The sequence below is a fragment of the Hibiscus syriacus genome, unplaced genomic scaffold (genome assembly GCF_006381635.1).
Source record: "Hibiscus syriacus cultivar Baekdansim isolate YM2019G1 unplaced genomic scaffold, ASM638163v2 tig00110319_pilon, whole genome shotgun sequence".
NCBI lineage: Eukaryota > Viridiplantae > Streptophyta > Magnoliopsida > Malvales > Malvaceae > Hibiscus > Hibiscus syriacus.
In genome coordinates, this window is record NW_024062678.1 from 65,172 (window position 1) to 127,657 (window position 62,486).

The following is a 62,486-nucleotide window of genomic DNA, read 5'->3' on the forward strand; positions in this document are numbered from 1 at the left end:
CAAAAAATTATGTATGTGGAAAAAAAATGACAAATATGATGTTCTAAAATGTATGCATAAGATGCATGTAACATAAATTGGTTATATTTTATCTCCTGAAAAAGGTCTGATAATTTGCATTAGGATGTAGAATCCTCAAATATGCCCCAATATCCAAAAATGCCCCAATATTTGATATTGAATCTTCAAAGATGCCCCAAATGTTCCTCATTTCTTGCTTCATCATTGATTCTGAGCACGAGCTTTGTGTCTAAGAGTCACATGTCATTTACCAAGATCCAAAGTTTTGAAAATATTATCACTTTCACGGTTTTACAATTGAAACGAATCATAAAACTAGAGTTCAACGGATATCAAAGAATTAATTACAATGTTAATCCTTCAATAAATTATAGCTATTTGACAAGTGTCAAGATCAAAGCTATATTTGGGAAATGGTTAAGTAAGGAAAAGATAAAAAAGTCTCATGTTATTGTGTTTGGTCAAGGGTTTGGCATTTGATGCTCAAAGGTTTGGTATTTGATGCTCAAAGGATTGATGGGATAGCTTGCATGCTCCTCTGCTGGAAGTGTTCTCTGACTCCCAAGCTTCGTTGTCACACACAGATTTTGCGATGCCTTATCAAGGAATTTGTGTGATCGCCTCAGTTGCACACTTTTTATATTCGAGCCGCCTTTTCAGGTTTTTAACTTGAACCCTCCTTTGGTTTCAAGATGTTATTCAGGATTTACGTCTTGAACCCCCCCTTTGTTATTTTTCTCTATCATGCATTAAAGACATTGTTTTTTGCAAATAAAGATTAATCCTGACGGGCGGGATGAAATATGAAGATAGTCTCTTCTGTTTAGAAATTCATGTATGATTAGAAGGGACTTTTAAGACACGTAATGTAGGTCAGGGTTCATGGTTATGAAAGAAAAGGATAAATAGGCTCAAACAAGTGTTTCAGGGTGTTGAACCAAGGATCAATTCATTCTGATGCCTTCAATCATGTCCTGCTCAAAATGTCTCTCTCTTGATGCTCTATGATCTTCGAGTGAAGTGATTCAGTGATTCGGGAATGTTTGTGCTTGATCAATCTTATAATTTGAAGCTTGATGCGCCATTTGTCTTTAGGGAATCTCTACATGTGCTTTTTTGTCCCTTTTTTATTTTTGTTCTTTCTTTTTGTTTTTTTTTTGCTTCTTTTCTTTTTTTGGTTTTTGCCCTATTTGTTCTGATTGAATCTTCGCACTTGGCATTTGGTTCACCTTTTGGTATCTCTTTTGGATTGATGTCTTCACTCATGTGAGCAGATTTCTTCCACATTGCCCCCCAGTGTGGAGGGTGATCATTGGTTAGGGTTGAATCAGAAGAAAAATACTATAGGCTCAAAAGGGGACACAAGGGATATATATTTTTTCCTGTTGTGAAGGGATAAAGAAAGAAAGCCGTTCATCATTTCATACATGTAAGTCTTCACAGAAGAGATATCCCCAGGGGGATAGATTTTCAGGATTAATTCTATTCACATGAAAACAGTGTAATTAATGCATGATAGAATTATTTCGAATGAATTCTTCTTCTTTTCTTTTCCCCAGATGTCTCAATGTTCAGGCTCCCGCGAGATGCCCCAAGTTGTGTCTTTAGAAGAATGCTCATGTTCAAATGAACAACTCAATGCTTTGGGTTTTAATGGTATTAAAATGTCAATTTTGAGTCTAAAAAGACAATGGTGTGACTTTATTTGACTCAAAGAAAGGTATGAGTGTATCGACAAGATAAAGGCATGTTCAAGGATTTCAAAGGGGGTAATGTCAAAATTTGGTCTTTTTGGTAATGACCATGAGTTATTTTGGGCAAAGAATCAAGGTATTTTATTCTGGGGTTTGAGACAGGATAAGCAATGTCTAATCTTGTCATATGTCAAAAATCTATAATTCTTGAAGAATTAAAAGAATCCTTAATTCATTTAATATTCGAAGAACTAAAGATTAAAACTCGTTCAATTGCTCCACCTTAGAAAGTAGCATAAATTCAATCGTTTAACAGATTAAGCAAACATGAAAGATCAGAGACGTGTTCAAACAAAACAATCCTCTAAGTGCAAATGGTATATGTCATGTCCCCTTCTTCGGCTTTTTATGCCCCTGAATCCATCAGGTTTTGGATCTTGCGCTTCAACGCCTTATAGTTCTCAGAGGAATGTTTGGGGCTTCTTATGTGGTAACAGCTAACAATTTCAACATCGTAGCCCTTAGGATATAGGGATTCTTTTCTTAGATCATCCTGGCAGGCTTAGTCCTACAATCAGCTGATCCAGCTCCCACTGTACTGATTTCAGTTTTTTATTGCTTCTATGTGGTGTCATGCGGTTAGAACCACTTCATCGAATCCTCCATGAATAAATTTCATGTTTATGAAAATGCTTAAAAATGAAATGTAGATGCAAAATGCAAAAAAAATGCAAAATGCAAGAATGCATGAAATGTTCGAGGCATTGATCCAGAAAAGTGTCCATTATTATAAATAATCCTTATTCAGACAAAAATGTTTTATCTTGTAAGAGACATAAAAATAATAAAAGGTATGTTCGGACTAAATCTTCTAGACATCCATCCGAGATACTTTCTTCTATGACTCGACTGCTTCTTTGATCATCTTCTTATAACTATCACAGTGATACATAAACTCTGATATAGATAATCCATATGTTGCTGGGACAAACTGATGTGCCCCATACTGTTTAAGTGCCAACAACGGAGCATACCCAACTGCACCTCAAAGTCCAAATAGGGTCATAGTGTAAGAATTCCCACACTTGAAAAGAACATCACTGAGGAACAACCAGGGGGCTCTCCAGGTAATATCTCGGTCCTGAAGATGAGTGAAGACTTTCATCCAATTCTCTTTTGAAGCGCCTTCATGTCATGTCATGGTGATGAACTCTCTCAAAGGTGAATACGTAGTGCTAAATCTACAGTAGGCAACCCCATTAGTCTTCCAGAAGTGGATGTGAATCCAGACTTGAAGGAACTGAACACATCCAATGAATCTACCTCCGCCAGCTCTTCGGTAATGGTTGAGAGACCAAAAGGTCTCGGCTGAGATGGTCGGTGCTGGGTTGACTCGTTCGGAAGTTGCTCAAACAGTTCCACACGGCTGCGTCAATGCATCCCAAAACCTTCGGAAAGATGATCAAGCCATACAAACCTAGTGCAAAAAGGTCTATAGTCTTCCATTCATCAGGGTGGTCCTTCATTAGTTGCCTTATGTGGATCCACTCAATTCCTTGCCCGTTACCTTTGTGCCGGAGTCGATCAGTCACCCACTTTTCATCAACCCCTGCAATCTTGGCCAGTCCGTTCTTGAAAGGCTAACTCTTGATATGTTTAATATACCTCTCTAGTTTGATGCTTTCGCAGTGCAGTAGAGTAGTATACTCTTCGATAGTAGGCACCATGTCTTCCCGGTTAAAGGTGAACTATATATCGGGTTCCAGAATTGAATTAATGCTCGGAGTAAGGGCTCATCAGTCTTGACATGGAGCAAGAGGGCGATATCACCATATCGTTGGCTGAACTTTGCTTTCTGTCATTCTTCCAACTGTCCCAAATGTTTCGCAGCTCTTGGAGATTATTCTGTTTCAGGCTGACAGCGGCGTAACTAACCAGTTTCTGACACATAGTTCCCCTGAAGACTGTCCCTTCTCTTTCTGAGCCTTCTCGAACCATAGTCGTGCCTTAGCGTTTTCAATCTTGTATTACAACACCTTTGTCCATTAATTCGAATTATTTTGTGTATAACAAACGCTTTTTAGGGATCAATAGCCTTGTAATGATGCAAATGCTAGAAAACAAACACAAAGGCAAAAACGTTAGTAAAATTTAAAAACAAACGAAAAAATTGACGGAAGAAAAAAACAAAAAGACATGGTTAAGGTAAAAAAACAATCCTAGGTTTTGGAACGTGGTTTCGGGGTAGGCTCTATTTCTCCATGGTCTCCCGGTTTAGGTTTTAAAAAACGGTACCCGAGTTCTACTTGCCGGTGCCCCCTTGGGCTTGCCATACCCTTAGTCCTAAACCCATCACAGGATTGTGTGGACTAAGTTAAACTCGAGAGGAAACATTCCCTTATGCCCACACGGAGAATAAATTCACACGAAGGCATAAGGTATATGTATCCCGAAGGCTACTTACTAGGCCCACACGGTGAATAAATTCACACGAAGGCGTCGCTTTCACCCCCACTTAAAAGGAATTGGAGCTCGGGTATAGAGCCTTAGATGAAAAAAAAAACTTTGAAGGCTGAAATCATGAGAAAACGATTAGTCCAACTATTTACTCGAAAATATGATCAAAAGTAAGTAAAAATGATCGGAATATTACCTTAAAATTTAAACTTACCCTTTTCGTTAAAAAGACAACTGGAAATTACCTTAGCCTGACTCACTTACCTGGTCCCCAGCGGAGTCGCCAAGCTGTCGCAACCGTCTTTCGGTTGGGCCCCGGAATTGGGCTTCGACTTGAAAAATGTAGATTGGAGTCGCCACCGATCATTTATTTAAAAATAAATGGGTTGATCGGATACCCTATTTCTTACCTGATCTGCGTCTTACCAGAAATATGTCGAGCTCGGGAGTCGGTTACGGTCAAGGAAGGATTAGCACCCTTGAACCGCCCTTTCGGTACTACGTAATTTCCAGTTGTCTTAATTAAGAAAAATAACAAGTTAAATTAAAAGGTAAAGTTTCGATCCTAATTACTTACCCTTGATTGATTTGAAAAAAAAATCGAGAAATGTGTTAGATAAACAAGGTAAAGAAAACAAATAAGATACAAGAGAAAAATAAAATAAATAAAATAATAGTAAGATAAGAAAAAATAGTAAAGTAAAATTATATAGTATATTTGAAAAAAGGAAAAAATATATATATATATAATATATATATATATATATATATATATATCAAAGTATTAATAAAATAAACAAGCTATATAGTACACCAAATACTTAAAAATAAAAAAGTTACCTCCCAATTCACCGAAAGTGGGGGCTTTAGTAAGAAATAAGACAAAAAAATGGGCCCTCTAGGTTAGTAGTATAATATAATGTTTAATAATAATAATGATAAAGACACAAGGTTTTTTTTTTAAAAAAAATAAAATAATAATAATGAATAAAAAAACAAAAATAATAAAAAATAATATAAAGTTATAAAGTTATAAGATATTACATAAATAAAGAAATAATCAAATAAAATAATTAAGAATATATATTTAATAATATGTATATAAATAAACTATTAAAAGTATAAAAAATACATACGACTAGATAAAGATAATTACAATATATAGTAATATTAGACTTATAAGTAAAATATTAAAGAAATATATATAATAATAATAATAAAAATATAGTAAAAAAATCAAATGAAAATAATTTAATATATATATATATACATATAATAATAATAACATGAATAATAAAATAAATGAATAAAATATCCATATAATAAATAAATGGACTAATATAGATTTTTAAAAAACTCTTCCCCTCCTTTAACCGAAAATCAAATCGGTTTTTAAAAATAAGCCTCGGGGTAGATCTAGGTTTGAAACATCGAAACCCCACCCATTTTGGTCATCGGCGCAACCCACGTTTTGGGTTATTCGAACCAAATTTCAAGAAAAATAACGTGCACATGCAAAAGAAAGAAAAAAGAAAATGCTACCTTTTATTTCCTTTTCGAATCCTTTACAATAGCTTTGCCTTTGTATCTTCCCGTGCTTTCCTCTATGTTTTGTGTCTAAATCGTGTCTTACAATGGTGAGTTACAATGGCTATTTATAGTGCTTGTGGATCCTATCTTTAGGAATTTAAATAATAGTAGAACTATATCCTATTTTTAGGAGTTTGAATCCTAGTAGGACGAAAAATGTGTGTTGACACTTGGAAACAACTTTTTTTTTCAATAATTGTCATTTGTTCAATTTTCCATTAAAACAAATTATTTTGGATAGTTTACATAAAAATTAAAGCCCCATTTAAACCCAAAATTTATTGTCCAATTCACAGAAGGCCCATATAATCAAAGATATCCATATTGGTCCATTTTGGGCAGGGTTTTCATCAAATGGAGATAGGGAAGATAGGGATGGGCATGAATCGGGTTATTGGTCAACCTAATTTGAAAATTTTATTCCCTCCACCAGCAGTTTGATCTGACATGAGTCTAGGATAATTTGACCCAAAATATATATGAGTGATATTATTATATTATCCCTAATATATAAGGTATATTATATTATTTTCGGGTCGGATCGAATATTTTCACCCTAAATCCAACCCGACCAGACCCGACCCAAACTTATCATCTAAAAAACCTGAATTGGCCCGACCTGAACTCAAACTTAACATCTAAAAAACCTAACATGACCTGACTCGAACCCGATTTTTTAGAAAAATCCCAACTTGATTGAATTGGATCATATTGGAACTCGTCAAGTTCGATCCTATATCCATCCCTAAATGGGAGTCCCTTGTTCCCATATGTAATGGGGTAAGGGGAAGGTAAGATAGTAGGTGCCCCCAACACTAGATTGAGCAGCTTCCGAAAGAGACCTCCAAAACAATGCCTTTCATGGGACTCGATCTCATGACCTCAAGGTTAAAAACCTTGTGTGCTACCAACTGAGCGGATGGTCATTTCGTATCCATCCCTAAATGGGGACCTATTTAGTTGAGCAATTGGTAGTGCAAAGTAAAAGGTTTGGTTCATTAAAGTCTAGGTTGTGTTGAATCCTGCTTTAAAGCATTATTTTCTCCATACATTCTTTCTTTTCTTAAAGCCTCCATACATTCTCATGGAGCATTCATTCAAAATTCATTCACTTTATGCCATTCATTTTAATATCGTTTTCGTATTTATATCGTATCAGTCATATCTTTATATTCAACAATGTGTACTTAGTACATGGACCACTTGAATATAATTTTCAAGGAAACACAAAATCATTAAAATTTAAGAGATCTCTTCTTTCTAAACTTGAGGGATCCAAATTATTCATGTAATAAGCATGCACGTTTAGTGATAAGTTAAGTAAAACATTGTGTGGGATGAATTACGTAAGATCAAAATAATATGACTATTAGTACTTATCTAAAAATTGGAGGAGTAAAAGTCTGATTTTACTTAAATTTAAACTGATGGGACCTAAAATACTATTAGACCAAAAATTTTTGATGGGTCATTACCCTCTCTCAAAAACACATATTGATAGGATGTACAATGCTGCCACTTATAAACTCTATGAGTTCCTTTCTTTTTCGATGTGAGATTAATGTCCCATCTTTTTAAGGCGTGACATTCTCTTTCTTAATCTTATGATGTTCTTGTCACAGATTATCGTCATGATTATTCACCCTGTTTACCCCCCCAAAAAGCTCAACGTGAGCAGTTAAAAAAATTACTCTGATATCACTTGTCACAAGATCATTACTCTCTCCAAAAATAAAATATCTGATAGAATATAATTGCTATACTCATTCTAAACCTCTTCTTTTTTCAACATGAAACTAATATCTCAAAAAATATGTGATCGGGAACAACGTGGATGAGATATAAAGGAGAAAAGCAAAAGATAAGCTTTGTTGCATTATTTATGGGTTAAAAGGACAGAAGATGAACAAAGAATGGAGCTCCCTTGCAAATGCAGTGCAAGTAGGTCACTTTAAGGTAGGAAGAACGTAAACATAAAAAAGACGAGCCTTTATGCAGTTGTTTTGCTTATTTTTCGGTCATCTTATCGTGCAAAAAGAATAGAAATCAAAACAATCATTAGCTAAAGCCATGACGTATGTTTCGCTTCTTGTCCGAAATCTTCTTCCAACTATTCGTAAATTCAGGCACGGAACCATGAGACGATGTTGCAGTTGTTATAAATATGAATACGACTCGACTAGAACCCATTATGAAAATGGATATTTTTTTTGCAAGAGGTATGAATCAAGTAGTTACGTCTTGTAGGATGTGTCTTACTGATTGGTTAAAAAAGTTCTAAACAAATGTTACAATGTAATCACCCCAGATTTTTAAAAAAAAAATGAATGTGTCTCGACTAACGAAACTCATTTCTTATGACCTACGGTTGAGTCTTTAATTGAATTAGTTGAGTTTATAAGAAAAATTTTATTATTTAATTTTTTTAATTTAAGTCAGGTTGATAATTTTCAAGTCGAGTAGAATCAAATATATTTATTCGAGTTTCTATTTAATTTTAAATGTAACTATTTATAATATTATGGTACAATTTGATTTCAATTTGAACAACTCTCTATAATCATGTACAATGTGCATTGTTATTCTTTTTCGTAATTAAGATTTATAATGTAAAATTGTCTACAATTATAACATATTGATAATGTTATTTTTTTTTCTCAAAAGAATGATAAAGTATTGATAGACGTATAGATGAGTCAATGAATTGATGATAATAAAAAAATTATAGATAGTTATAGTCAGATGGCCAAATTAAATAAAATGTAAAGTTGATGGATTAAATTGTAAAAAGAGAAATCTTGTTTAAATTGCAAGTATTGTTTTATCATTCAAATTTTATTTGATTTTTTATAATTGAGTTGAGCCGGTGAATTTCAAGTCAATCCGAATAAAATGTATTTGTTTAATTTAAATGTATTTTTTATGAACCAATTAAGTGATCTCCGTGGGTAAAGAGAGTGTTGTCTCCCTTGAGGTCCTAGGTTCGAGCAACTACATCTGTAGGGTTGTGTGCGTATTGTCTATGTTTAAGAAAGATTATGAACAATTATTATCTTGTACTCACCGAGACCATTCAAAAATATATATAATTATTTATAATATTATATTACATATTGAATTCAATTTAAAGAATTCTCTATCACCATGTACAATATACATTGTTATTCTTCTTCACACGTGTAAGCAAATGTAATAACCTCTGCAATTATATAATTATATTTACAGTGTTATTTTTTTCGAAAGAATGGATTTTAAAGATAAAGTATTGATAGGAGTTTAGAGGAGTCAACGAATGGCCAAGAATAAAGGATTTGTAAATAATTGTTAAAATATTTAAGGAGGATGTGATTCAAATTTGATAAAAAAAATTAATTTAAATTAAATTATTTAAAAAAACAGTAAATCAAATTATAAAATATGAAAGATCAAAACTACGTTATTTTAATTTTATTTCTTTTAGTTATTCTAATCTTATAAATCTAAATTTAATTTCGAGATCAGAATCTTAGAAAATTTATTGTGATTAAAATGTGGTTTAAGATGGGAGTAGTGGCCATAAATATCTTATCTTGTACCGAAAGGAAATTTAAAGGAGAAATGTAGCCTCCTGCCCTTTCATTTGACGTCATCTCAATTATTACAATTCTTTTTTGTTATATTTTCGATTTTTCATAATTTTTCTCTAATTAATTTAGACTGATTCTCATCGTATATTTAATTTTAATGAGTGCATCTTTAAACGATGATTTTGTACATATACAAGATCTTAAACTTGAGATCTACTTAAATAATACCAAGTAACTGACTTCGTTGATAATTATTACAACTCTTTTACTGCTTATATCCTTGAGATTTGATAAATTAAAGTGATAAAAGATAATATATATTCATAAATAAATGTATTACGTGCGTACTGCATCCTCCACTTCCATGCAATACACCATATAGGTATTATTAGCTTTCATATAAACATATATATTATTAATTACCTTTTTATTATGAATAATACGTGATTTAATTAATATTATTTAAATTTACAAATTATGATATAAAAGCATAAATTGATTAAACGGTAAGTGGTCAAGAAGAAAAACAATAGGCTTGATGGTTGATATTGCTCCGTAATCATTTTACTTTTATTATTATAGTTTATTTGTTAAAACATGTGTATTATAAGTTCATGACCTTCCTTCTGTGTAGTTTATATATATATATATACTTTATATTAGTGCATATGAAACTTTTAATTTTTTTTATGCTAAAATGAGTATTTGAGGTGTATGTAATAAGTACAAATATTTGGGTTTCATTCAAATAATATTATTGTCAACGTTAAAAATAAAGTTTTTTATTTATTGATTAATTATATATATATATATAAAGATGGGTCGGGAGAAGTTTACAAGAAGATTGCTTAAACTTATAATTTTTAGGGAGAATATTATTTTTTTTATTGTTCGGGTCACGATTCATATATATATATAGGAACTGACGTAAAATTTTATATTAGGGGTGAATCCCTAAAATTTTAGGAGATAATAAATTTATAAAATTTTATAAGGTGAAAACAAATTTTTAATAAAAAAAATCTTAAATTTTCACATGTGATTGTTTCTACCCACCTCTCGGTCGATCATTATATATATATATATATATAAGTAAAATTATGCCAGATGCTGGGAAGTGGTGATTTTGGCATGAAACAATTGTGTCTTATGTGGGCCCTAAAAGCACCATTAGGAAACAAAACAATATATAATAAAGTAAACAACAATTATAAAAAACTTGTTTAGCTAATTTATTCATTCAATATATGGAAGAGCCAATACTAAAAGTGTTAAACTGAAAACGACGGCGTATCCTTTGTTTTCTAGTATTCATAATTCGGTGCTGCTGCTAGCTTCTCAAGGTTAGGTGCGGAACAGGGTTACCATTTGGTTCTATTCTCTTTTCCAGATTGCTTTTCTTCTTCTTAACAGTTAAACAACATGACCTGAACTCGAGTCACTTATCTATTATGGAAAAACCCTATCATAATTGTTTTAATTAGGTTTTCGGCTGGTTTTTTTGAAAGTTAATTTGACGTTATCTCTTCAATTATCGTTTACTTGGTTATCTTGTCGATCTATCGTTGATTTGGACTCTTAGGTTAGTTCTCTTATATTGAAAAAACGCTTACAATAACTTTAAATATGTTTCACTTGAATTGTGATAAAACCAGTTGTCAACATGAAATCATCATTATATTTACTTTTTATGTCAGTATTGGTGGTACTTATCATCCGCCGTTGATAGTGATGTTTATTTGTATTTTCTATTTTCTTTGAGTTTTTTAGTTGGATTTTTTTAAAAAATTTTATGTATAGCTTCATCATTTAATGACTAATTTATTTTCTTTTGATGATTTTAAGAGGAATGATTAATTAATGTGATTAGACTATTTTATTTTTAATAAGCTTTTTTAATTGTGATTATATTATAATTTCTATTTGTTTATTGAATAAAATTAATTACTCTTATTAATTAAAAAATATTTAGATTTAAGGAAAAATGATGTTAATAAAAAAAATTACAAATACATGTATATTTTCGCTCACAATTGTAAATACAAATAATATATATCTAAATAACTATAATTATCATATAATTACAATCGAATTAATAAGTATAGTATATTAAAACAAAAATCATATATAAAAATACTTACAGTAAAAGAAATGTGAAATAAAAAGACCATACATTATATTTATATATAACGAGACTAGATTTATGTCTAGAATTACTTTCCATATTTAAAGAAACTTTTAACGAGCTAATGAAACTTTCTTTATATGGTTTAAAAAAAATTTATTGAAGAACTAGTTTTGTATTATTAAAATTCTACGCTAATTTTATACCCTTAAATTTATAATATAACTTCTTAAAAGTTTAAGTCCATAACATAAAATCTGATATCGATTCTAATCATGCTAATCATATGCTATATAAAAACATTACTATTGTATCAATAAAAGTTAAATACAGTATACTGATTATTGATCGATAGTTATGAGAGAGGTGGAGAGAACAAGATTACACCGAGGGGCAGAAATTACATTGATTTTGCATTATCCATGCAAACCAAAGCTACACGTAATTTGATTAAACTTCTTCCATCAACTTCTAAACTTTCTGGGAAGCATCTCTAGGGTTTTCCTTTGTATTCTGAGCTTCGACGTCTATTCCACCGTCGTCGTCGTAGTTCGGTTGAGGAGCCACCGCGTTTAGATCCAAACACACCACCGGCCCAAGTTTCACCACATCGACTATATGCTGATCGGATAACTGAAGCTTCGGATCTTCCACCATCTTCTTTGGCTGGTTCTTGTAGATTGCATAAAGTATCATTTGAAGAATCCCAAAGATAAACCCTAGCACGTTTGGGACCTGATTTCACCCAGCCGAAAAAGAGATAGTTCATTATTGATATGGTATAAGGACCTGCCTAGTAATTTAGCCAATTAAAAAATATATTGCATGAATGAGATAACGTACGGCAATGTTCATATCCTTCAACAAAAGGCCATAGAAGAACCACATCACTGCTCCTAACGTAAGGAACAAAGATAGAGTAAATGGCATGAACTCCACACTCTTTGTTTTTATCACTTTCCTCTGCAAAAAAGAATCGAAAACTTCATTTACGAAACGAATCCTGAAAATCAGATAAAATTTTCAAACTATGAACAATACTCACCAATATGGCAAGTGGGGCGGCGAACACACTCAGAGCGAACGCCATGCAGATGTATCCGAGAACTTGGAGTCGAATCTTCGGGTTTGGAAGGAAATAAGTGGAGAAGAAGATAACTCCGAAACCGAGAACATTGAAGAAGAGAATCAGTTTCAAGGTGACAAGCTGAGAATTCCATCATTTAGGGAATTGAATTAGAATAATGTCCATGAAGTTGATGTGTAAATTAGGGTTTGTTATGTACCTTCTCCTTCTTGGGACCATAGTAAAAGTAAGTGACGATGTAAAAGGTTTGAATGAAACAGCAGAAAGTGTTGATGGTAATGAGAAGCATGGCATCCTTTTTAAGCAGTGCGTAGTAAATCCAAAGCATCGCACTGAAGAGCGAAACCACATAGGGAAGCGATTGGAACCCTTCCGATGTTTTTCTTATATATTTGGTAAAATGTCGGCCTGCAATGAAATCCATCATCATCTCTGATTAATAATCTAATATCTCAAATGCACAAAAAAATCCATTTCTTCGAAAAAGAAAACTCACAGTGGAGCAAGGGAAACCATGAACGAAACAACGTTGCCTGAAAACAAGAAAGCAGAGGTCAGGACACAGTACTTTATGTTAGGTGACGAAAATATATGATAATGAATGTCCCTTCCACTCTCCCTCCATCCATCCCTGATTAAAACCGAGAGTATCATACATCAAATGAAGAAGAAGGGAAGATGGAGATAATTGAATACCGAGAATGCCAAAAATGAAAACCCAGGAAAGGTGAAGAGCCATCTTTATATGTGTGTGTGTGTATATATATATATATATATATATACTCTCCCTCTAGTTTCTCTCTCAATCTCTCTCTCTGAAAAAGAAAGAGGAAATGGTGAAGTGAGGCTGATTTCAATTCTCAGTCGAGACCAGCTATGGAAGCCAGCCTTGGTGCGTCCATATTTATAGTGATGGAAAGGAAGGTGTGAATACAAATATAAGTGATGAATGATGTCAAGTTTGCATACATGAAAAATGTGCGGAAAAAAAGAAAAAGAAAATAAGTGGGGGTAAAATTGAAATTTTTTTGAGTTTTTAGTGCATTTTTGGTCCTCTACTTTAACCTATTCAAATTGATAACAATGAATATGAGTTTATGTTAAGCATAGATGGGCTAAGAGGACTAGTCGTCATCCGAAAATTTTAAATTCATATATATTTTCTTTACATTTTTCAATTAAATTTCTGTTTTCGTTTCCGTAAAATTTTATAAGTTTGTCTCAACATAAAATTTATAAGTTCATCTACCCTAACATAAAATTCTTTTATTATTAATTTAGTTGATAAAAAAATTAAAATCCTTTATCAAGAATTTAATTAAGTTAGAGTCATGTGTTAATCAAATTTCAATTTAATGATCATTAAATATCAACTTAATTCGAAAAACTTATATTACTCATAACGTGAGTATATTCATGTGACTCTAACTATTAACTATATGATTCAATATCATTATAAAAATTTCCGTCATCAATTTAATAACAATAATAAACTTAATCATTTATAAAAATAAAAGAATCTCAACTTTTAATGTAATAAACAGAATAAAAATTCTAAACCTTAAACCTAAAATAATTTGTTAATGGCATATATTGAGCTACACCTACAAATGAGCTAATAACTTTGTTTTTATTAATTTGTCAAAAGTGGATACAATATAGTATTTATTCAAATACTCTTGATCATTTGACAATTAACATATTTACATAATCTTGCATACACGGTGCTCGTATTCGAAAACTTAAAAAATAATAATAATTCCTTAACCCATTGAGATCGTTTGGTTCAGCTAGATGTGATAATAACATTTGCAACTTCCGTAAGATATACATATATGCATTAGTAGTAATTAAACAAAGTTACTAATATATTGGTCCCACTATGTCACTTTATGATGTGTCGTCCACCAAGTGGTTTAAGGTTTACAACTCATTCTTCATTGGGTCTCACATTTTATTAGGGGAATCTTAAACTACTTCTACTCGTACATTTCTCCTGTATAAATTTTGTATTTTTTATTAAGTCTAAAAGTATTAAAATTCATTAAAGTGATATTTTTGAATTAAATGAGTATAGTTATTTCTGAGTTCGAGCAGGAGTGTCTACAGGATGTATATGTGTTGTCCATGGTTTAAGGTTTATGGATCGATGGAGAACGGATGGATGGTCGCCTGCTAAATTTTCTTATATTTTAGATTTTTTTCTTTGTATTTTTTATTAATAATATGTTTTTGCCGTTAAAAATTTTATGTACTCATACTCTTCTAAATTTTTATAAATTTACCCACTAATACAAAATATTCCTTACTTTTACTCGTTATAAATTTTATATTTCTTTGTTAAAAGATCAAGTTGGTTTGAAATTTTGGTTTACTTTTTTAAATAATATTTTAGAGTTGCGGGTTCAACGGAAATTAAAATAATTATTAAGAGTAAATTTAGTATCGAAGGTATAACTCATTCAATTTCCTATTCAACTTTTATAATATTGTAGTAACTAACTTTCTCCTTGTAAACATTCAGTTTTGTCTAAGCATTAATTTGAATTTCTATTTTGATTTTACATTTTAATTATGTATTTTAAATTCATTAGATTAATGATAATATATATGACAAAATATTAATCAAATTATAATATATATATTTCAGTTATTAATCTTATATTTATATAAATATTAAGTATATTTGTACCAAAAAAATAAATATTAAATATATTAGCTAATATTAAAATAAATATTAATTTTTAATAATGTTTATTTATAGGCCCATAACATAAAAACCCCATTACAAGCAAGTCCAAGCCTAACCCTTACAAATCAAGCCCAAAACTTACAAGGAAGTAGCCTAGGAACTAAAGCCTATCATTGTGTAGGCCCACGTGTCAGCACCCAAGAGATTTAGGATTTTGGGACATCCCGACAACACAGATAGATGCCAACTGTCAGATCGAGGGACAGTTCAACGGTGCAGATCACTCCAAATTAGGTCTAGAGTTTTGAAACCCTAGAGTAAGGGCGCAATCGGCTATCAATCGTTAGATGTGACTTGAAGAACTAATGACCCATAATGCATCAGAGTTCTTGCGCGTGTGGTACACGTAAAGCTATTTGATCTCTCCTACGTGCTTTCAGAGGATTCCATGAGACATCAGCTGTTGGATCAATCTCGCGTGAGATCCATGCGTCATTGACTCCAAAAAGGTTCATCGTAACCATTGGATCGGGATTTTGATCCAACAGTTCAAATGCTGTTGTTTGAGCTCTCATTTTTATAATCCTTGGATATAAGTAAAAACAAAATATAAATATATGACATAAAACTTAATGGTTTAACTTATTATATCGGATGAATAGTTTGCTGTAATCAAATTTCGGTACCAAAACGTTACAATATAGGCTAGGGGTCCTAGCATTTCCCTGGTTCCTCCAAGTCCATAATTTGGTTTATCTATTTGTTGGTGTTTATCATCACAGCTGAGAGCCAAGTGGATTTTCATCTCTACCGACTTCGACGTCGTCGGAAACTTGCAACGGCATAGTGTTAGTATCTGAAGCATTTATATGAACCGTATTCTTTATGTTTGCGATATGTGACGTTTGCTTTCGTCCGCCGTCTTCGATAATGTTGTTGTTGCTGAACCTTTTGTAGATTAGGTATAGTAGCATCTGGATCACCCCTAAAACAACTCCCAGTATGTTTGGGAGCTGAAAATGTTAATCCGATAAAAGGAAAAAGAATAGAAGAATAAGGTGAAACTACTCGAGAGTGGAATTAAAAATGCATGAATAAAGGGGTTGATCTTAGTTGTATTTCTAGGTTGAAGCCACAAGTCATGCATTTATAAAAATAAAGCCATAACATTTGACAAAATAATTAATCTAATTATTGTATTTTTAAACACTCTCGTCGTAACATTTCATTTTGAGGTAAAATATCTATTGATTTGATGAAAATTGTTAGTTAACTAACGATCAACGTTGTTACTGACGTAAGATTATCATATATCAAAATTGATGCTGTGGCATATGCTATGTGTCGAAAGTGAAGATATGGCATATGTCATATGTCAAAAGTGATGACACGACATATACAACATGTTAAAAAGTGATGAGGTGATGCATGCTTCTTGTCGAAATAGGTTATGTGACAATCTAACGTTAGTGACATGCGTTTACGTTAGTCTACTAACAGTTTCCATACAACCATGAGCCATTTTGCTCTAAAATGAAACATAAGAGGTCAAAGTACTCCAAGACAAAAAAAATAGGTGTCAAAATGACTATTCATTCAAATATTAAGGATATTTTTTTTACAATCTCGTTAAAGTAAAGAGACTAGATCTTCAAATGGAGTATAATAAAAGGATGAGAATCGCAATTTAACCTAGCATGATATATATATATAGCTAAAAATACTTACAGAGATATAGAAGTCTTTAAGAAGGAGGCCATAGATCAACCACATGATGGCGCTGAAGGTGAGAAACAATGATAAAGTGAATGGCATGAACTCCACGCTTTTGGTGCTTATCACCAACCTCTACCCAAAATCAAACTACTAATAATTAATAAAAAAATTAATATTTATATATAGATAATTAATTAATTAAATAAATGATACCATTATGCTCAAAGGAGCTGCAAAAACAGCAGCCGATGTCACCACACAAGACCATCCTATCACATGGATTCGGCTTCTCCCTTTGGCAAATAAATGTGTAATGAGCACCAAAACTAGGGCTCCCATATTGAATAGAACAAGCAACTTCAATGTTGAGATCTGCATTTATTCTTATACGCTATCAGAGAATCGGATATCGATAATTTCATACCAACTATGCAAATATGTAATACCCGAGTTTTCTTCGGAGCGTAAATGAGGAAGATGACGATGTATATGGTTTCCACTGCGCAACCAATGGAGTTGATGGTCATCAGAAGGTAAGCCTCGGATTTGAGCGTGGCGTAATAGATCCAAAGCACGGCGCTTATTAATGCAACGACGTAAGGAAGAGATTCGAACCCTTCTGTCGATTTCTTCCTATAAACACGAACAAATGTCGGCCTGCAATCCATGAATTTTCATTTTTTTTATTAGTGTGGAGTTATTATAAGGTATTATATGTTCAAAAAAGAAAATCATTTTTTAAAAAATGAAAGAAAAAAGAACACTTACAAAGGAGCTAGGTACACCATGCAAGAGAGGATGTTACCTATACAAATATTCATCATCGTTGTTGGGATTTCACAAATGAACAAAGATGTTAGTTATATGTATGCATGTGTGTATGTATGTATGATACCCATACATGAAGGAAGAGAAGAGAAAACTCAAATATACCTAGAATGCCAGAGACAAATATCCATGGATGATGGAGAGCCATTTCTACCACTTCAACTCTCCTGTTCTCCGTTTGATGGTATTTAAAGTTAGAAATAATATGTAGAAGGAGGTTAATTGTATGTCAGGTAAAACCCCAATATTGGCTTCTTCTTATCCAAATCCTAACACATTTGGTGTGATATATTAATAGAGAGCAAAGATGAGTGCTTTTTTATTATACAATAAAGGCATCATCTTACTATGATAAAGAGAAACAAGTTCATGAGTAGCAGCGAAGTTCGAATTGATATAATGTTAAATTAACTATCAATGTTTACTAAAATAATCATTTTGACATCTATTTTTTGTGTGTGAGTATTTTGGCCCCCTAATAATTTATTTTATGGCAAAAAGACCCTTCTGCAGATGGAAACCGTTAGTTAATAAATATTTAACGCTTCAAAATAATGACTTTTTATCCTAAAATGAAATGTTTCGGTGTCAAAATACTCCATAAAAAAGGAATAAATGTCAAAGTGACTATTTAATGAAATGTCAGGGGGCATTTTTGCCCTAATATGAAATTTTAGAGGCCAAAATACTCCAAAAAATAAATAAATGCCAAAATGATTATTTCGATAAAAGTTGAAAAACTAATTTCAGTATTATACCTTTAAATTTTAACTTATTGTGATGAAAGAAAATGTTACTCTTCCTAAATAATACAGATTCAATCAGTTTATCTTTACATGTATATAATAGTTTATAATAACTGCTGACCAATTAGGAAACTTTAAAATTAATTTATTTAGACTCAGATCTTGGCGTAGTAATTCTTATTATATATACATATATATATTGTTTTAAATTTATCCATGGTAAGATAAATGATCAAATATATCAAAATATTAAACAAACGCATTTGGGATGTAACCCTAAGGACTAAGGAGGAATATAATTTGAACAATAATTGGTATATAATAAGCATTGTTAGTCAATAAAAAACAATATTGTTTTAATATTGCAGCAGATGTCATTATTAAGATAGATTCCTCTCCAGATGAATCGACCATTATTTTTTCGTTGTTTCTGGTATAACTATCGACTTTCGATTTATTAATCGACTAACCCGAATTAGATATTGTATAAACAAGAGATATTTGAAATAATAATTGCTTGATCCTATAAATTTCAGCTCTTGAAAGGGATTCATTCAATAGAAGTGGATCATCCAATGTGTATATGTATACACTTCTATGTGAAACCTCTTAATATGGCAAGGTGTCGAAGGTGAAGCTCCACACATTGAACATGCAATAAAAAAGTCTCGACGATTTATCTAGTGGGTTATTTATAGTCCCTTTGAAACCGTGTCGTTTTGAACGTCATTATAATATATTTTAATCATTCTGTAACAAGAACGATTATCATTGTAAATGATTTTATATTTTCGAATAGTATTCGCATAGTTTTACTGCATTTTTTGTGCAGTTCTTTCTAAAGTGTTCAAATATTGTTCTATTAAAGAGTGATTAAATAACCAATAGAGATTAACGAGTTTCGTGTATTGAGAATATTATAATAGACTTCTCTATAAGTAAGACTCCACGAAGGTATAAACGTTATTAGATACGAATTGATTAAACATATTCTTTCGTGTTTTTGTTTATATGTTTAATGTTTCCGATGTTGTATCTCGACCGTAACTGACTTAGGTGGTCCGACTCTACATTAAGGGGATGTTTGGTTCACGAAAATGATCATGACAGTAGGGAATAATAAATATATTTACCTATATTTAATTTTGATTCATGCAGGCAAAAAGAAGGAATGAATCTAAAAAAACCAAACGCATGAGTAAATTGTGCTTGTTGAGAGACTGTACAACAAAAAGTGGGATTGCATTGGCAGATTATACACCAAATAATTTGGGATCTTGGCGTGGATTATACACCAGATACTTATACCATCAGATACAATTAAATAAGGGATGAGAAAACTACATTTTCAAGTTCCTTAAAACCAAGGGTTTATAAACTCGGAACACTATTCTAATTCTGGCTACGAAGGACCTCAGACTTACCCCGGAAAAGAAAATCCATGGATAGGCCCATTGAGGACGGTTTGAAACCCCGAATGAACTTTCGAGACGGAGCCCTCTGAGGGTCTTTATTGGTTTTCCTCCTCCTGGAAGGGCCATCGCCAGGTCCGGGATTTTTAGCAATTTCGGATAACTTGGAGTTGAAAACAGATGAGCTGAAAGAAGTGTCAGTTGTAACAAATGATAAAGGCCCTTTGTGTGATGCATCTAATGGATGCCCCACGGCTCCATCTTGATGGGGAGGTGGGAATTTCTCACTCTTGCTCTTGGCATTTGTTTGTGTCATCACTCTCCATTTCTGGAAAACCATAAAAGAAATCCAAAGTTTATGCTTAACTAACAAAGGCAAGCACTACAAATTAATATTTGTATCTGGACTAACTTATAGTCAAGTAACATACAGCGGCACGGAAATATCTTCTGCGAGAAAATCAAGAAAACAATTGCATTTGGCAAGTAGAGTGTTCATTTCTGGATTAAAGTGACATGAATATAGAGCAAGAGAGAAAATTCGCCGACTTACATCCAAGTTTGCTTGAATTTCAGCATTTGCTTCGGGGGCAGGAACCGCCCGGCTAGCACGTTCACTAGTTTTCCCTGCACCATCAACTGCATTAACTTTGCCGGCTAGACCTCGTTGCCTATATGGGAAAATTAACATCAGTTGCCAGAATATAGCCAAACTGCAAAAAGAAAAAGAAAGCCAGCCAACCTTCGTGCTTGCTCGTCTCTCAATCTTACATCCATTTCTTTACTGGGAGGATATTTCGGTAAACTTGATGGCTCACAAGCATATGGTTGAGCAGTAAAGAACTGCAAACAGGAAATTAAGTATTTCACAAGCCAATTTATAGATAATGCAGCAAGTGATGATGAGAAGTGAGAACAGAATATCGAGTATCCAACACTGAATATTTGATAATTCAAAGGGTATAGATCATGCAAGTCCTTGGATTATAGGTAAAACACGAATATTGATTTTTTTTCCGGAGAGATACATTAACAAAGCTGATACAACTCACTTCACTGTTAAGAGCTGCAGTGGCAGTACTTCGATCTTCGGGGTCAATTGAAAGAAGTGTTTCGATGAGAGGCAAAGAAGATGATGGAAAATCCTTAAAAGTTTCTGCTATACAGCGTTTGTATGGTTGCTGTGGCTTAAAGAGTGTTGCATTTGGCAATTTGGATTTCTTCCAATATTGCTCAGAAGGGGATCCACATAACTTGAATATCTTATGCAGTTGCTCAACCTAAAGCAGGAGAAGAAAAAAACTGATGTTACAGATCAAAAATAATTATATATTTAATCCGCAGTTCATATTCATTTGACTCGAAAACACCGGTTTCCCAAAAATGCTTAACATGAAATTTGAGAAGAAAGTCGAAAGAAAATCTCAGGTAGAATTATGTCATGCATCAGTGTGCTATTTCTGTTGTCAATTGGCCCCAAGCCAAAATCATTCAGAATTGGCTTATTCAAAGCTGATACGTAGCTCGATTTCCAATGGCTTCCCCAATAATTGTTCCGAAGGTTGAGTATAATGTGTTTTAAGCATCTAAAACCACAATGACCAACAATGACTATATGCATTATCATATACTAAATTCCAATGCAGAATGCAACAGAAAAGAAGAAAACATTTCCAAGCAAATTCCATAAAATTTACAAAAAATGAAAGATCTGATACAGATTGTAAGAGCAGGTCGACAAACGAGAGAAGAATTAATACCTCTGTCCTTCCTGGCATTATCGGCTTCCCCGAAAGTAGCTCCGCCAAAATGCAACCAGCACTCCAGAGGTCAACCCCAACACTGTAACAAGTTGCCCCAAGAAGTAGTTCCGGTGGACGATACCAGAGTGTAACAACTCGACTAGTCCGGGGTCTCTTCAGTTCAGGATCGTAAAAGGTAGCCAGTCCGAAATCAGCAATTTTTAGAATTCCTTCATTGTCGATAAGGAGATTAGAACCCTTGATATCACGATGCAAAACACCTTGTTTGTGGCAATGCTCTAGCCCTGAAAGTAACTGCTTCATATAACACTTTACCTGTCAGAGGGAAGAAACATCAAAAACAAAGCAATCGTCTAAATTTCACCTATTCAGCAATGCAAACTCCATTAGCCAAAACCGACAATTGTAAATTCCCAATATCACAAGCCTGAACCAGCCTTGCAATAGAATTGTAAATAATCTCAATTTTATCTAGAGTTAATCATTTAATTTGAAATGATAATTATTAAGGCTTAACTATTTCTAGCCACTCCTATAAATACCTTCACATATAGCATCAAACTTACAACCTACTGCCATATCTCAGCATTTATACACATTCAGCAACTGTTATCTAATTTCAGCAACGAACCAACATTTGAAAACAAACAATAAACAACTATAAGCTTATATGCTTGCTTCCAAATTTCACTAAATAGAAATATTTTTTTCCAGTGAATCTGTCTTCAAAAAGGTGGCAAATCACCATGTTGGATGAATGTCTCAGTCACAACTGTAACCTCTTATGATGAGAATCATTGTCATAAATATCTTTAAAACCTAGAGTTCATTTGCAGATAACTTATAGGAATCAATCATCATTTCCTATTAGCTTCAGAGGTAATAGAAGACGAGAGGGTTAAAATGGCAGTGAGAATCTGTTTATAACTATAGCAGCTCGTTCTGTTTCCAGAAACTGAAAGATAAATAAGCTAGTATACTATTTAACTGTTGAAAAAAGTAGGATCCTTTCTCTTTTTTGTCATGTTATATCACATTCATTCCATCAAGAAACTGTGGAAACAAAAGGTATGATTTAAAAGAAGTGGAAAACCAACTCCAAAAATTGATGTGAAACACGAAATTTCCATGAATTTGCATACTCAAAAACAGTACAAAACCATTAGCTATGGGACCCAAGTAGCAAGCGAAAATACTTGAGAGCAACATCAAATGCCCACAAGCAACACAAACAATCAAAAGGTACAAGAATCATACATATACATATATACACATTTCTATCATAAAATCTCAAATAGACAAGCAAAAGCAAAAGCAAAATATGGAAAGAACCCAAGCGAAGTAATCAAATAATGATAAAACCCAGCAGTAATCAGCAGTAATTGAGAAGCCATTTCATGAAAGAATGGTACCTGAGGCTCAGTGAACTTAATTCCATGGCAGGCAGCAAGGCCCGCAAGATCATGCTCCATGTATTCAAACACCAAGTAAAGACTAGAAGACATTCTTGAAGTGACTAAGCCTTCAAGCTTGATTACATTGGGATGATCGAGCTTCCTTAATACAAGAATTTCCCTAGCCATAAACTTCACACTTTCTGGTTCCAAATTATCAAATCTTACCTTCTTTAATGCCACTATTTTCCCTGTTAGTAGATCCCTGGCTTTGTATACATTGCTGTAAGTCCCTTGCCCAATCTAAAAAATAAAACTCAGAATTGTTAAAAAAATGTTTATAGCAAAGGAAGCTTTCAATTAAGCTAAAAAAGGAAAAAGAAAAATGGGGTACCTTGTCAAGCTTCTCAAAGGTGTTGGCACGTCTTGGGGTCCAGTCACCGATGGCTTCACCAGCTACGGCCATCAACCACGACGGCCACGCTCCCTGGTTCAGGTCTGAAGAAGTCCGCCGTCTCTCCGGTGCCGGGATGCTCACTGGGAAATCACCACTGTGTCTAGCCTTTTGCTTTTGTGGCCTCTGTCTCTCCCGCTGTTTGACATCCACGACCGTGTCAACAGCATCAGTGACTGAAACTTCCGTTGATGCCTCACCGGAGCTCCGGCGACGACGTGTACGTGAAGGATGTGATGAAGATACGGTGTTGCTCCGTGACGGTGATCAGATGACAGTTCCTGTGATTGCTTTCCGAAGACGCAACCCATTCTTCCTCTCAAGGCAAATGCATTGGGAGGGGGGGATAATGTAATCCGATTAACGGAAAACCTGTAGCGGTTTTGTAGCCAAAAGGAAGTCTAGAAGTGAAAACGGCAACGTTTTTGCAATTTTCAGGCGACTTTTAGAGAGAGAAAGAAGAGAAACAATGGAGATGAAGAAGAACGGCAAAGAGAGCTTAGCTTAGCTTAGCTTAACTGAGACACTGAAGGAAGTGAGATTTGTATTCTTAAACAAGGCACTGACTTTTAAATAACTACGAAATTGCCATGCTGTGGTAAAATTAAAAGGTTACATCATCGTGCAGTTCTGAAAGTCAAAACAAACCATTGGGAAGAAGAAGAAAAATTCTTTTGGATACAAATTAATTAACATGATAAATTGGAACCAAATTGAATTCAATTTGGTCACTATAATTTAAAGATATAGCTAAACTCAAAATTGATTTAAATTTAAAATTATTTGTATATAAATTAATTTAGGATAAAATTTCTATATCTTTTAGTATTTTTATTGGATAAGTTACACTATAACTCATTCAGTTATTAGTAATATTATAAATGGGTTATTAATTTCAAAAATTAACTAATGGGTCATTCAATTAATTGTTAAAGAAAATTGAAAAGAAAATATCATTTCAGGATTTGAACTTCTCAAAGGTCAATAACTTCATTCGACAGTTTGAACGTTCAAGAGATTATATGAGAGGAAGAACATATCCCAAGACCGAAGTCATTTGATGGTGGATGATATATAATGAGGTTCAAGAAGTTTAATAGTTTTGAGGTGATTTCATGACTATTAAAAGAACTTCTTGGAATCTTAATTTGATGAATTGAACAAAGAGATCAATGTGAATATTATGGTGAAAATTAGGGTTCACCAACTTTGTACATGATGGGCAACGACATTTGACGTAGTAACACATGACTTGATTGTTACTATCGATTAATTGAGTCACTTGATTGTTACAATCAATTAATAGAGTTACTTAATAGTAATATTTTAAATGGAATGTTTTCGATGAAATAAAATATTCCATCTCATAAAGTCGTTTGATATTTAACGTTTAAGACTCTTTTTGTGATAATGAATTTATTTAAGTGATTTGTTTGTGATGTTCTAAAATTGAATGACCTATATATAATTTTACTACTAAGTGACATATGATATAATTTACCCATAACTAACAAAATTAAACCTAAATTCATCGATTTCTTTTTCAATAATAGATCAAATCTTAATTGATTGTATTATGAATGAATCTTTGTATCTTTTTAAATTAATTGATTAATAAATTAAATATTAATAATTTATCTAAAAACTAAGATAATAATATATTATATTATAATTTGAGACATCCACGTTATAAATATTTGTAATAAAAATATATTAAAATATTCTAATATTTATTTGTTTATTTGATAGAATTTTATTAAAATATTATTAATAATATTTTGGCAAGATAATATTATGAATTATAAAACTTATACATTTAGTTTACACAAATATTTAATATCTTATTAAATATTTAGTATGAGAAATATTTCATTTGTGATGATAATTTATGTTATAAAATAAAAGAAATGTTTTACGTAAATAATTTATTTATTAAATTATATTATCAAATATAATAAGTGAAATGATAAAAAGATTATGCATAAAATAATGTGTTCCAATCTTAAATAACAATTTATATTAGTTTTATTTAAAAATTTATAAAAATATTAAACGATGAAAATAATTATATAAACTATAATGTTATTTGTTATATTTAAAATAAAATTATAATTACCAGCTGTTTTGATGTCTAAATATTAATATTTCAATGATAAATTGTCAAATTCTATAATCAGCCATTATATTATGTACATGTTCTGGATTCAGTTTATGCATTTCAATTGACTCACTTTAGTCTTACATTTTAGAAAATTTAAACTTGATTGAAATAATATTGACATAATGTCATTAAATTATAATAATTTAAAATACTAAATTTATCGATAATATAAAGATTAATAATATAATTTGACTTAATAAATTTCACTAATACTGTTTAGACCATAATTACAATTTGAAATTTTAAAAGGTTTGTTGGAATTAAAATTATAAAACATTAAAATGAAATAATAATCCGTATATCATAAATGGAGCAAACCTACCACCCTGAAAGTCTTCGAGAATGGTATGATCTGCATTTATTGTAAGACAAAGTCACAGTGTCAGCCAGCCATGGACGTGGGATCGCTACATTACCACTCAAATTCTAAAATACAATTTATTGATATAAAATTTAAAAAATAACAGAAACCAGTATTTTGTCTTAAAATAAAACGTTGAGAGTTAATATATCCAAAAAAAATAAAATAAACGACAAAGTGATTATTCTTTTAAATTTTGGATTTTTTATCCTAAAATGAAATGTGGGAGGGCAAAATGTTCAAAAAATAGAATATGAGGTAAAATGACAATTTTGTCCTAAATTAAAAAGAGGTTTTTTAGAACTAGAAGGTAAATATCTCATTTACAATTTGACTAAATGAATTAAAAAGAGATTTTTAGAATTAAGTTTCCCGGAGGAACTAGAAAAAGAGGATTTTTAAGCTCCGAGGAACTAAATATAATTATAACAAAATCCAACTTAATTTCTAATTAGAATTTGACTTAACAATCTCTCCATTGATAAAAAAAATTTCATTAGAAAATTTATAATGAGTTGTTATTTTTCGCATTTGTATAGGTATGTAAAGTTAAACCGCACTGAATCTTATCTTTTACACATGTTTTAGTTTATGTTGATATCGTTTTGGTTATTTTTGTTGTTACAAATTTTTAACAATTTTAAATATGTAACATGCTTTGGTGAAACAAAAAATGATACCAAAATTAGTTGTTTCGGTATTATTTAAAAACTTTGATCGATCATTAATCATTGTTATCCCGTTATTGATCCACATTGATCCTAATGTAATATCAAACTTCTAATAGGTATCCAAAAATTTGAATGAATACCAACTTTTATAATGTAAATGTGTTATACATTTTACAATACCTAAAAAATATTACGGTATCATGAGAATCTATTAAAAAAAACTCTAAAATATTGTGGTTTTATTAATATTAAAATATATAACATATTATCAAATATTTAAGGATTATTATTTAGGCTTAATGTTAAAAATAGCCCCTAACATTTATCAAAATGGTCATTTGGCCCCATTTCTTTTTTTGAGAGCATTTTAGCCCCCCAATGTCTCACTTTGGCATAAAAAATTCCCTCTATAGATGAAAATCATTAGTTAACACACGATTAACGCTCTAAAATATGAGCATTTTTTAACCTAAAATGAAATGTTGAGAGTTAAAATGCTTCAAAAAAATATAAATAAAGGGGACAAAGTGATTATTCTGTCAAATATTATGGGTTTTTTTGCCCTAAAGTAAAACGTTGGGGCCAAAATGCTTCAAAAAATTGAATAGGAAGCAAAATGATCATTTTGATAAATGTTAGAGACTATTTTTGACATCATGCCTATTATTTAATACAAAGGTTGTATAAATTTTAAAATCTAAACTTCAAATAACACACAAAACATTAAAATAGACAACTTATATAAATTAAATATATTGGATTAAATATTTCTTTTAATTTTTAATAACAAATTACAAGGTACACATGAATTAGTATACGGAAACTTTCTTCAAGAATTATTCCTTGGAAATTTTCCAGATGGTTTCCCAGATGGAAATAATAGCTCGAAGGAAAGTGTTGGTATTCTATTCCATTAATTAAAAGAGATTAAAAACGGTTTAGTACTTAACTTTTTATTTCTTTTCAAAAACATACCTAACGTTTAGTTTATATTTTATTTTGATACCCGTCGTTAAAAAATCAACAGTGATGTTAATGTGTCATTATAATAAAAAAAAATCATATCAACAGTTCTATTATTTTTTTAATGACAGAGCATCAAATTAAAACCTAAATTAAACATTAAATATACACCACTCCCTACATAAATGAGGCTGATATTTCACTCACCTGTTTCTTTTACTCGCTTTAATTACCTTCCCACACCTCCCTACATTAATAATTTGCACTTCCTTCCGACCTTTTCTTTTTTGTCTCTTTCAACTTTGAATTTTCCATCACTTTCTTATGCACGTTTTTGCATTGCCTTTGTGCTGCCTGCATGCCCTCTCTTTTTTCTTAATTCCATGTTTGTTGGCACAGATGGAACTACTAGTAGGGGTCCTGGTCACTCGGGATAGACTGAGAGGTTGATAAGACGGTAGTCTTCCTGAAAGTTTTAAATTATCATATAATTAATGTATTTTCTTTATATTTTTATAGAATATTTGTTTTCGTCCTCCTAACATAAAATCGTGCGTTTGTTCCTGTTGATCACCTTAATTTTTCTGATTTGATTCCTCTTTTGTATCTTTGTTAGTTTTACAAACCCCAATTTTCCATCACTCTACTTGTTTTCCAACAACCTCACAAATCACATAACTTTGCAAACCACTCCAAAATAACCAATCTTGGTGGCTCTCCACACCATCTAATGTGTGAACACCATAACTACTTTCTCTAATCCTTTGTATCACTATTATGTTATAGAAAAAATGTCAATAGATTCGAACATGATATAGGGGGGAGTTAATCAGATATTGTGGTAGTGATGGATGTTACTGATTTAAAGATAGAGGGTTGAAATTGAAAAAAAAAATTAGAATTAAGATTAAATAGATGAAATATACATGATAAGGTCTAAATGTATTGTTGTACCAATTTGAAAAAAAATCACATCATCGTTTCCATTAAGAATTATTTACGGATGATCAACATTTTAAATTCTAAAAACATCGGTGATAAAATTTAAAGTTTTTGAAATTGGATGGTCAAAATAAAAACAACCTTAGAATTGGGTGACCAATCATGTAATTTACCTTTTTTACATAGATTATACTATCCCGAATGGGTTTTAGCAACAAAAGATTGTATTTCACTCCCTAAACACACATTATACATATGTAGCTACTTGAACCTAAAATATCAAATTAAAATAAGACTCTTTTTAATCATTAAAATCACTTAGTAAATTCATCTTTAATCTAATGTTGTTTCCTTCTATTAAGAATTTAAGATGATTTGGAGCTGCTAGTCGAACATTAAGTAATATCAAACATTAGAATTCATCAAGTGATTTTAACGGTAAAAGATAATGTTATTATTTTTAAAGGTTCTGAATTAGAGCGGATGCATCTGTAGTATGTGTGTACATTATCAATAAATTAAAAGAAATCTAAACATATATATATTATGAAAAAGAAGAAGAAGAAATAGTATCAAACACCACCTAATTTGTTGCTTTCTTTAACTCGGCTTTGGGGTAGTCCAAAATCATGAATGGAGGGGGGGCCCCCTAGCACTATTGACCTCTTAAATGTCTGTGGCACAGATCTTTAGGCTTTGCTATCGACATTTCAGACACTGCCTGTATTTATGGGGGACCATTTCCCATGCAAATTTTACTCTTATTTGCTTCATATGCATATAACACCTCAAAATAATTGTTGGATTTGCTACCAAGAATGGTAAATTATCCATTGAATATCTTAATTGAACAAGTTAATAGTATTTTTTACAAATAAGTAGATAATACATTTGGAATTTTTATTTTTTAATAATATGAGGTGATTATAAGGTAGTATATGTTTCAAATTTTCTAAACTAATTGATAATGTACACACACCATGCAGACGCAACCGCTCAAACCCAAAACTTTTAAGAAGAATATAATTCTCTTTATTACCTAGACTACTTGATAGATTCTACGTTTGAATATTTAAATCTTTAACTCAAAAGTAAAATATATTCGAATTTATTACATGTAAAAGTGAAAGCCATTCGTATAATGAATATTTAAGGCCAAGGACCAGAATGAAAGTTTTTCATTATGTCCAAAGGCCAAAACCCATATCTCTCTCTCTTTGGATTTACTTAATCCATTAGGATAATAATTGGAATATCCATGCTCCAATATCTTCCCATTAAGAACAATTGAATATTTATGAGTAATATAAATAAATTCTTTAACAAGGAAATCTATTTTTTATTATAATTATTAATATTTAAGTTATTGATCGTTTAATTTGAATTAAGTATTATAAACATTTATTATAGAAATGATTCGATCAATATAATTTATTTTAGTCATAATATTAAAATTTAAATGTTATTTAGGAGATTTAACATCTAATCAAATCATACGTACGAATCGGTAATTAATAAGACAAAATGTTGGTTAAAAGAAATATTTTCATGGGAAGGTATATATCTATCGGTTTTCAATGGGCTTAAAGCAGCCCAATTTAAGTCCAAAAACTACCACCCAACGTAGGATTCAGTTCACTCTTAACTCTACAGTTGGTTAATTTCACAAACTCAATATTCAAAATATAAACTCGAATTGCACGAATAAAACGTTCTCGGTGGTTAAGATAATTTTTATTACCTTTTAAAATCCTGAGTTTGAACACCACATTTGTCAGAGATATAAATATTCATTGTCAAAAGGTTGAAAGTGTTTAGATAGATACTATCTATATTCACTCAATATATATATATATATATATATATATATATATATATATATATATATATATATATATATATATAAACTTGACTTACTAATTTATAATAAGAATTTTTGAACAACCTCAACAGTAAAATAAAGTGATGTACTTGTTCTTTTTCAGTACATTTTGTATCTACTTTGATAAAAGAAAAATATTTTTAATACCTAGATGAAGAAAAATGATAATTTTAGGGTTGAATTATATATTTAATCACCTAACTGAATTTTAGGGGTGAAATACATATTTAATCACCTAACTGTTCGAAAAGTTCCATCTTGATCTTCCAACTATTTTTTCTGATCATATAACGTTATATTTTAGTTTCATTTTAGTTATTTGTCATTAAAAAATTAATAGTACTGACATTTTATTTATTTTTATTTTTTCAATAATGACAAAACATTACCTTATATAAAACGTCAGCATCCTTGTTAACTTTTTAACGACGTATGACTAAAATGAAAAATCATAACATTAACACGAAAAAAATAGTTAGATGATCAAAACAAAACCTCAGAATAGTCAGATGACTAAATTTACCACAACTTTCTGTACATTTGACTAAAAAAATACCCATTTCCATTATCCTTTCCAATAATAAGAATAGATGGGCTGAATCGAACTGTAAAACAATTTTAGGTAGGTCCTTACCTGTTAAGGTAACACCCAGCAGGCGATTGCATTATTTAGGTTAACAAAGAACAATTGCACATGCATTAGACCAACAATTCCATACATGCATCGACTACCAGACATCCATACAACTTATATAACTAAACAAAAGGATTTCCATAGCTTTCAGGACATACAGTAAGAGAGAAATCGAGATATCGATAGAGTAATATCCGAAAGGGACCCTAGCATAGGGTTTAGAAGAGCTGGAAAGATGAAGTGCTTGCCTGTATAGGCAAGGAAATCATACAAGTTTTCAAGGCTGGAGAACATTAACAGTAGCTAAATTTAGAACCAATGCAGCCAGATTCTTCAACTTAAAGAACAATCATAAATCATCAATTCATAATCATTGTTCACCTAACTACCAAAACAATCAATGCTTATTATCATAATATTTTGCTACTTTGGGGAGGGTCTTATGGGAAAAGCTTTAAATAACCTCAAATGGTTCGTTGCGTAGCGTTTGACGGTAACCAAACTTGGAACAAATACAGCCAGATTCTTGAAATTAAATTGAAACACAATCAAAAGAATCAGCATCATCATTGTTTATCTAACTACCAAATCAATCAATGTTTATTGTTATCATCTTTTGCTACTTTAGGGAGGTGTTATAGGAAAAGCTTAATTAACCCCAAACGGTTCATTTGTAAGTTAAGCTGAAAAAAGGAATTAACTAAAGGATCTGCACAAGGTTTCACCAAATTCTATGCAAAGTCGATAAGAACTCGAGAAAATTGCAAAAACAGAGCCATAAGATCACATAGCTAAGATATCATTGAATTTTGGGCAATAAAACTGGATGCCACACTAATTAGGTCATCAAAACCAAAGATTATGTCTCTACAACATGAACAATTACACTAAACATATAATGTAGACTAGCTCTAAGCAAATAAACATCCAATATGAACAAAGGAAGAACACAACTATGATACATACAATTCGATATGCCTCGTTTTGAAGATAACCCTCCATTGCTATGGCCTGGCGAAAACACCCCACATCTTACCCCTCCCAAGACTCTCCAATAGCTTCTTAGCCCCTTCAACATTCATCTCAACAAGTTTCTGCAGGTACACACAAGCGCCAGCAGCAACCATTTGCTTCTACATTTCTTGGAATGTACAAGTTCAGACAAGAGCAAAACAGGGTACTTTTTATCGAGATTTTGTATCGAAGGATCCAATAACATCACAGCGTTTACTATCCCTCTCTCGTCCTTTTTGAAAACCTTTTTGTTACCAGCGTATAACACGAGCCTCGACAGTGCCATCGCACCGGCTTCTTTTTCTTCAACAGCTTTCCCATCTAGCATTTTAATCAATGGCGCAATACATCCACATTCACCCAGTTTTTTCCTTGCTTTTGAGGAAAATCTGAGCTCAATAGCGGCTTTAGCTGCCGCAATTCTTACCCTAAAGCCCCACTGTTCAAAGCAGCCCGAGACGGGCAATGAAACCATCAGCAACCAGAGATTCAGCAATGGGGTGAATGGATGATAAATGCCTAATGAATTCAAGAGCAACTTCGAGGCCTTTTGGATTCGGAGATGAATCCATGAAATTTTTCAAACATTCAATTCCACCTTCCTTAACAATCAAAAGCTTCAAGTTTGAATCACCAGAAACCAAATTGCATAAACATCCAATGGAATTTTCTTGTGCTAAAGCAGTCCCGGAAGAAACAAGGCCAATTAAAACAAAAACCGCATTTTCTTCAATAATATTCTCTTTAATTTGTCGAAAGAAGTCAAGTTCTTCAAAACCGGCGGCGAAAGCCTGAGAACCAGGCGTACCGGCTTGACATATCTCTAAAAGAGACGAAATCCACCTCTGGAACCAATCGCTATAGCGTTCTCTTTCGAAAACGTTAAAGCTTGTAAAGTGATGCATGCTTTTCCTTTGCGAAACCGCTTCCGGATTCAAGGACTCGAAGGAGTGATTCAAAAGCAACCCTTCGGCAACCAACACGTGTTTGCTCGACTCCACCGTCGATACTCTCGAAATGGCGGCTACCGTCTTTCCTTCGTTTCTAAACAGTTCGAGTCCAGTAATCGCACGAGCACGGGAACCACTCCCTGCGCCACAGCAATCATCACGTTTTTATCGTCCTCTTGGTGTAAGCCTAAGAGCGAGTCTATGGCTGAGTTCTTCGATTCGGTCGTTCCGATTTGTAACCGAGTTATCAAGTTCCTTGACTCAACTCGCACTGCTTCTTTCTTCGAGGAAGAAGTCGATACGGCACCGTCTTGGAGGACTCCACTACGAATCAAAATCTCACAGTCAGAGATATGCCGGTTTAACTTAGCCAAAACGGCGTCGAGGTCGCTCTGTGTCTTAAGCTTTCCCTCCGTCAAACCGGCGTGTTTACATTTCTGAGAAAGGGATACGGCGTCGTTTAAGGTTTGGGATATTGAATGAAGTACGTCAACGGCAAGGGGAAGGAAGAACAAGAAGGGAAATCGGAGAGTTCAACGAGTGATCCTGGAGACTAGAAAGCTTGGATTTGATCAAAGCCCATTTGCCTTTGAAATTATTGATGTTCTGAATTTGATCTGAGAGGGAAACCAAAAGACGCTTCGAAATGGAAATTGGGTCGTCGTCTTCTAGTACTTTCATGGCGGCGGAGACCAGTTTCCCTCTCTCTTTTTTCTTTTCTCAGGTTTGATGATTAGAAAGTGTGCAGTGGAAGAACGAAAAGTAGAAAATAGAGAGAGAATTTAGGGTTTAGAGTCTGCGATCCTAGAGATAGAAAGAGAGAGAGTTATTTACAATCGACGGAGCGGCAGCAAGTGAACCGGCTTTGCCTGGAGATATACTTTGATAGACGTGATACTTTGTTTGAGTATGACATGCAACTCAAGAGCGTGAATTCACGCACATTTTGACTTTGACACTCCACCCTTCTAACTTCAACATAATAATTTAAATTTTTTACTCAAATATCACTATAAAAAATTATTGTTTAATAATTTACTAACAAAATCATCTCAGTGGTTCAATAAATTATTGTTATTATCTGAAGTTTCAAATTCAAACACTGCTAGACATACTAAGTGTTGAGAATATTTAAACAATTATCTATATTTATCTCAATTTATCAAAAAATAAAATTCTTTAAATTAAACCTCACTTTCGAATAATTTTAAAATAATAATTTTTGTTAATCAATTGTGTCATCTAAATAAAATGTGTCATATTAACTACTCTTTTTTTTATATTTGTATTTTATTATTAAATTCAAAGATATTATTATAATTATCTATGTTATTGATTTAGTAAGTTTTGATTATTTATGTTATCGACGATTACATTAATCATTGAAATTGTTAACGCATGTTAATGTTAATTTGATGGTGTTACATGTTAGTTAAAATGGATTAACTTTTATTTTTACTCTTGAACTTTGGATAAAATACTAATTAGATTTCATACTTTGGATGAAATATCATTTTAATCCCTAAATTTAAGATAAAATATCAATTTAATCTCGAAATTCAACCGAAATCTCTCGTCCATGTCGCCATTCACCATCGTCAATGTCAATCATTATTGTTTTCGACTGTTACTCCCTAATATTTTCAATTAATTCATTTCTGACGTTCTGAATACGAATCTAATGTCTATTTTGTCAATAAAAAATGAAACTAAACATATCTATAAGAGTACTCTAACCTTATCTACGCGTAATCAACACCTAAACTCACTCTTATTTCTAATCTTAAACGTAAACCAATATTCATTTATACCTAACATAAACAACTAATGAAGATTTCATTTTTTTAATTAGCTTTGTAAGACAAAATTAATTTTTGAGTCACTACAAAAAAAATTCTACAATAGAAAGAAAAAATATAGTATAAATATCTATTTTATAATTCAACCTTTTAAATATTACACAGAAAATTTGTCGGTGAGCAAAATTGGAAAGAGCAAAAGATAAATTGGAGCGTGAAACACACGCGTAATTAATGGGCGACAGTCAGAGCAAAGGGCTGCGACAGAAAGTTAGAAAACTTACAATGCGGGTGGGATCCAGCCATTCGAACATTTTCAAATATTTTTAATATAATTATTAATATTCAATTAATTAATTTAAATATAAAAATATAATAATTTAAATCTAAATCTTTATTAAAAGAACCTATTTATTGAAGAAAGTGTCGTCCTTAATAGTTAATCTGTAAAGTGTTTGAGTTATTAATAATTAAAAATATTAAACTTTTAATTTATGACTTTATTAAAAAAATATATATAATATTTTATTTTGTTAGATTACTTGATAATTAATTAATAGTATATGTTTTTTAATTTTCTAAATGATTTTAAATTTTATAACTTATTAATATTAGTTTCGGAATATTCTATTTTTTTTATTTAATGATTGTCATGAAAGAATAAACAAACGATCACATCGTGATAAATAAATATGGGGTCCATTTTCAACAACTTAGATTCTTTTAATTAATTTACGGGATCTTAGTTTTGTAATTAAAAGAAAGTATAATGATAATTTAGTCATTAGTATTTGCATCTTTTATTATTTTAACCTATATCATTCTTTTAACTAATTTATTCAGAAATCTATCATTGCCATTTACGAAACGTTGAGAAATTGTCATTACCCTCTAACTTAACGTCGAGTACTCTTGTCACACCCCAATTTTCAATTTTAAAAAAATTGAAAATATAAATTAATTATTTTTCTGGACTAAACTGTAAAATTAAAAAAAAATTGGGCTAATTTTGAAAGTTTAGGAAGTTCAGAGGCTAGCCCCATAATTTACCCATACTCAACTTATAGCGAAAAAAATGAGATAGAGGGACTGGCCAGGCTTAAACCCGTGACCTAGGGTATAGCCAGTCATGCCCTTATCGATCAACATAGGTCACTATTTAGGTTTAAAATAATAAAATATATTTTAATTGTTTTATTTTTGGGTTTTAATAACTAGAAACATAACCCCATTTTCCCGTGTGTTCGTGAGCCAGCTCCAATTAAACAATTCCAATTGTCCGTGCCGCCTCCCCGTTCAGCCTCCTCCAATCGGCGATGAAGTGCATCGCCGCGTCCAACTACCTCAGCGTCATCCGACGAACAGAATCCCTTCGGCTATTCGTCGAATGGTGTCGTTGATCGCCGCGGGAATTCGTTCGAAAGATACAGGTGAAACCTAAGTCGCGCATCGGTTCCTCTTCAATTCCGACCACCTCGCTCATCAATTCGCCTCACTGCCGCCACAGTCGGATTCTTCGTCTCCGTGCACCCAAAACCCAGCCCCTGGGTTGCTGTATCGTCGTTGGGTAAGTCTGATTCTATTTCCAGTTATTTGGTATGGTTGATGGTTGTTTTAGTGAAACTTTTGGTTGCAAATGTTGTTTGGTGAGCTTGGGAGTAATCGACCATCGACCAGACCCCTTTTCGCCAGTTCACTCACCACGTGTCGTCGTGTGTGCGTGGGGCCGTCTACAGCTTTGGGAGCCTTTTAAAACCGATCCAAGTAGACCGAACGTCGAAGTTGATCATTTCCAGTTATTGGATTGATGAGTGAACCAAATGTATTGAGTCAACTTTTCGCCAGTTCACTCACCAGTGTCGTCGTGTGTGCGTGGGGCTCGTACAGCTTTGGGAGCCTTTTAAAACCGAAGTAGACGAACTGGCCGAACCAGTTTGAATCAGCCCAAGTCAACTCGGATTGAACCGAGCCAACCCAAATCGATATGAGTCAACTTGAACTGGTTTGACCCGTTAACTTTGACCTGACCCGTTGACTTTGACCAGAGTTTACCGTTAACTTTGACCGCTGACTGTTGACTTTTACCTGAAAAGTCAAATTTTTCAAAAAAATCATATTCTTATTTTTTCGACGTTCTGAGTCCGAATTTGAAGTGTTTTGCTAAATTTGAACCAGAAAGCCTCCGAATTGACCATTAAACATGAATGTACATATGTAAATTAAGTATTTATTTTAGTGCATTTAATTTAACTGAAGGGTCAATGACTAATTAATATCGAATATTTAAGGTACTTGTGAATCTCCTAACTGTTCGCTTGCTCGACCCGATATCCCTCAGTGTCAATCGTGAATACTCGTATAGTTCTGTACCCTGTTGAATATTCAGTTTAGCATATTACTCTGATTATAATTCTATTATGATATGAATTAGGTTCTCGTATAATCGAAGTGGTAACGAAGCCGATGCTCGTAGATCTACCGGACTGTTCATTTTGCTATCTGTGTTCCTTATGTGAACACATCAATTTTAAATATATCATGAGCACATGATGTTTTGTCTTATTTGTAATGTGACTCTGTTTGACTTGATTATGTAATTAATTTAAGTATGATTTCTGATTTACTAAAGTTTAAGCCTGATTGTCTGATTCCTGTTATATGGTTACTATTTTACTGAAATAAATATGTCTAAACTCTGATTTCCTACTATCACTGGTTATTGTGTAAAAAATATTTTCTCCAGGATACTTCGGGATTTAGTATGAAGTCTTTGCAGGTTCAGCTCGGTCAAATTGGTAATTCCTTGTATAGGTTCAGACCGATCGAGCTGGTAATTCCTTATGGACCTAAGGCGACTCTTGAGTGGGCTCCTAGGCCTAATGGGCCTAGTGGTAAGACATTATAGACCCTAAGGTACTCCCTTAGGGTGACTCCTCTACTGTGTGCATTAGGTAAATCATTATGGGCATGAGGTATTCCCCTCAGGTGGGCACCTACGTTTTGGCTAGGGTAAGACTTTATGGACCCAAGGTGCTCCCTTAGGTTGACTAACACCTACGCCCTTCGGGCCTAGGATAAGTCCACATGGGTGCAATTCTAAAGAAATACATATGGTGTTCGATTGGAGGATGATACTGAAATTTTAAACTAAAAACTCTACTGATGTTTTAATAACTGCTATCTGAACTGATTTTAAAAACTTAATTGTATGTTTTATTTTTGAACTGTTGAAACACACTAAGCTCCCTAGTTCACTCTCCCAAATTTCTCTCTTTCAAATATTTTTTGATAGACAACCCGTACTTGACACTTGGAAGATCAACACATTCATACAATACTTTTTGTTGTAATGTTTTTACCTCCCGAGCTGCATTTAATTTGGGTGACACGTGTCCATATTTTGAAAAGTGTTGGATTATGACTCATACTGTTTTTGTTACTGATATTAGATTTGCTTCGATACTATTAATTATATTATTAAATATGCGTGATTATAATTTGGATTTTAAGTTTTCGAAAAATGTTTTGTAATTTTTTTTATCGTAATCCGCTAGATATGGTCGTCACGCATAGGCCGGATCTAGGAGTTACAACTCTCCTTGAGGTAGATATATAACTATAAAAATAAGTCTATTTTAAAATTGTCTATTTCTCTTACGAAAATAATAATACACCCAGACTGGGCTTACGCAAATTTATAAAACGGAAAAATGTTATTCCACTAAAGTGTTGAGAATCCTTAGCATAATATATGCATAAGCACGGAGATGACTCTATTCAACCTAAAATTTGTTCGCTAAATGTTCATAAAGATTGAGACGACTCCACCCAATTTTAAATCAATTATTAGCACAAGCCTTCGAAATAGAAAATCGGACCATCTATTATTGCTTTCTAGATCAAAGCCATGGCTACTACACGGAGAGGTTTCCACGTCAGAGCTCGATAAGGAGCGCATTCTTCCACAAGTCTTGAGTCATAAGACTTTATGACATTCCCTCGATCAAGGAAAGACAATTGTTATACCTCATTCGCAATCAGGTCACACTAAGTTACATTTATGGAGTTCATCGAAACCTATAGAGCTTCATATCCTTTGGCCAGATATAACCTCATTATGTGACCACTAACATGCCCATATGATATACTGATAGCCGACTCTACTCAATTTGTTAGCCTACGGAGAGCCATCACAATCCTATGTCTGATACCAACATTAAATGTCAAATCACTCAACCAAGACTGAAAGAAGGATCTAGAACCACTATAGACCTATTTTTATCCTCTCCTCCATGATAGAAACAATATCTTGGCTAAATTACATAACTGACACCGTTTTTTTTTAATTTTACCTTTCTGACACCGTTTGACCAATATTTCCAGAAGTAGCACCCTTTCTGCTGAGTTGGCAAAGGCGCGTCCCCGGGGACGCGCTTTACCCGTGTTTTCGCTGAGTTGGATGCCACGTGTGGAAGGCGCGTCCCCGGGGACGCGCCTTTGCCATATCAGCAGACACGTGTGGAAAGCGCATCCCCGAGGACGCGCCTTCCATTAAATGCCATAAATACCCCCATCCGTTTTTCCTAACTACCCCTCCTCCTCCCCTATATAAACCCCCTCAACCCTCCCTCATTCTTCACACCAAAATCATATTCTCCTCTCTTATATAACTCAAATTCTCCAACTATTTGAGTTTTAAATTTGTTATTAGTGGTAAGAAATTTATTTTTATGTTAGTATTTTTTTAAATAGTTTTATTTTTATATTAATATATTTATGTAAATATTATTTTTTTATTAAAATAATATTTATATAATTATTTTTATTTAGAATTAATTTTTTTTTGCTAATTATATTGTTTTGTCTACAGTTATAATGGAAAACGAAATGCGTTGCGATTGGATATTGATCATATCTCCAGACATTTTAGCGATATGGTAATATTTTTTATAATTAATGTTAATATTTAAATTTATTTTTATTTTAAAGTTATTATGAATTTATATTAATTTTTATTTTTTATAATGTATATTTAGGATGCTGATCGTATTTTAGAGACTTTTATTAAAAATCCACGTATACCGACACCAGAACGTATTTTGCCATATTTGGCTTCTGCCGGGTTCGGGTATATTGCAACAATTATAGGCGGTTGCAAACTCGAACCTGTCCTAATTTCTGCACTGATTGAGAGGTGGAGGCCCGAGACACACACTTTTCACCTTCCATGTGGAGAGGCGACAATTACATTGGAGGATGTCTCTATGCATCTGGGGCTTCCCGTCGACGGAAATATGATGTGTGGTATGGCGGATGGTGATTGGCAATCAATGTGCATTGATTATCTTGGAGCTGCTCCGCCAGAGTTTAATGGAGGTAGAATAGCTTTATCTTGGTTGAAAGCTAATTTTGAGGTTTTAAATGAAAATACTTCAGAGGATCAAGCAAAGGCATGTGCTCGGGCATATATTCTACGAATAATTGGAGGAATATTGATGCCCGACAAATCTCGCAACCAGGTGCATTGTATGTGGTTGCGGCATCTGATCGATTTTGATGAAGCTGGAAGATATAGTTGGGGTGCTGCAGTTTTGGCATTTCTCTTTAGAGAAATGTGTCGGGCGACCAATTATAAGAAAACTGCTATCGGTGGATGTCTTCTGCTTCTACAATCATGGGCGTGGTTCCGCATGCCTTTCTTATGCCCGATCGTGAATGAACCATACGTATTCCCCTTATTGTTGAGGTAATTTTCGAACTAAATTTTGATTTAAATATTTCAATTAAATAGGGTGATATTTAGTTTATATTATATTTCATAGGTGGTCGATGAAAAGAAAGGACCATAAAAGTATACCTACTGGGTTAGAGGAAATTTGTTTACTTATTGATACGAAAGCTGGGTCTGAGGTATGTTTTTAAATTTGTTTAATTATTAATATTTTAATTTAAAATGTTAGATATAATTAGAATATTTTATTTATTTGAATTGTATATTTATATTTCAGTTTCAGTGGATACCTTATGCGAGCGATGAAGAGAAAGCTTGCATCCCACCCCACCTTAGTGGGTCATTAGAGGTATGGATATCGGTTATACCTCTTATATGTTATGCTATTATTGAGTGGCATCCAGTTGATCGCGTGCTCCGTCAGTATGGTTGTACGCAATATATTCCTGGAGCTCCTAGGAATTTAGACGACGTGCATAACATAGATAGACGAGGAAAGAAAGATGTTAACTGGGTGGTGAGACACAGAGATTGGATTGCGCTTTGGGAGAACCGATATACACTGTTGGCCCCTCGACAATATTACGCTGAAACTGGTCATATGGTTACGGATAACTATATGGACTGGTTTAATGAAAATGGAAAGTCGTTTCTACTTTCGGCGGAAGCACGAGGGGTTAACATTCCTAGGCGTCGAGAAAGACGTCAACCGTCTCAATATCATCGTCCCCCGACGCGTGGACGGAGAGAAGGCGCTACCGGTTCTGCATCAGTCCCACCACAACATCCTTATTCGTCGATGCCGCAGGGGTACATGCCCAGCCCTCCACTTCATATGCCAAGCCCACCAGTTTATATGCCATCTCCGCAGGGTTACATTCCGAGCCCGCAGGGTTACATTCCTAGCCCGCCAGGTTACATGCCTAGCCCGCAGGGTTTTATACCATATGGAGGTGCATATACGACTATGTTTAATGATCCAGCATATGGTTCATATGCATCTTATTTGGCTGGTGGTGCTTCTCCGCAGACACCTCAATCTCCATCTGGATCACATACATCGATGCCAATGTTTCCACAATTCTCACAGTTCCTGGGGAGCGGTGGGATTGTTACTAGCACTCCTCCAGGGTCGTTATTTTATACAGGCCCTTCAGCCCCTTCAGCGTCATCTACACCAAATGAAGAAAATGCTGCTGATGATGATAGTGAAGATGAGGAGACTGAAGAACAAGTTCCACGAAGAAATCCTCCACGAAATAGACAACCACCGCCATGTGGAACTCATTCGAGAAGACGACATCGGTGATCCAGTTATATTTAATGTTATTTAAATAATTATATTTCAGAATTTTATGTAATTTGGTTATGTTATTTAAATGTTTCATGGTTGTTACATACATATTTTTTAATGTTATTTTTATTCACATTTAACATTAAATGTTTGATAAATGTTTTTAAAATACAAATTATATTATTCGAAATTTAAAATAAAAATAAAAATAATATTATTCAAATTTAAATTTAAAATATAAATTATAGTATTCGAAATTTAACATTAAATTTCAACTTAATATTCCAATTGTATTCGAAATTAAAAGTTATATTCCAATTATAGTTCACAATACTTAAATTGAAATTAAATTTATCCATACATATGATTTATCATTAACATATATTAAAACGTATACATTAAAATCAACTTATGTTGAGTTCATCGATCGACGGAATCAGCCAATAGGGGGTGAATTGGCAATTTATTCAATGTCACATTTCAATGCTCATTCCATACAATTTCAATGTCACAATCAACTTATCACTTCACATTTATTCACTTTATCCATAACATTTTATCTAATTTATTCAAACTTCACATAACGTTTTAATTTAAGTTATTCTTAACTTGTTGAACTTTCAAAAGAAGTTAAATTTTGGTTATAATTTACCTTATTTACTGATATATCTAGTGTCCCCGAGGGACATGAGTGACATAATAGGGCAATGATAACATATTCTCTGACGAAATAATGGAAGGCGCGCCCCCGGGAACGCGCCTTCATGTGAATAGTGAAATAATAGGTACTGATATATCTAGTGTCCCCGAGGGACATGAGTGACATAATAGGGCAATGATAACATATTCTCTGACGAAATAATGGAAGGCGCGCCCCCCGGAACGCGCCTTCATGTGAATAGTGAAATAATAGGTACTGATATATCTAGTGTCCCCGAGGGACATGAGTGACATAATAGGGCAATGATAACATATTCTCTGACGCAATAATGGAAGGCGCGCCCCCGGGAACGCGCCTTCATGTGAATAGTACTCCGATTATAGATACTATTATATGCAACGTATTATAAACTTTCAAAACAAACTTCAGTTCACAATCTTTCAAATTCTCAAATTCACAAACTCTAAATTCTCAAATTCTCTGAAAATGAGTCATCTTTCTGCTGTTGTTTTGTATGATGGAGAAATTAAGGAAGCTGAAGAGGGGGTTGTTTTTGAGTCAGATCATTATATCCCCTTAACCTTGAAGAGAAACATCACAATTGAGGAGTTAATCACAAAAATTTCGTTAAAGATTCGTGTAGCAGGCCAGAGAAGACTATCTTCACTTCAGTACAGATTTCCTACTGAACTTTTTCCGCTCACGTATACATCATTTCAGCTTTCAAACGATGATGATGTTTCTATGATGGTTGATGCTCATATGGGGAGTTCACAATCTCTTATTGAAATGTATGCCACTTTTATTGAGGTTTGTGCAACTCGTGGTCTCTCATATTCCTCTCACTTTGGCATTGCATATCAAACTGATCAAGTTGATAGCCCGACACAACTTATTTGTAATGATTTCACATCATTAATGGCGGATCCAACGCCATATACCATGCCATCAAGTTCAATAGGAAGGCATTCATCTGCAATTGCTTATTATCTCAACCCACGTGGCTTCACCAATAATCCATATGTCAACATCTCTTCTACTTCAAGGGGCAGACATTCATCTGCCAATGTTTTCGACTTACATATGGAAATGCCAACGAGACGACAGTCTATTCACATCCCACATGATACAATGGCCTCAAGTTCAAGGGGAGGACACGCAAGCGGGAACTTATTTGACCTCAACATTGGATTATCGGAGGAACCCTCATCTCCACCCGAAGAACCTCTTCGGGAGCCAGGTGCAAATGGTGCTGAAACGGGATTATTCGTTGAACATGACTCACCACAGTTTAACGTACATTCTGATGATGACGAGGATGACGTTCCGATAAATACAACACCAGCCGAACTTCCTGCACATATGTATGAGGCTGATTATGATGCAATGTATGAGCCTGAATTTCCAGATCTTCCTGATGTTGGCAACTATGGACTTCAATCATCAGTCAATGACGGTAATTTACATATTGGAATGGAGTTCGCATCGAAGGAGGAAGCAATGATGGCAATAAAGAGTTACAATATTCGTAACTCAGTTCAGTCCCGAGTTGATCGATCTAACACGGTGAAATATGCCTGCTACTGCGTCCAACGTCACAACGGATGTCAATGTATGGTCCGTGTATCAAAGAGGAAGAGGAAGAACAACTTATGGGAACTAACCAGATACAACGGTCCTCATACATGTTGTGCAACAGGTATAAACCAGGATCATCCCAACTTGGACTCCAACATTATTTGTCAAGCAATCATGCCCATTGTGAAGCAAAGCTCTCATATAGCTGTTGCAGTGTTGATTTCTGCTATACAGTCACAATATGGGTACACTGTCTCATATAAAAAAGCGTGGTTGGCAAAACAGAATGCCATTTGCAAACTTCATGACGAATGAGATTCCTCTTACAACGAGCTGCCCAGTTGGTTTCATGTTGTGCAAAGACTTAATCCGGGGACAATTGTTGAGTTCGAAACTCAACATCATTACGTGAATGATCGAATGGTTCGCGATCGCTACCAATTTTACCGAGTCTTTTGGACTTACCCTCAGTGTATTAATGCAGTCAAGTACTGTAAACCAATTGTCCAAATTGATGGTACTTTCTTGTATGGGAAATACAAGCAAGTTTTATTATTGGCTGTGGTCCAAGATGGAAACCGCAATATTCTTCCTGTTGTGTTTGCCCTCGTTCAAGGAGAAGACACTGAGTCTTGGGTTTTTTTCCTTAAAAATTTACGTTTACATGTTGTCACCAGGGAACGAGTATGCATTATTTCAGACCGAGGAGTCGGGATAAAAGCAGCAATGGACTCTTTGGGTACAATGTATAGACCTCCACATGTTCAACATCGTTATTGTGTCTGTCATATTGCTGCAAACTATTACGGAAAATACAAGAAGAACGATGAACGTCAGTTAGTCGTGCGGATGGGTATGTTACTTTTTCCCAAATTTTCTATCAATTTCTTATTACTTATTTATACTTCATATTAACTATTACATATTCCTAATGGCTTCGGTTACGAACTCTTACCTCAAAGGTTTGAGTCGATGCTACAAGAGCTGTTTGGCAAAAATAAGAAGGGATGCGAGTACATTATGGACATCAGCAAAGAAATGTGGACAAATGCATATGACGGGGGGTATCGCTATGGTCATATGACAACAAACTTGGCTGAAGCAATAAATTCAACCTTAAAGGGGGCGCGTCATTTACCAGTCACGGCGTTGGTTAAAACGACTTATTTTCGTTTGGGTCAACTCTTTGCAAAGCTCGGTGGACAAGCTCTTACTTGGATGCAAAACGGACATATTTACCACCCAAGACTAGTAGTTGATTTATAGAAAAAAGTGGCTGCATCAAATAGGATGTTAGTTACAAATTTTTCTCGCACCCGTGAATTGTTTCGTGTAACCGAAATGCCACGTCCGCTGCAAGGGATTGAAGCTAACTCTTTCAGAGTTAATCTGCAAGAGAGGTGGTGCGATTGTGGTTTCTTTCAAGCACTCAAATATACATGCTCTCATGTCATTGCTGCTTGCTCACATTCGCATTTGGACTACAAAAATTATGTTGATCCCGTATACCAACTTTCACAAGTATTCAAGGTATATGAATTTGAGTTTCCGCCCATAGGAAACGAAAGAGACCCAAATGAGATTCAAACTTGGCTTACAATTGTACCAGATCCATTGCTATTGAGGGACTCAAGTCGTCCAAAATCTACTAGAATACATTGTGATATGAATATTCGGGAGAAGTCAACAGAACAAAAACGATGTGGGCATTGTAGAAACATCGGGCACAATAGAAAAAAATGTCCAGCTCTGTTATCATCATATAACCGTTAACTCTTATGTAATTAATATTGTATTTAAATGAATGTTTTTGTTTCTAATAATTTAATGTTATTGCATTTATATAATTTGTCAATGTATGTACACCTAAATAATTTTTTTAACTTTTAAATACATAAATATATTTAATATATTTATTTAATATAATAATTAATATTATTAGTTATAATTTTTTTTAAAATATAATAATAATTCTACCTTTTAAGTAGAGAAAAATATTAAATTACACAAATTAAAAGTTATTAAAAAATTTATGTATACGATGACACATTTCATGTTCTGATTGGAGGATTAAATTTATTAAATTAAATTTTCAATAAGACTAATTTTATAAAATATGTAAGTCTTGAAGATTAAATATGTAATTATACTAATTTATTAACTTATGCATCAATATTTTCGTTAAATATTGATATGAGATGACTAGATTGATAACATTTAAATAATTAACTGATAAAATTAATAGATCGATAATCAAAATCAAAAATAATAATATAACCATATGTGTAATATTATAATTTCATACATTTTTCCTATAACTACAATAAAGTCAAAACTGGTTTTCATATATTGTTATATCATATTAATGTAGATAATTCACTCCACCTTTAACACATATTAACAAAATACATTTGATAATTCTTACATTATAATCGAAACATTTTACATAATATATTATTAATTTATAATAATAATAAAAATAAACTATTTATTATAAAACAAAATACGTGTCTGCTGAGTTGGCAACGCGCCTTCCACACGTGGCATCCAACTCAACGAAAACACGGGTAAAGCGCGTCCCCGGGGACGCGCCTTTGCCAACTCAGCAGAAAGGGTGCTACTTCTGGAAATATTGGTCAAACGGTGTCAGAAAGGGAAAATTTAAAGCAAACGGTGTCAGTTATGTAATTTAGCCCAATATCTTGACACTGATCAACCGTCGTATAACTATCGACTATGGGTCTCCTCCCAAACCAGTAAAAAGTGAACTGCCACCTGTCAAATTAACCATATTTATTCTATCAACAAAGCTCGTTTAAAATATAAAATAAATTCGGAGTCTCACATTCCAAGTCCAAATCTAAAATGTGTCCTAAATTCTATTCACATTGAATCATTGAGTATTTTTTTCCCTTATTTTCCATCACAATATAAGTTAAATATAATATTTTATCATAATATAAGAAAAATCTTTTGCCTCATGCAATCAACAGGTTCAATCCCCATCATAAGCTCCTTTCATGTTTTCTCTTAATTTTCTGTCTAGTAATCCACATTCAACCCTTCACATGCATGAAATAATGATATGGGAATTTAATCCCAATCCAGTCAAGTCAACTACAATATGAATAGTCAAACAAAACGGCTAAATTGCAGTTGAGACAAAGTATAAATGAAGAAGCTAGGAATACCTCATTTATTAAACTAACAAAAGTCAACTTATATTATCATTAATGGCTCACTAACAAATTTGTAGCAAACTTCATTGCAAACTTACGCACACCATAAGAAAAAGGAACTTATCTTCCTTAGATGCATCATGCATGTGAACCAAGGCAAGCAAAATGTTGATCTTTAGCCTCCTCTCTCCTTTGTTCAGATGAGTGCAGGGGTTAAGATTTGGCTGGACCAAACATACTCCATTCATCGGTTCCGATTCGTAATTAATCAGAGTTATATTGCCATGCCAAGCCAATTCAAGTCAAGCCATACACCAGTTTTAACAATATCCTCACCAAGATGGAGGTTTTATGGGCAATTTCCTGTCAGCATATAATCCCCCTTCATTCTTGTTCTTAGATTATGCAGTTATGCTACCTACATTACCTACACTTTCCATTTTCTTATTAGACTCGCATCCGAAACATAATCAGACACTACAATGAGATTAAGATCCTCCAAATATTTATAATCTAAGAAAACTTGAGCATACGTATGACGGACACATACCCATTTCCAACTTCTAACCTTGAATTTGGATAACTTAGTATGTGCTATAACATACTAGCACTATTCATCCTTGCATCTCATTTCTAGTTCAACATGAACAGCTAGCTGTTAAGAAGATATGGAAGATCCTAAAAGTAATATATGATAAGAAAAGGAATCATTCATGCATATGTCCCCCTAAAACAGATCCAACAAAATGGCTTTGGCTTCAAGTAAAGGTCAAACAAATTAGCATATCTGCTTCAAGAGGAAACAACTCCTTGAATACATAAACTTTGATAACCAGAGTAAAGAAACATTTATCGAGTCATTGCTTCATTCCAAAGCTATCAACCTTCGGTATGAATACGCTACAGTAATCCCGACTAGGGTTGTCAAGGGTACAACACGCAGTCTAAGCACTAAACTCTAAAGTGTAAAGAGTGGTCCATTCATCTACATATGATCTTTTTTGTTGATCAATATGCCTGATTTCCGTATGGTCCATGTCTAATGTTGAATACTCAAATTACCGTCCCTTCTTATTAATAAAGGTACATCTAATAGAAAAAGTGAAAAATAAGAGAACTTAATCGGACAGGTTCTTCTATGCATATTATCTTAAAAAAAAAGCATGCCTAAACGAACAAATGAGTGAATGCGCACCAAACCAAATACACTTTTCCCGCTCGAAAGTGTCCGAGATGCTTTTGCCAAATGCTTGGGAACATGCCGAGATTAGGATGACACTGATCTCGGCAGCACGTACTTCTCTAATATGTAACCGTAAAGAAAAAAAATTACCACTTAATAAGAAAACAAAAAGAATATAATCCGAAATTGCTTTATTTTGTCAAGCACTTTCCTTTAACCAAACTGGAAGCTAATGTTTTCTCACTGTTCTCTAATAAAATTCTCAACAAGAGTTGGCATTTAACTTAAAAAAGGCATCTTTAAAACTAACCAAAAATCCTACCGACTCTCCTACTTTTACTAAACCAAAAAAGGTTAACATAAAGAAAGCTAATAAAAGCTTAAACTTACATTGCAATGGCGGATAAATATGTCCTTGCAAACCACCCTTTCCCCCAATAACCATTACTGGAAAACTTCATAAAAACCCTTTACTAAGCTTCTGAATCGCACAAAAAATTTTCCTCCTAGATCCAACAGCATTGATCCCCATATCCTTCAAATCTTCCAATGTCAACAACTGCAAAACCTCATCATCCACTTCATGGATCTCGAAAAGAGGGGCGTACCTTCCTAAACCCAAACCATTCAGCCATATTGTAACCCCATCTTCTGAAGGTCCAGTCATTGGCCTCCTCTGGTTGTTCCCATGGTAAACCACTTCCCTTTCATTTCCATGGATACCCAAATTATCCAAACAATGAATCGGGCTCTGTTCTTTGATGGGACTCTCCGAATTCTCCATATCGAAACCGTCGTTATCTTCGCCGCCACTGTATTTTTCATCCGTTTCATTGTTGCCGTTGATATTGACGTTGTTGCCACCGCTGGAATCGTCGAATTTGAGAACCCAATTGGATCGGATTCGTTTCGTGGCGGGGGCCCGTTTCTTGAAATCCTTGACTCTCCAGCTACCAATTGCAACGCTATCTAAATTGTTGTTGTTGTCTTTGTTAGCTTCTCTTTCGTCGTCGAAGGTTTCGTTGTTGGGTTTGGTAACAGCACGAGTTTTTGAGGAATAAGAACCGACGCAGGCAACGGAGGAAAGGTGGGGTTGGTGTTTCCATTGCTTAGAGGCGGCGGAAGAGGAGGAGGGCCTTCGTAAATGAGAGTCGTAGGTTTGGTCACCGCCGATGTCGCCTAATCGAACGCTGGGACGTCGCTGGCGTTTGGATCCGACGGCCTCGGATGAAACGACGGGGACGGTGGGTGGTACGATGCCGTTTAACTGGGCATCTGATTGCTGTATATCCGCCATAGGAACTGGCTTTTGGGCTTCGGGCGGGGAGTCAGTGAAATAAAATGGAATTGAGGTTGGAGAAGCAGTGAAAGTTGTGTTTGTGAGCGACACGTGTCCTCCTTTCCTACCGGAAGGGAGCCATAGTGACTTTTGGAGTTAATTGCTTAATATGTCTCAGACTATGATATCCATTTTAATTTAGTCTCTAAACTTTTAATTATTCCAATTTAATCTCACAACCATGATTTTAAATCAATTTCTAGGTATTTGACATTCCTTATGGGGGTGGAAAATCACTTTTCCATTATTAAAGCATTTCTTATGGGGTGTTTGACATATGTAGTATATGTTGAAAAACTTTCAACACTTTGATAATGAACGATCAAATTCTTGTATATTTGGTGCTCGAATTTGAGACCTCAAAGGACAACAACAAATCTTGTAAATGATCATTTAGTTAATGTAACTTAATAAAATAGGTTAATCTTATCAAAATAACTAAAGTTTACTAAATTTTCATTTTTAAAAAAATCAACTTAATGATTTGTTTTGTTACAAAATTCAATTCATGCTATTAACACAGATTTGTAATCTTATTTTAGTGATTGAAAAGAAATTTTATCCATCTCGAGAGATGAAATTCGACTATATTTGGAGGAGTTTTATGTTTTCAAATTGATAAAATCTAAATTTGATTTGAATTTAATTATTAATTAGTTAATTTGAGTTAATTCTTATAATATAATTCAAATAATTTAAAAAAATTGAAAAATATTTTAAAAAAAAGATCAAAACGAGTTTTACTCACTCATATAGTCATATCTATGTAAATTCAACACATTATCGATTTTGTCGAATTTCTACAAACATGTATAGAAATTGAACAATTTTATGTATCTGTAACTAGGGGTTGATGCACTAAGCCTCACAAAGGGTAAAGTGCATCCCATTATTTTAGAAGAATGATTAAACATAGTTTAACGTATTAAGGAAAAATAGAATTTTTGCATATCTATTATTTTTAAAAAATATTAAAATTTTAGATCTTTTTTCTTAAATTTCTGGATCTCCATAGGGGTAGAGATGTCTTCTTACAATATGATCGAATGTCAGTTATCTTTTCAACATTTTGGCTAATTTTTTTCTAGAGTATTTTGTTAACCAACGTTTCATTTTAAGGTAATTTTTTTTTAAGTGTTAACCATTTGTTAACTAACGTCTTTCATTCACGTATGGACCTTTTATCCCAAAATGAAACATCAATGATAAAATACTTAAAAAATATATAGACTAAAATTATTATTTAATTAAACTTTTTTTACGTTATACCTTTCTACTGCATACCAAATATTATAAAATAATTTTCTCAACATTCACATGACAACAACAAACGAACACAACTGAAACAGATTAGTAATGCCTTAAATGTAAGACTAATGCACAAAGTATGAATCAAATAACCATGTATGCAAAACAATAGAATACAATCCAAATGACAACTGATGCTCTCATTTTGTGGGCATTGATCAACACTATTATTGCCCTAACAATAACTAAAAGGGAATCCCTTGAACTACTAAAGGGTATCATCTTCTTTGAAATGAACTGTATCTCCTTCATGCCTTTTCTGTGGCCGGAGTAGTAGCAGCACCGCCGGTGGTTGGCCTGAAAATAAAAAATTGCATACGTTGAGCTTCTGATCTCAAAGATATGAAACTTGTGAGAAGGTAAAACAAAATTCTCAAAGAGAAAACTTACAGGCCAACGAAAACTTTAAACGAATCGTAGATTCCCCATTGTGTTCCGGTAAGGGTTCCGATCATCAGAATACGAAGGGGTAGGCCACGAGTAAAAAGACCCCACACTCCAAGCCTCTTCACCGCCTGCAAACCAAACCCAAAGTTATATATACACTTCCGATTTCTAATCATGGGATACTTTTCCATATATATATAAAAAAGGCATAATTACAATTAACCCTCAAAATGTATTTAAACGGTCATTTTAGTCTTTTTTTTCCTTATGTATTTTTAGTTGTTAATATTTTAATTTATTGTCTGAATAATTGTTGTTAGATAAAAATCGTTAGTTGATTAACGATTAAGAAATATCATTAATGTGATATTTCCATATATATTTATATGATATATTACTTAAAATAATGATGTGACATATATTATGACACTCAAAATAATATCTTAATATATGTCATATTATTATGTATCACATAATCTAAAATGATGATATGATATATATCATATAACTTAAAGTATTGATTTGACACACTTCACGTCATCAATTAAGTATATACTACATTAACAACATACAGTAATCATTAATCAACTAACGATTTTTATCAACATAAATTAATTTGATCAAAAATTGAAATATGGTTAAAATACTCTAAAAAAAATAGAATAAGAGTCAAAGTGACCAATTAATTAAACAATGGAGGCTAATTTCGTCATTATGCCTATAGAAATTATCGAAAGTAAATGGTGATTTGATATTATTGGGTCCTTGAAAAGTTTGTCAAAAATTAGTCATATGATCGAGTATCTATTAATTTAATATGTGTTTAATAATAAATTAAAATTAAATTCAAGAGTCAATTACGAATAATATAAATTATTGATCATCAAAACTTGAGACTCAAATAGTATGTACTTACATCACCAACGGTTGCGCCTTTGGCATTGTTAAGAAAGGAGACAAGGTTGTCAGCAGGATGTGATACGACAGCACATAAAACACCAGCAATGTATCCACCAACAAAGCTCACCCCAAGTTGCACAGATGTACTGCACTGCTCTTTGGGTGTTGGGATGGAATACTTGTACATTAACTCAACAATCGTTTCGAACGACGCAAATTTCATCATTGTATCTGCGAATACAAACCAATTCATTTCATTCCAAATTTCCAAACATGTCTAACAAAACGTAAACAAATTTAGCTGGCTTACATGGAATCTGTCGTCCCCAAAGTGGAACAATTCCTTTGTACAACCTATACGAGCAAGCAACATTATATAAACATGTGTAATATAAGCCCATTTAAAGTGCATTATTGAGGCTTTAGTTTGAGCACGATATTTATAAGGGTATTTGAAATATATATTATATTATATTTATTCTAAATTAGTAAAAAAAAGTGTGTTATTGAAAGATATCATACCCGGCAACGCCTTCGGCTTTCACGATCTTGGGTAATCCATCAGATAAACCTCGTGCGAACCCGGGTTGAGTTTGCACTCGGACTTTGACGGCTTCCATGGGACAAAGAGCCACATCGGCAATCAACTCGGCCGATGCCGAGCCGGCGAGATATATGAGGGTTTTGTATTTGGATGCATATTCAGGGCCGACGATGTCGGAATAGTACTTCTTGAAGAACTCGTAGAAACCATATTTGAAAGCACCTTGAGCACTGTAACCCAACAGTGTTGGTGCCCAACCCTTGTATAGCCCTTTAGCTCCTTGCTCCTTCAGCAGTACTCCAAACCCGGATGTGGTGCTCTTGTACTTTGCCGGATCAATCTGGGAATTTCAACGTCATTAGTATTAATTAAGTTGATTCTATTCTTTATTTTTCTTTAATATTCTTAATGAATATTTAACCCCGATATTTAAATTTTTGATGTTAGAGTATTTTCTTTAAGAAAATACCCTATCATATCCGGAGATGAATATCTAACGTCATTAGTATATTTTTCTTTAAAAATTTTAAATTTAAATTTTTGATGTTAGAATATTTTCTTTAAAATCTCAGTGATAAGAAGGTGAAGAAAAAGGAGACAAACTATATATTATGATCCTACATTGATTAAACAATAAAAATTGTAGATCAGAATTATTTTCTTTCAAATTTTAAGTTGAAATTTGGAGAATTTTAATTTGTTTTTGAGAAAAATCTAAATTAATGAAGTGGTAAAGGATGATAAGAAGGGGTTGGTTAGTATCTTGAGTAGTCGAAGAAAATACCAAAGAGCGACGATGTCAATGACAGTGTAAGAATATAATGGAATTCTAAAAGTTAAAATTGTTAGAAAAATAACGAAATGTGAAAAATAAAAAATAGAGAGAAAAATGAGGTGACTTTCACGATAACATAAACATTCCATAACAGAAAAAATATATATATATTATATCACCCTTCTTTTATGATTAATATTTTTTTTGAAAAATCTATTGATCAAAACAGAAAATAATTAAAGTTGAGTGATAAAAGGTATAATCTACTCTAATATTAATATAAACTAATAATTAAAATCCTGACTAATAAAACAAAAATTCAATTAAAATTATTAAACTACTCTTATTTTGAATTATAATTAATAAGATCATGATGATATTTTTCATTTATACGTATATTAAATAAATAATAAAATATATATTTAATAAATTTTATTTGATTTAGGAGGATGGTTGAAAACATATGAGTTTTGCATTGACCGTGTGACCTTAAATTATTGGAGCAGCCTTAAAAGGTTGAAAAGGACTAATCGTAAACGCCACTGAAACCATCAAAGGGAATAAAAAAAACAAAAAACGCGATAAATATTTAAGGGACGATTTAATTAAGGTTAAAAAAGACATGGAAATAACTCAACCAAAAATATTATAAAGACAACATTTTCAGTTGATCGTAACTTAAAATGTTAATTTTTTTTTAAACTTTTTTCGTTTACACCTTCTTTATAATATTTTTTTAATAACATTTTCAATTATGTATATTCTATATCATTCTTTAGTTTTAAATTAGATTGTCATACGGTAGAACTTCCTCAAAAACGTGTTTTAGAATTAATAAAATGGTTCCAAAACTTGAGGAGCAAACCGCCAACCAAACAACCCTCAAATTCAAAACAATGATTTAAATAATAATAATAATATGTTATTAAAATAACAGTCGTTATATAATAATAAAAATATCGTTGGAAGATTTTATTTCATGATTATTATATTTGTAATGATCATTATAGTATCAACTATTACCGCAATCATAATAAATATATCATAATCGAAAATGCAATCACAGTTTAAATATTTTATCCCAAGCAAACTAGTTGAAGGGCATTTAATCCAATATCATTTATTGGGATGAACGGAAATAGGATAAACACAGATGGTGAATTGTATGATATAAATGAATAATGGGGATTAAGAATGGAAATACCTGCATATTACACTTGACAACATCCATAGGCGTGACGGCGGTGTGAGTAATGCCGCAGCACAACATCCCGCCCACAGTACACGCGGCGTAAAATGCCGGAGAGAACATCTCGATCTTCCGTTCCTTGGGCGACGCTATCACAAATCTACTCCCTCTCGCCGGCAGCACATGATGATTGGAGTCCAAACCCAGAAGACGTTTGGCTGAGGAAGGGGTGGAATAGAGAAAGCTAGGAAGAAGAGATTGGCGAGAATTATCAGACACCACCACCATTGTTTCTTCCCTTGTGGTTAACTGTGATTTGTTGCAGTTTGCAAAACGCACATCAGATGAACTAATTTAAAGCAAATTTGCATTCGCAAAACTGCTGAGACTTTTTCAACAAAAGGTTCGTTCAGAATTTGCCAACTCCTCCAAATTGGTCAAATTCTGTTTTCAGTCCTAATACTGTAGTTCAACATTTAGTCCCTATATTTGCATTTCTGCATTCCGGAATGTTTGAAATTGTAAGAAATCCAGAATGTTTGACTCTTCTGGTCCATCCATTGAAGCCGCCATTAATGGGATAACGTGTTTTAGTTACTTTCAAACCACCAAGCTCCTTCCTTCCACTTTCCTCCTCATGAGAAAAAAAAAGTTTCGAATTAGTCGAATTTTATTTCATTATCATAAATCAAGATGAAGTTTCTAACACTTAATTGAATAAAAGAACTTGATTTTTTCGAATAGAATCTTATTCACCACCCTAGTACTGACCATTGATGTAACACCCCAACCCGTATCCGACCCGGATACGAGTCCGAAGTGTCACATTGTCTTTTCAAACATTTATTCATATAAAATAGTGAGTAATTTAAAAACTTTTATAACATTGAACTTATTCAAAACGTTTACAAAACTATTCAGAGCTTATACAATATATATTCTTTTGATTACATGCCAACTAAAACTTTATTTATTAAAATACGTATTATTCACCTCTTTTCTGATCTGACATTTGGTAAGGAGAACTGACCGGTCTTGCTCCATATTGCTTTTTACTCTTCTCGAAACCTACGTGTGAAACAATCACACGCTAAGTCGTTGACTTAGTGAGGCATATAAACATATAATAAAAACCATAGAACATTTCATATAACAAAACACATACCTGTACAAATACTATCATTATCATTAATATATCTATCATATAATATCATACATTTTTCCAATTAATACCCATTTCATCCGATGAATATGTATTCTAAATATTTGATCATGACATTTCAATATGCATGTATCTATTACATGATAACATATATAATCATATCATGCACATACGAAACTTACCTTCTTGTACCACTTTCACTTTAAAGTTTGTATTTTAATTGCCCATGTATATTATTGAGAATAGAGGTATGTGAGTACATTGAGGTTGTGCACTATTGCTGTCACCACAGCTCGTATAAGTCCCACTGAGTGGCATATGAAATTTGTCCCGAAGGACCTGTGAATTTGTCCCGAAGGACCTATGAAACCCTCGACTCTTGGCATGCCAACTATACCTATAGCTCTCATATCATATACTATGGGCATTATTCTCATGTTTCATATCACTTGTTCCTTTTCTTCTGTCACATACCATATGTATGTGTGAACATACATCTCATATCATATAACCTTTATCTCAAGTGCATGTAATCACGTATTACATGTAATCACGTAGATCATTTCATATGGATTATATCATTTCTCATTTTTCATGTAAACACACATATCATATCGTATTCACATATGTTCATATATACATCATATATCACATAGAATAACATATAAACTTATACATATATTCATGTACATACTTTCATATAGTTCGTATATTAATACCCTATAACTTATCTCACATTGTTTATATCCTAGTTTCATATATTTACTCAATTAAATTTCACATAACTTGTTACCTATATATATATTCTTATAACTTATCATCACATAACTCCCATAACATCTTCCTATAGCTTCATAGATCTTTACTATATGACTCATATATTATATGTTCATTTAAGCCCATAACTCTTCCCATATAGCTTATCTTACATGTTCATATAATCACTTCTGTCAATGCCTCCTAATTTATATATTATTTTCATATTGTCCTATAGGTCAATGTTATTTAACTTGTCTCACTTTTCATTTCATCTCATAAGTTGGTTATACTAATTCTCATATATTTAACTCGTGTAATTTATATCTTGTTATTATATCTTCAACTAGACCTATATCCACATGTTCATAATCACATAACTTATATTCTTTTTCATATAATCACATATGTCTATGTCGTTTAACTTATCATTTATATCAATATCATCTATTTTATATCATTTTCTCTTGCTATCACATAAATCCTTGCTATTTTTACATAGTTCGTGATCCTATAATCAATTATAATATCATATGTTTATCTTATCTAATATCATATAGTTCTTTAACTTATGTCCTATGTCACATATTTATATTATAAACTTATATAATCACATATACTATTTAAACCCGTTCACATAACTTATCACACTAACATATATTCATTCAATTCATGTAACATATGCAATACATATAACATATGTACCCATTTTCATGCACTCATGCAAACATAAGAATCACAATTCAAATAACATTTTTAGGAGTCCCTTCTTACCATAGTGACTCCATCACTGGCTCATCGCAAGCCAATGTTTATTTGATACATAAGTACAATTTAAATTGCACTCACCTGGGCCTCGTTGTTTGAATCAATCCTAATCCTTAGTTTGTTTCGGAACAAGCTTTCATTCTATATCTACATAATAATACATTAATACTTATCAGTATACTGATTGATATATTCGAAACTATCACTCCTTAGGCTCAGAGAAAAGCCAATTTCATCTTTTAATGAAGGTATGCATCGATGCACAACTGATGCATCGGTGCATAAAATGCATTCGATGTTGTATTATTATTGGGATGCATCGATGCATGCCTTATGCATCGATGCACTAATTACATTCGATGTTTCTATTTTAAAAGAGTGCATCGATGCATTACCAATGCATCGATACACCTTCAAGAAATTTCTGGGTTTTAACCTTGATGCATCGATGCACTATGAATGTGCATCGATGCACTATGAATGTGCATCGATGCACTCTGCCCAGAATCCTCTTTTATGCCCGAAAATCCACTCTTTTCAGCTTAATACTTCATATATCATCCCCTTTCTTATTTTTAACTTACATACTCATATTCAGACTCATTCCTATTCATTAATCACCTCTTTAACATCAAAATCCTATTCTCCATATGAAATTCAAGAATTACACTAAATTTTCAACATGTTCCAAATTCAATTCTATTGCTTCTAGCTTCTTAATTATACCTTTGACAAGTCAAATCCATCTTTAGAACTTCAAAAACCTTTTTATAACAAAATTTCATTTATACACCCTTCATATCATTTCCTTTCTAATTCTCTATTCTTGATGTTTAAAGCTTATATAAGCTTTCCTTAAGCTTATATAATACACCAAGAATCAAAATCAACTTATAAATCCAAGAATTAAACAGCTGAAATTAAACTCACATTCAAATGAGGCTTACGGGAAGAAGAAGAAGCTGGAGAAGAAGACTCTGGATAATTCTCTCCTTTCCCACGTGTTTTATAACCCTAAAAGAAAGATAAAAATCTTTCTGGTCAAATGACCAATTTGCCCTTTATTTCCTTTAATAATTACTGAATAACCTTTATCATATTTCCAATAAGTCATTGAACTATTCAATTATCCTACTTTAATCACCAATTTCTGAAACTTTATAATTTGGTCACTAACCCGGTATTGATGATGTTACAAATCTTCCCTCCTTTAAAGAAAATTCGTCCTCGAATTTTCACTGAACAAATCAATAAGAACATATCTTCTATTGTTCTCATGTTACCTCATTTACTTACTTTTTCCTTCCTGTCTTTCTTCAATTGTCTTTTTCCTTTATACATTTATTTTCTGTTAGTTATCATAAACACAGTAACTCATAACCTCTATCCATTTCCTTGTACTTGTATTTTTCCTTCCTAAAGATTCCATGCAAATACTTATCTCCTTTTCTACATCATAGCTATCTAATTAGAATACACCACTATATTCAGTTTCACATCATAATTGATTAACACAACTTTATATTTTCCTCCAATCTTATAACTCTATCTCCTTTACTCTGACAACTATTCAATAACATATGTTCAATCTAGGGTACAAACCCTAATCAACCAAACACATACATCCTTTCAAATTGAAATTATCTTAAAATTCGTTTATTCAAACTAAACGTTCCGACTTCCTTTGTCTTATAATTTGATCATCGATATACCCATTCTTAAACTCTTCTTATCAATTCTCAGCTTTACTCAAATATACAACTGTATCCAGATTCATTTTATATTTGGTTATCATATCCTGAAAATATATATAATCTTATACTTCCAGTATATTCCCATCACATATTCTTGTTAGCCAACGCTAACTTTTTCCTTCTAGAATGCAAAACAGTATCTACATCACTTGATCCATTTAAAATACTTCTTATTCTTCACTTTATATAATTTCTAGCAAAACTCTGAATTCATTCCTCCACTTTCATATATATATATATATATATATATTTAACTTTCCATTCAATTATCCAGAACCAGACTCTACTACTTAAATGAGTCTGACTTTCCTCCAATTGATCTTTTATCTTGAAATACCACCAATTCCAATCAAGTTTGTAGTTGAAAATCATAATCTCTATCTCTCTTTGGTAGTGCTAATTTATGAAATACCAGTTCCCTTAATCATTCTGAGTTTTCTCCAAAACCTTAACACAATAACCACTTTTTGAAAAAGGAACCCATTTCAACACCTACAACACTCCTTTTAATCCATGCACCAGCCCTCTACACATCACTTGCATGCATCATTTTCATTTAAATTAGCTTCACAACCTTTCACTCTACTCATCAAACTGTACTCTTGTCCATACACATTACGATTTCCCCATGTATCAAACTCATAAACTCTAGCTTCATATACCTTATACACTTGTCACTGATGCACTTATCCTGGAACTCTTTTGCAATTCTCACTGCATCATTTGATCTTTTAACGCTCTTATGGTGACACTTGTTCACCATATTCTATCTTATCCACGTCCTAACAAAACTAATCCATATCGTTTTTACGATTCAAAACCATGAAGATCTTCTATCACTATTCTAATATGATTTCAACTTTCTGAAATCAACCTTTAATCTTATAAGACACTTTCTGAGGTTTCTGCTCTTCATCCTGCCTGGCCAGGGCAGGTGAATTGCTATCACCATCATATTTGTCAGTTATCGATTTACTTTACTTTGACAATTTCTATAATCAATTCCTACTATCTCATACAAATCTTATTCTATTAGCAAGACAGTATACTCCTTACACTATCATATCAGAAATTTTCACTTTTAGTTGGCATGTACACATTTTTAAACCTCCTTTGACTTTGATTTAAGCCTAAAATCGGCTAAACCTTGGCTCTGATACCATTAAATATAACATCCCCAACCCGTATCCGACCCGGATACGAGTCCGAAGTGTCACATTGTCTTTTCAAACATTTATTCATATAAAATAGTGAGTAATTTAAAAACTTTTATAACATTGAACTTATTCAAAACGTTTACAAAACTATTCAGAGCTTATACAATATATATTCTTTTGATTACATGCCAACTAAAACTTTATTTATTAAAATACGTATTATTCACCTCTTTTCTGATCTGACATTTGGTAAGGAGAACTGACCGGTCTTGCTCCATATTGCTTTTTACTCTTCTCGAAACCTACGTGTGAAACAATCACACGCTAAGTCGTTGACTTAGTGAGGCATATAAACATATAATAAAAACCATAGAACATTTCATATAACAAAACACATAACTGTACAAATACTATCATTATCATTAATATATCTATCATATAATATCATACATTTTTCCAATCAATACCCATTTCATCCGATGAATATGTATTCTAAATATTTGATCATGACATTTCAATATGCATGTATCTATTACATGATAACATATATAATCATATCATGCACATACAAAACTTACCTTCTTGTACCACTTTCACTTTAAAGTTTGTATTTTAATTGCCCATGTATATTATTGAGAATAGAGGTATGTGAGTACATTGAGGTTGTGCACTATTGCTGTCACCACAGCTCGTATAAGTCCCACTGAGTGGCATATGAAATTTGTCCCGAAGGACCTGTGAATTTGTCCCGAAGGACCTATGAGTTGTCCCGAAGGACCTATGAAACCCTCGACTCTTGGCATGCCAACTATACCTATAGCTCTCATATCATATACTATGGACATTATTCTCATGTTTCATATCACTTGTTCCTTTTCTTCTGTCACATACCATATGTATGTGTGAACGTACATCTCATATCATATAACCTTTATCTCAAGTGCATGTAATCACGTATTACATGTAATCACGTAGATCATTTCATATGGATTATATCATTTCTCATTTTTCATGTAAACACACATGTCATATCTTATTCACATCTGTTCATATATACATCATATATCACATAGAATAACATATAAACTTATACATATATTCATGTACATACTTTCATATAGTTCGTATATTAATACCCTATAACTTATCTCACATTGTTTATATCCTAGTTTCATATATTTACTCAATTAAATTTCATATAACTTGTTACCTATATATATATTCTTATAACTTATCATCACATAACTCCCATAACATCTTCCTATAGCTTCATAGATCTTTACTATATGACTCATATATTATATGTTCATTTAAGCCCATAACTCTTCCCATATAGCTTATCTTACATGTTCATATAATCACTTCTGTCAATGCCTCCTAATTTATATATTATTTTCATATTGTCCTATAGGTCAATGTTATTTAACTTGTCTCACTTTTCATTTCATCTCATAAGTTGGTTATACTAATTCTCATATATTTAACTCGTGTAATTTATATCTTGTTATTATATCTTCAACTAGACCTATATCCACATGTTCATAATCACATAACTTATATTCTTTTTCATATAATCACATATGTCTATGTCGTTTAACTTATCATTTATATCAATATCATCTATTTTATATCATTTTCTCTTGCTATCACATAAATCCTTGTTATTTTTACATAGTTCGTGATCCTATAATCAATTATAATAGCATATGTTTATCTTATCTAATATCATATAGTTCTTTAACTTATGTCCTATGTCACATATTTATATTATAAACTTATATAATCACATATACTATTTAAACCCGTTCACATAACTTATCACACTAACATATATTCATTCAATTCATGTAACATATGCAATACATATAACATATGTACCCATTTTCATGCACTCATGCA

At 32.8% G+C, this 62,486-nt stretch overlaps 2 protein-coding genes and 3 pseudogenes across 2 annotated transcripts; all 5 read right to left on the reverse strand.

The window, feature by feature from the left end:
- Window positions 1–11,794: 11,794 nt before the first annotated feature.
- LOC120117123 lies at window positions 11,795–18,023 on the reverse strand (annotated as a pseudogene).
- Window positions 18,024–19,743: 1,720 nt separating this feature from the next.
- On the reverse strand, window positions 19,744–24,041 carry LOC120117247 (annotated as a pseudogene).
- Window positions 24,042–32,026: 7,985 nt separating this feature from the next.
- On the reverse strand, window positions 32,027–33,958 carry LOC120117248 (annotated as a pseudogene).
- A 14,802-nt stretch (window positions 33,959–48,760) lies between these two features.
- Window positions 48,761–49,961, reverse strand: LOC120117251 (ankyrin repeat and SAM domain-containing protein 6-like). Its single transcript, XM_039137537.1, has one exon. The coding sequence runs from the start codon at window positions 49,843–49,845 to the stop codon at window positions 49,006–49,008; it is 840 nt and encodes a 279-aa protein (XP_038993468.1). The 5' UTR covers window positions 49,846–49,961; the 3' UTR covers window positions 48,761–49,005.
- Window positions 49,962–51,399: 1,438 nt separating this feature from the next.
- LOC120117250 (mitochondrial phosphate carrier protein 3, mitochondrial-like) lies at window positions 51,400–55,298 on the reverse strand. Its single transcript, XM_039137536.1, has 6 exons — window positions 55,006–55,298; window positions 53,005–53,366; window positions 52,793–52,836; window positions 52,499–52,713; window positions 51,586–51,710; window positions 51,400–51,492 (listed from the first exon to the last, which is right to left on the reverse strand). Exons 1-6 carry the CDS (start codon window positions 55,276–55,278, stop codon window positions 51,444–51,446), a joined length of 1,068 nt encoding a protein of 355 aa, XP_038993467.1. The 5' UTR covers window positions 55,279–55,298; the 3' UTR covers window positions 51,400–51,443.
- Between the last annotated feature and the right edge of the window lie 7,188 nt (window positions 55,299–62,486).

Excerpts from the sequence above, each read along its gene's own strand:
- LOC120117251 (XM_039137537.1), bottom strand. The coding sequence starts at position 49,845 with ATGGCGGATATACAGCAATCAGATGCCCAGTTAAACGGCATCGTACCA.
- LOC120117250 (XM_039137536.1), bottom strand. The coding sequence starts at position 55,278 with ATGGTGGTGGTGTCTGATAATTCTCGCCAATCTCTTCTTCCTAGCTTT. Across the intron at positions 51,711-52,498 it reads AAGGCGCAACCGTTGGTGAT|GCGGTGAAGAGGCTTGGAGT; the intron begins GTAAGTACATAC and ends TTTGGTTTGCAG. Across the intron at positions 51,493-51,585 it reads TTTAAAGTTTTCGTTGGCCT|GCCAACCACCGGCGGTGCTG; the intron begins GTAAGTTTTCTC and ends TTTTATTTTCAG.